This window comes from Macaca fascicularis, chromosome 10 (assembly GCF_037993035.2).
Source record: "Macaca fascicularis isolate 582-1 chromosome 10, T2T-MFA8v1.1".
Lineage (NCBI taxonomy): Eukaryota > Metazoa > Chordata > Mammalia > Primates > Cercopithecidae > Macaca > Macaca fascicularis.
In genome coordinates this window covers 87129066-87193961 of record NC_088384.1, presented here as the reverse complement: position 1 = coordinate 87193961, position 64896 = coordinate 87129066, and the positions used below count along the sequence as shown (strand labels likewise).

Here is a 64896-nt window from a genome sequence, read left to right as displayed (position 1 = left end):
TCTCTATTCTAAAGGATTTTCTAATTCTGAAGGATTTGGACAGCTCTTGCAATTGCCAAATGTAAGTGGCCTGAAAAGTTCACACTTAGATTATTGCCTTTATTTTTGGCTCCCACACTGTAAAAGAAATTAGAATTAGAGCACAGATACAGAAGCTATGATAATGAAAGTCCTAAGAAAAATTCCATTAAGAAACACACACACGTAAGTCAGAAATTCAGTGGGAATACCTCTGGACCTTGCATTTTAAGAGATGGGAAGGAAAAAGTTAACTGTAGTCCTGAAATCAATTCTCTCCCTTTAACAGGGGATACTTCTGGAAGGAAAGAGAAAAAAAAAAAAAAAAAAAAAAAAACTTGACTCTGACTCTGTCAGATCTCCTTATAACATGCTAATAAGAGACCTCCTGGCAAACACACTAATGATATTCACTAGCAGAGGGGTCTTTATCTAGCAGAATGCATCTGCTCAGTCCTCAATTGCTTCTGATAGACAAACTTAGAGTCTATGAATTTACAGGACATGGCTCCTTGAAAAATGCCGTGGGTTTGTAATGCTAAGTAATTGCCAGAGAATAAAATGGAGATGTTTCTAACTAAAATAGCCCCTCTGGGTAGCTGATGGGCACCCATGCATCACAGACATCACTGAGAGATCTTTCATGTTAAACCTATCCCGTGGCTTATTCTCATGAGGTAAGAAAGGACCTGGGACATCCCAGACTTTTGCATTTTTACCTGTGCTTCATAATTACCTGCATCCTTGAAATTATTACTAAAGCTTAATGCTGGGAAAGATCTCTGATTCCCCTGATTCTGATTTGGCAAGCCAATCAATCTTTTGTATTAATCAGGAAAGAAAGCAAATATTTCTATACAAATATACCCATCTGAAAACTTTTCAAAAAAGATGTTTTCCATACATGGAAATATCTTAACTTTTTCTGATTATGAGGTTACATATAGTCATTTTGTAACGCTCAGACAAAACAGAAAACTTCATGGAAGATAAAATAAGAATCACAAAATCTTTCCCAAAGAGAAAGACTGCTAAATTTTTGTATATATCCTTCCAGAGAATACACAACTTATATGTATATCTATTTTACAAGTATATGTATATAACAAAGACTAGCTTATACTACCCACACTTTCCTATCATTTTTCTTTTCTACCTAAGATATCACTGACCGTCTTTTATATAATAAGGATAGTTCTCAATTATCATCATTGTTTAAATGGAATTCTAATGTGTTAAGTGCCATAAATTAGCAGATTCTCTATTGATAGACATTTAGCTTTTCACATTCTCACTATGAATAATGCTAAGAAGGCAATATAGTTCTTGCACTTTCATGAACATATTCTTTTATGCTATGTACATTATTTCTGGGTCAAAGGGCAAGCAGAGTTTCATTTAATTTTGTTTTAGACATGGGCTATATATTGAGAAATTGCCCTCCCAGGAGCAGTACACAGTTGTTCTTATGCTGTGTCACCCATGCCAGTAGTAGCTAGAAAATGCATTTCCAAAGACTGGTGCTAGTTTTCTGTGCATTCTGTGAGTGCTCAATTTAAGCAATAGCCACTTAGTGTAACAAAATCTATTCACCTTAATAGCAGAGATTTCTACTTTATCCCTGGCTCACTGCCCAACTTTTGATCTCAGATATCTAAGTCCAATAAATGTTGTAGCTCCAGGCAAGTGACACAGGTAGCTTTATCCCCCTCCAATCTACCCAGTTACATTCTCTTAAGGCATGTTCTCATCCTTCAAGCATGAAGTTCTTGCCTCTGGCTTTTGTTTCTCTCTTGTTCCTGGCTTCAGTGACCTTGAGTACCCTGGAATCTTCCATATTGAGAAAGAAATGATAGAGGGGAGGGGAGATGGAAAAAAGAATTAAATATATCTATTTTTAAAAAGAAAGACAATTTTAGAATAGACATGTCTAGAAGGAGGAAGAAACAGAGGAGGGGGACAGGTATAAAAGCTGGACTTCTCTGAATATACTCTGCTTTGAAGGTTTGACTTTGGAACCATCTAAATATTTTATCCAACACAAAAATATCAAAACTTAAATGGCAATCCCAAAAATCTAAAAGGAATAGAAATCAAATTAGCCTGTTTAATAAATGGGTTGTATAACCACACAAAGGACTATTTGAAATGACTTTCAAAGAGTAATTTGAGAATACTTCCTTATTGGAATATAGCCTAAAAACAGAAGAATTGCAAAATGTTTTCAGTGTTTTCAGTAATTATATTGAGACTTTAATACATATATTGTGGGATAAAAGAAATGAATGTTGGTGTCACTGATAAGAGATAAGAAATAAAAGTTTAGGTAAAAATTCTGTAATCCTAAATTTGAATTGGAATCTTATATTTTATTTTCAAAATATCTTTTTCTACCCCTGTCCACTGAAAAGTCCTAGAAATATTGACCAACTTAGTAGAAATGATTCCCCTCTCACCCTGGATATTATCTATAAATATAATTTCCCAAAGTCTTATTGAAGAAATTGCTGTTTCTGAGCTTGAAGCAACTATACAAATGTACCTGGAAGATTTTACCATACTGGAAAAAAGCAACTTGCCAAAGACTGCTGAAGTCATATCAAAAAAACAAAGAAGTCAACTTGAAGAGGCTTTCTCTTGGCAAAGATGGGAAAATGTGAACCTTGATAAATAATTGCAAGCATTATTCATAGTAACCAAGACATGTAATCAACCTAGGTGTCTATGGATGGATATAAAGAAAATGTAATATACACAATGAAATATTATTCAGCCTTTAAAAAGAAGGAAATCCTGCCATTTGTGACAACACGGATGAACCTGGAGGACATTATGCTAAGTGAAATAAGCCAGACACAGGCAGGCAGATACTGCATGATCTCACCTATGTGTGGAATCTTAAAATGTCAAACTCATGGACACAGAGAGTAGGATGGTGGTTGCCAAGGGAGTTGAGGGAAATGAAGAAGTACTAGTCAAAGGGTACAAAGTTTCTGTTATGCAGGGTAAGTAAGTTCAGGAGTTTATTGCATAGCATGGGGACTACAGTTAATAATACTCTGTTGTATACTTGAAATTTGCTAAGAGTAGATCTTAAATATTCCTACCATAAAAAAAAAAATGGTGACTACGAGAGGTGATGAATATGTTAATTAGCTTATAGTGGTAATCATGTCACAATGTATATGCCTATCAAAACATCACATTGTACATCTTAAATATGTACAATTATTATTTGTTAATTATACCTCAATAAAGCCAGAAACATAAAAATGAAATAACTACAATTAATTGAAAAATATCAAACATATCCAAAACTGATAAAGAAAGGTAAAGAATTTGGCCTGGCACAGTGGCTCACACCTGCAATCTCAGCACTTTGGGATGCCAAGGCGGGCACATCACCTGAGGTCAGGAGTTTGAGACCAGCCTGGTCAATATAGCAAAACCCCATCTCTACTAAAAATACAAAAATTAGCCAGGCATGGTAGCGAGCGTCTGTAGTCCCAGCTACTACTCAGGAGGCTGAGATAGAGAATCACTTGAACCCAGAGGTGGAGGTTGCAGTGAGCCGAGATCGTACCACTGTACTCCAGCCTGGGTGACAAAGTGAGACTCTGTCTCAAAAAAAAAAAAAAAAAAAAACAAAAAACCGAGAGAAAGAAAAGTGAAGAATTTATCCTGGCTTTTCTGTAAAAACTGCACCTCAGAAGAACCAAATTATTGATAAGGAATTTTACTCTTTAGAAATATTTCCAGCTAATAAGTGAAGGAATAACAGCGTTGAAACAAATTGCCGTTTTGTAATCTCAGGTGAATTTATGGATCTAGGCAATGATCATTAATGGCTGAGAAAATCACAACAAAAGAACAATTAGACATTTGTGCCTCCTGATAGAAGTATACAATATCACCTTCAGAGCTGTTTTGCCAAAAAAGAAAAAAAAAAAAATCAAACCCAAATCTAATCAAGGCTCTCACTCTAACTCACATGCTCTAGGATATACCAAGGACAAAGGAAGATCATGAAATACCACCATGGGGATTCAATCAGCAAATTCTGAAATGCAGCATTATCCTTCACCCTGCTTGGCCTAAAAGTACAAAATAACATGAGGAAAAATTAGTTTCCAGAGCCAGTTATATTTTGAAAAATCATCAGAAAAGTGAGAATCAAGGATAGAATTTCTAGAAAGTTCCTTCCCCTAAAGCCTTCACACTTGCCTCAGTGTATATATGTGGTTATACCTCTGCTTGTCCCACTGACGGGCTGCCAGTCATTAAATTCAAGCACCAAGAGACAAACTCTTGAAAAACAAGGCAGCCTAGGAGAAAGCAACATGATTTTTCATGTATTTTAACTTGGTTTTTCTCATAAAATGGTTTCTGAATGTTTCTTAGTTTTCAATGGGCAATAAATAACTTTTAGGGAAATAGATTTGAGCCAATCTGAAGAAGAGTTTGAGACGAAGAGAAAGTTTCGCTGTCTATAAGGAGTGCATTAGGATAGAATCTCTCCAGGAAAAGGTCACCTGTGTTGACTGCCTTTATGAGGTGACATTTAAATAAAAGTACTTGTTCAGTTTTCATTGAAAGACATTAAAAGACATCTTCAAAAAATTTTTTTGGGAATGTGAGAAACTCTACTGCACAAATGATCATGTTTTGTCAAATAAGATTTTAAAAAACTACATACACACACAAAAATGAAAAAACATGGCGAAACCCCATCTCTACTAAAAATGCAAAGCTTAGCTGGGCATGGTGGTGGACGCCTGTAATCCCAGCTACTTAGGAGGCTGAAGCAGGAGAATCGCTTGAACCTAGGAGGCAGAGGTTTCAGTGAGCCAAGATCGTGCCATTATACTCCAGCCTGGGTGACAGAGCAAGACACTGTCTCAAAAAAAAAAAAAAAGGAAAAATTGGAAAAATAAAGTACATGCAGTTTATTTGACAGAGGACTGTTTAACTGAACCATACTACATCCATATATGTGAAGTTATGCAGCAATAGAAAATAATAATGGACATTTATATTTTTAGATATAAAAAGAGCTGTTGAACCTATCACTGAAATTTTAAAAAGAAGCTGAAGAACAAGTACAGTGTAATAAATTATTTGTTTTTACAATTTAAGTATAGAGTAAATGTGATCTTTTTTTTGGTAGAAGTTCTATAGATTTTAATAAATATTTAGATTCATGTAACCACCACCACAAATAGGACTCACAACAGTTTCATCACCCTAAGAAAAAGTTCCCTGATGCTAACTCCTCTGTAGTCAAACCTTCACCCCACCCATAATCCCTGGCAACCACTGATCTATTTTCCATCACTGTAATTTTTCCTTTTCCAAGAATGTGACATAAATGGAATCACCTAGTATTTAATGTTTTGAGACCAGCTTCTCTCAGCATGTGATATGGTATGTATCTGTGTCTCCACCTAAATCTCATGTTGAATTGTAATCCCCAGTGTTGGAGGTAGAGCCTAGTGAGAGGCCATTGGATCATGGGGACCGATTTCTCATGAATGGTTCAGTACCATCCCGTTGGTATTGTCCTAAGGATAGTGAGTGAGTTCTGCAGAGATCTGGTTTAAGCGTGGAGCACCTCCCCACTCTCTCTCTTGCTCCTGCTCTGGCTATGCCATGTGCCTGCTTAGCCTTCTGCCATGATTGTAAGTTTCCTGAAGCCTCCCCAGAAGCCGAGCAGATGCCAGCAGCATGCTTCCTACACAGCCTGCCAAACAGTGAGTCAATTAAACCTCTTTTTTTTTTTTTTTTTTATAAATGACCCAGTCCCAGGTATATCTCTACAACAATGTGAGAACGACCTAATAACAGCATGTCTTTGAGATTCATCCAAATTCCTACCAGTATCAGTAACTCATTCCTTTTTACTGCTGAGCATGATTGTATTCTATGGATGTGGTACCTTTGTTTACCCATTCACTCATTGAAGGGCATTTGGGTTGTTTCCAGCTTTTGGCTATCACAAATAAAGTTTCTTTGATGGCCAGGCATAGTGACTCACCCCTGTAATCCCAACACTTTGGGAGGCTGAGGTGGGAGTATTGCGCTTGAGGTCAAGAGTTCGGGACCAGCATGGCCAAAATAGTGAAACCCTATCTCTACTAAAAGCACAAAAATTAGCTGGGCGTGGTGGCACACACCTGTAGTCCCAGCTACTTGGGAGGCTGAGGCAGGAGAATCGCTTGAACCCGGGAGGTGGAGGTTACAGTGAGCCAAGATTGCACCACTGCACTCCAGCCTGGGCAATAGAAAGAGACTCTGTCTCAAAAACAAATAAATAAATAAAAATAAAGTTGATACGAGCAGTTTTTACAGATGTTTGTGTGACCATAAGTTTTTGTTTCACTAGGGTAAATACCAGGTTTAGGATTGCTAGGTCCTGAGATACATGTATGTTTACCTTTCAAATAAACTGACAAACCATTTTCTAGAGTGACTGCAATTTCCAGTTATCCTGCAGCCTCATCAGCAATTGGTGTTGTCAGAAACTTCTTATTTTCGTAATTTTTATCAATGTGCACAATTGTTTTTAAAATTCACAAAATTAAAAGAAAATATATTGTGCACTATTTGTGTAAATGAAGCAAAACACAAACACACAAAAGGAAGATAAAAATAAGAAACTAATTCAAGAAACTAAAGAAAGAAAAAATTAACTTTTTAAAATTAGAATAAAGGCATATATATGTAATAGGGATAGTTTGAAACACTCCCAAACATCTGCTCTGAGCCAACAACAATCAGATAGTGTGAGGGCGATACAAATTAAATGTGAGACTTAACTCTCCCCATTAAAAATAAGGAAACAGACTTACCCAACTGCCCCCCGCCCCCGCCACCCTTCTCTTTCTCTGTCTCTTTGAAAATGTATGTAAATCTTTTTAAAATGTAAATAGCCCTCTAGACAGTTTTACAACCCAGGAATATCTTTCTCAAATACCTAGGAGCCATCCCTTTGAAATGTAAGCATCCAGAAAGATAGTGCTCCTATCTCTGAATTTATATGAGTGGGTAGGACTCTAACTTTGGCAAGTTCCTTGCTCCAAGTTACAAAACCACCTCCTGTCACAAGGATATGAGAATTGTATTTTTCCTTTGGTTAAAGCCAACTAGCGAACACAGATGGCCACTCCAACTACCAGGTGAACCTAAACTATGTGTATGTCAAATGGTACTTCTAAGTTCTCCTATTTGAGAACCAGTTATTGTTTGTCTTGAGAGCATATCTGTAATGGGTTTTTATCTTCTTCAGGATATAAACAAGTAGGATTTCTTTCTGTCTTTGCAAACTCTTAGTGAATTGCCTGTGATGTGCATCACATTCTGGTTCAATGCTTATTCAATGGCAATTGTTTTCTTTCTCTTCTACCTTTGTGGAGAGATTTTCTAGGTTAAGAGAAGATTTTGTTTTTAATTATATTTCCCCCACAATAGCAAACACATCCCCAACCACACACACGCGCGCGCGCACACACACACACACACACACACACTACAGGTAATTAGACAGGCCTGAGCAGGGCAGGAGAGGGCTCTTCCCCCACCCACTACGAATGTCAGTGATGTTTCTGAAATTATCACATTGACTCTCTAAAAGTGATAAATTGGGCAGCACAGTGGCTCATGTCTGTAATCCCAGCACTTTGGGAGGCCAAGGTGGACAGATCCCTTGAGGTCTGGAGTTCAAAACTAGCCTGGCCAACATGGTAAAAACCCAATCTCTACTAAAATACAAAAAGTAGCTGAGCACGGTAGTGGACACCTGTAATCCCAGCTACTCAGGAGGCTGAGGCAGGAGAATCGCTTGAACCCAGAAGGTGGAGGTTTCAGCGAGCCAAGATTGCCCCACTGCAGTCCAACCTGGGCAACAGAATAAGGCTCTGTCTCAAAATAAATACATAAGTAAAATAAGTGAGAACACATGATACTTATCTTTCTGTGTCTGACTTGCTTCACTTAAGATAATGGCCTCCAGTTCCTTCCATGTTGCTGCAAAAGACATGATTTCATTCTTTTTGTGGAGGACTCGTATTCCATTGTGTATATAGACCATAATTTCTTTATCCAATCGTCTGTTGATGGACACTCAGTTGATTCCATATCTTTGCCATCATGAATAATGCTGAAATAAACATACAAGTGCAGATATATTTTGATGTGATTATTTCTTTTCCTTTGGGTAGATACCTAGTAGTAGGATTGCTGGATCAAAATGGCAGGTGCCTGTAATCCCAGCTACTCGAGAGGTTGAGGCAGGGGAATCACTTGAAACTGGGAGGTGGAGGTTTCAGTGAACGAATATCGTGCCACTGCACTCCAGCCTGGATGACAGAGCAAGACTCTGTCTCAAGAAAAAAAAAAAAAAAACAATGCTGGGTGATTACCCTTATATGCATTTCCTGGATGAGCCATTTTAAAAATTATTTTTTGTTGGAAATTTCCCTGCAGAGCTGTTGCACATTGTGGGGTGTTAAGCCCCAGACACTCCCACGAGGCCCCAGTCACCCAGGGGTGCCTTTGGCTGGGAGGAGCTGAAAAACTCAGACTCTTATTTATCTATGAAAACAACAGTTCAGTTCCTCACACAAATGCACACAGATAAACCAAATTTAGACAGATTTTAGGAGAAAAAGCAATCGAGAATTCCTTGTAGAATGCATCTACCAACTAGAATTAGGATCCTTAAACAACAACTTCTTAGGAGAAAACCAGCTCAGAACAAATCAAGGACCGTTAACCAAAGGGAGGTCTGGGGCTCAGGAGGACTTACCAGTTCCACCAGAGGAGGAGCTCGAAGCTTCAATGCGCCCCCTGCTGGTGGTACCTTAGCTCTGGTTTTGGGCAACTCCTTTAGGATCCTGAGTCTTCTCTGAGGCCTCAGGTGTTTGGGCACCAAATTATTGTTGACGAAAAGAGCCGAACTCCGTAAAATATTTTAAGAGATTTATTCTGAGCCAAAGATGAGTGACCAGGGCCCGTGACACAGCACTCAGGAGGTCCTGAGAACATGTGCCCAAGGTGGTCAGGGTACAGCTTGGTTTTGTATATTTTAGGAAGGCGTGAGACATCAATCAAATACATTTAAGAAACACATTGGTTATTTGGAAGTCCCCACGGGGCAGGGGACGGGACTTAAAAGCTACAGGTAAATTTAAATATTTTCTGGTTGACAATTGGTTGAGTTTATCTGAAGACCTGGGATCAATGGAAAGGAATGTTCAGGTTAACATAAAGGATCGTGGAGTCCAAGTTTTATTGTGCAGAGAAATCTCTCAGATAGCAGACTTCAGAGAGATAGCAGATTGTAAAATGTTTCTTATCAGACCTAAAAGGGTGCCTGGCTCTTAGTTGATTATCTCCTGGATCTGGAAAGGAAGGGGGAAAAAAAGGGCGGGGGAGGGGCGAGGGATTCTCTATAGAATGTGGATTTTTTCCACAAAAGATTTTGTAGGGCAATTTCAAAGTATGGCATGGCAACATATTTTGTGATAAAACATTGTAATTTTTATTTTTATTTTTAGTTTTATTTATTTTTTATTTTTATTTTTATTTTTTTGAGACAGAGTCTCGGTCTGTCGCCCAAGCTGGAGTGCAGTGGTGCTATCTCCACTCACTGCGAGCGCCGCCTCCCTGGTTCACGCCATTCTCCTGCCTCAGCCTCCCGAGTAGCTGGGACTACAGGTGCCCGCCACCACGTCCGGCTAATTTTTTGTATTTTTGCTAGAGACAGGGTTTCACCGTGTTAGCCAGGATGGTCTCGGTCGCCTGACCTTGTGATCCGCCCACCTCGGCCTCCCAAAGTGTTGGGATTACAAGTGTGAGCCACTGCACCCGGCCAAGACATTGTGATTTTCTTCCTTGTTATGCCAGAGTCAGATTGAAAACTAAATCACAATATACAGGGTCAAATAAAACCTATCTGATAAGAATTTATGGTTTGTAGGGCATGACTCCCTAGATCCCTTAGGTAGGAATTTGGGCAAGATAAAAAATCAGAGTTTAGTCCTCAATTCCTTAAGATAAATCTCTTTCTATCTCTCTCTCTATCTCATATCTCCATCCTATTTTCTGGAAAACTCTGACTAATGCAAGAAATTAAAGAGGCAAAACACAGGATACAATATCTTAAACAACAAAATACTATTCAGCCATAAAAAAGAATGAAATCCTGTCATTCATGGCAACATGGATGAGCTAAAGCAGTCATCCCCAGCCTTTTAGGCACCAGGCACTGGTATAGTGGAAGACAATTTTTCCATGGTTGGAAGGGGGTGGGAGGATGGTTTTGGGATGAAACTGTTCCATCTCAGACCATCCGGCAGTAGTTAGATTCTCATAAGGAGTGTGCAACCTAGATCCCTCGCATGTGCAGTTCACAATAGGGTTTGTGCTCCTGTGAGAATCTAATGCTTCTGCGCATCTGACAGGAGACAGAGCTCCAAGGTAATGCTCACCTGCCACTCACCTCCTGCTGTGCTCCCAGTTCCTAACAGGCCATGACCCCCTACCAATCCACGGCCCAGGGGTGGGGACCCCTGGCCTAGAGGACATTATGTTAAGTGAGATAAGTCAGCCACAGTAATATAAATGCTGCACATTCTTACTTATCTGTGGTAACTAAAAAAGTTGAGCTTACAGGCCGGGTGCTGTGGCTCACACCTGTAATCCCAGCACTTTGGGAGGCCAAGGCGGGCAGATCACCTGAGGCCAGGAGTTTGAGACAAGTGCCCTTTCTCCTAGGAACTGAAAAAAGACCTATCGCTACTAAAAATATAAAAATTAGCCGGGTATGGTGGCAGGTGCCTATAATCCCAGCTGCTCAGAAGGCTGAGGCAGGAGAATCGCTTGAACCTGGGAGACAGAGATTGCAGTGAACCAAGATTGCACCACTGCACTCCAGCCTGGGAGACAGAGTGAGACTCCATCTCAAAAAAAAAAAAAAAAAAAAAAGTCGAGCTTACAGAAGTAGAGAGTAAAATAACGTAGCGGGTAGAAGGGGATACAGAGAGGTTGGTTAACAAATACAAAATACAGCTAGATAGGAGGAATAAGTTCTAGGGTTCCGTAGCTCTGTAGGGTGACTGTAGCCAACAATCATTTATTGCATATTTTCAAACAGCTAGAAGAGAGGATTTTGAATGTTCTCACACAAAGAAATGAGAAATGTTTGAGGTACCCTGATTTGATCATTACACATTGTGTACATGTATTGAAATATCACTCTGTATCCCATAAATATGTATAATTATTATGTCAATCAAAAATAAAAGTTTTAATTAAAAAATACATTTTAAAAATCAATACAATATCTGACCTGACACTGCAATCTCAACTGAAGGAGGAAACCAATGCTATAAAAGGCATTATGAGGTCAACTGACAAATTGGAATACAGATAGCTAGCTAGATAGATAGATAGATAGATGATAGACTAGATAAAAGTGGTGTCCATTTAAATTTATGGAGCTAATAACTGTACTGTCATATAGAAGAATATCCCTATTCTTAGGAAATACACACTGAACTATTTGGGAGTAAAAGGCCATGATAATATAAGGCAATGAACATATAAACTTATGCTTAATAGATTCAAAAAAGAAAATATACAAAGATATATAGAGAGACTAATATAGATATGTATATATCTATAGATACAGAGGGGGGGCAAATGCTAAAGCAAGAAAGACAAAATGTCAACAATAGACAAATCTCAGGGGAGCTGGGGAAAGGGTGTTGTACAGTTTGCAATTTGCAGCTGGTATGTTTTAAATTATTTTTAAATGAAAAGATTTTTTAATAGGTTGAGGACTTATATTTATGACATCCAATGGACTGTGCATGCTGTATGGAAACAAGGAGAAAATAAATGTCATCATTGCTTAACACGTGAAGGGTAAAAAGACAATTAACTCATTGAAGACTATGCGCAAAAACACAAAAGCCTTTGCTTGTGTGATTATAGGTTTACCAAAGGCACAAAGGGGGTTGTATATATTTTAGGATTATAATTTACATAACTTAATTGGAAAAATTACAGATTTTAAGATATTTTTACAAATCTGAGCGACTGTAAAGACTGCTAAAGTCTTGGGACATATTCTTACCAAGTCCCGGATCTTTTGTTTTGTTTTGTTTTATTTTGTTTTGTGCCTGCAATCAAACCAGGTTTTTTAAGACCAGGAAAACGTGAGAAGCTAGAGTTGCTCTACTCAGTTAACCCAAACCAGGACTCCTGAGATTATTCCCTTATACGACAGGCACCACATCCGAGAAAGGATTCTGGAAACGTGAGCTGGAACACAAAAGAACTGTCTTGATGGGAAACACACTCCAAAGGATGCCATTGTGGGGAGGAAAACACAAAATATTTCTTGAGAAGAATATGGAGATGGCAAAGTCTCTAACCTCCAGAAACCTTAAACTCTAGGGGAAGAAAGCAAAAATTTAGGGGCAAGAGTATTCATATTAAAACTCAAACAATAAGTAGTTTTTCTATAAACTATCTTTTTTTTCTATTGGTGAAAGTACACACAATCATTCTCTCCAAACTCAGACATTTTAGACAAATAGATAATAGAGACACAGAGAGAGAGAGAGAGATGATAGATAGATATACATACATACATACTATGTACATATATACTTACATACATTGGTACATAGATATTTCTTTATCAAAGATTAAGTTATTCTAGATGCATATCCTGTAGCCTACATTTTTATACTTTTTCATCATTTTTAATAACTGCATACTGCTCTATTATATGCTATATTTTCTGTATTAGATTAGATCCATGTTTTATCACCATTTAGGTGGCTTTTGGTTTTCTGTTACTGTAATGTTGAGATAAACCTCTTTATGTACTTGTTCAATTATTCCAATTAAACAAAAGCCCAAGGTGCAAAGTTTCTGAGTAAAAAAATAGGCACATTTTAAGGCTTCTGATGTATATTGCCAAATTGTGCTAAAAAGAAAAACTCTACCAATTAACACTCCCAGCAACAATGCCAAGAGAATGCTAGTTTCCCTACATCTCACCAACACTGGCTGGAATGCATTGTTTTAGAGATGAATGCTGGGAACCGATGCACTCTTTGCTCTACCTCTCCCCCTCTTAACAGTCTAGAACACAGGTGCTCAATAAATCAATCCAGGCTCCAGTCCAGTAGACATTCTGATCTAATCTGACTGCTCTGGGTAACAGAAAAGTCTCCCTTGGTTCACTGCCCAGTATCCTGGCGTCATGAGAATCCTATAAAGGCAGTAGCTCCAGGCACATTACAGAGGGACCCAACTCCACTAAACCACCACCAGCTCCCCAAGTCACCCCTTCAGCCATGAAGTTCCTGCTCCTGGTCTTGGCAGCCCTTGGATTCCTGACCCAAGTGATCCCAGGTAAACTGGATAAACAGGAGGAAGGGAGAACTGGGAACAAGGAACACTAGCAGATCTGGTTGCTCTGGTGCTAGATGAGCCAGGTTGGGTGGAGGCAGGGCTCACCCCACTAGTTCCAGTCTAAGATAGAAATCTCCTAACAACCACCACTAGCCTTGATATCCCACACCCAAACACCACCCTATATAACCTTTATAAAAATTTGTTTTCTATTCTAAAATGATAGTCACCCTCAACCTGAACCAAAATATCTTCTTTCAATTTATGTGAGCTCCTTTTATCTAACCTCCCAAGACACACTGAAGGCTTCTGTCATCACCATGTGCATCCACTGAAATCAGCCCTGGGTTGGAGCTCAAAGGAGGTATTGAGCCTAGAAGGAAAAGATTGAGGTTCCCAGCCCTATGCTCAACAGAAAGCTGGCAGGTGGGGGATGGAAGTAGACCTCTTACAGGGCTAGTTCCCACAGGATGGTAAGCAATGGGTTCAGCTCAAACCCTGGGGCTAGGAGATAATGCAGAGTCAGAAAGAGACAGAGAGACACACAGAGAGCAGGAAGAGAGAGAGATCAGAGGAGGGCCAGGCAATGGATGTGAAGAAAGCCAGAGAGGCCTGAGGGTGCTCGAAGAGGCCCCTGCTGTGAGCCAATGGCAGACACAGAGCACTGAGGTAAACAGATTTTACCAGAGGGTGAAATGGTGCCCAGCACTGTGTGAATGCAAAAATGCCCTGTCACTAGCAACCATTATTTTCTTTTTAATGGTTTTGGAGAATGATTTGACTCCTCCCACTTTGCCCCAGGTTGACTGATATTGACAGTTTTAGAGTCTATGAAAACAAGTATGGCAGAAACACCTTAAAAGGGAGCCTGTGGGGTGAGTGAGAATAGCCCCATTTCTCCCTTTTGAGTATCCAAATGAAGACCATGAAGACCTGGCTCCCCATCCCTGTTTTCACCCCTACATCCTATTCTGCAGTATCAAATTTAGCAAAAAGCTTCAAAGATGCAGATACTGGTAAAGAAGAAGAGCTCCTCAGACAGAGTTCCCCAAGGCCATCAATCCAGGAAAATTCTGTCTCCTCCTCACTGGGTTTCCCGAGTCTCATTTGCACAACATCCTAAGGATATATCTCAGAACAGAAAGCCAAACACTCCCATCTGGCGCTGACAGGTGAGCAGTCCTGTGCTGCTTCTAACCACAACCTCTCTGTCTTGTCCTCTCCCATACAGCCAGTGGGGGTGGGTCAAAATGTGTGAGTGACACCCCGGGATACTGCAGGACACATTGCCACCGGGGGGAGACAGCATTGTTCATGTGCAGCCCTTTCAGAAAATGCTGCATCAGCTACTCCTTCCTGCCTCAGCCTGACCTACCGCAGCTCATCGGGAACCACTGGCCATCAAGGAGCAGAAACACACAAAGGAAAAACAAGAAGCAACAAACGACCGTAACGCCATAATAACCCCTCCTATCACCCCCACCAACTCAAGGAAATATCATTTCCACAGTTCCGGTTCCTCTTACATTGTTGAAAACTAGCCAGGTCTCCTCCTTATGGGGCAGATATCTATAGCCAACCCCAGAACTTCTGTCTTCTACCATTCTGTCATTCATCTAATAACTAATTTGGAGTTTGTATCTATCTTATGAGAACAATCATCATGCAGACTCGTCCACAGGGGATCTGTCAGTTCGGGTCCTCCAAATGAAAAATGCCAAGACAGAATTGGACATGCAAAAGATTGACTGGGAGAACACACCTCTGACGGACAAAGGTGAGAGAGAACAACCACAGGCAGGGAGAACCTTCAGACTGCAGTGCTGACCTAATACGTATCAAAGGAGAGAGGGATAGAGGAGGACTGAATAGAAGGAGACTGAGACTGCAGCTCTAAGAAAGTCTCAGCCAAACAGATGGGGAGGCCCAAAGCAAGGCTTGCCCCTCAGAGGAGCTCACACAGGGCAGGAATAGCCAGGTTCTCATATCCCAGAGGTTCAGTCTTTGGCTAAGAGCAGCCCCTGGAGAACATGGGGTAACTGCTACCATTGGTCTGGAAGTATGACAGCTTGAGGCTGTCCACCAACTATCCCCCTGAAGCAAGTTCTCTTGAAAGGAAATCTGAACAGTGCTGCCATGGAGTATAAGGAGGAAGAGAAAGGAGCTAAAAGTCTAGGTTTGCCCAGCTAGGTAGACTGACTTGTGAAGTATTTATTTATTCATTTGAGTAACAAAGCAGACAGAATACATAGCTGCCATTGGTAGTACACCCCGAAAGCAAGGAAGGCATGATGCTGGTGACTCAAACGTACCTACCCATGGTGTAAAATTGGCATAATCCTCCTGGGAAGCTGTGCAGAAATAAGCACAGAGAAGCAGAACTCTACTTGTTTAATCCACTAAACATTACTTCTGGAAATTGGTTCATCATAAATTATCCAAGAGAAGTAAAAAGTTATGGGCACAAAGGTTTTTCCATATAATATTATTTAAAATGCTAAGAAAATGAAAAAATCTAAATGGTGAAATATTATATACTAATGCCATCTATAAATACAAACAAATAGAATGCTTATAGAATAATGGAACATAATAACATTATTCAAAATTGCATTTATGCTGTAGTTGTCAAAATTGTCTCCTTATATGACACAAAAATCATTAAAATTATGACTTTTTTGTTTGGTTGGAAAGCAGAATTATGCATAAATTTCCTCTTACAGTTTGATGCCCATTTGTTTTATATAATATTTATTTGACAGGTACTAACTTCTATTTGAGAAGAACAAACCAAAACACTCAGGCCTAAATAATTAAAAGCAGTCCTAAAAACTAGCAAACCAGGTAAGAAAAGATGTTAATGCCTATTCCCTAACTTATATCTTAGACCAAAATTAATTCTAGATAGTTTTAAAATGACAGTGTAAAAGCAAAGTATTAAAAGATTGTGTGGTCAAATATTCAATTTAAGAGCAAGGAAATTCTTATAAATATAACAATAGAGGCAAAACTCGTGGAAGATTAAATTGATTAGGTGGCATTAAATATTAAGTTCTTGTGTATGTCAAAAGGTATCATTTTGAAATTCATCCATCTTACTGGGTACTGCAGGAGTTCATTCCTTTTTGTTTATAAATACTCTTCTGTCATATGAATAGTATTTATTTATACACTGATTTGTTGATGGACATTTGGGTTGTTCCCAGTTTATGGCTATTACAAATAAAGCTTCTATGAACATTCATGTACAAATCTTTGTATGGATGTATGCTTTCATTTCCCTAAGGTACATATCTAGGATTGGAACGTCTGAATCATATGGTAGGAGAATGTTTAGCTTTTTTTTTTTTTTTTTTTTTTGAAATGGAGTTTCGCTCTTGAGGCCCGGGCTGGAGTGCAATGGCACAATCTCAGCTCACTGCAACCCTCGCCTCCCGGGTTCAAGTGATTCTCCTGCCTCAGCCTCCGGAGTAGCTGGGATTACAGGCATGCACCACCACGCCTGGCTACTTTTTGTATTTTGGGTAGAGACAGGGTTTCTCCATGTTGGTCAGGCTGGTCTGGAACTCCCGACCTCAGATGATCCGCCCACCTTGGCCTCCCAAAGTGCTGAGATTACAGGCTTGAGAATGTTTAGCTTTTTAAGGAAATACAAAATTGTTTTCCAAAATGGTTGTGCCAGTGGATGTGCCCATCAGCAGTATGTGAAAGTTCCCGCTGTTCCTCATCCTCACCAGCATGTGATAGAGTCAGTCTTTTGCATTTTCATCATTCTAATAGATGTGTAGTGGTATTTTATTATGCTTTCAATTTGCATTTTTAATAACTAGTTACCAAAAAAGTATATTCTGTATGATTCTATTTACATAGTTCTTTAAATTCTTTTAAAATTACATAAAATGATTTAAAATAGAAAGTAAGAATCTAACGACAGAAAGCAAATCACTGATTGTCCGGGGATGTGAAAGGTGCATGGACGGGGCTGAAAGAATGTAAAGGGACCTGAGGACACTTTGAGGGGTGATCAGTCAGGATACATTCATAATCTTGATTGTGGTAATGGCTTAACGGGGATGTACGGAAGTCAAAAAATTACCAAATGGTAAACTTTAAATGTGTTCAGTTTATTGTATATCAATTTAAACTTCAAAAAAGCTATTATTTTAATAAAATAAATAAATCTCACAGTGAAACAGAAAAATTAAAGTATCATAAATAGTTTAAAGACATATGACAAACTGAGACGTGTGATGAAGTATTGATACCGATAAAATATAACAAGTTAGTATGAAGCAACAGGGAAAACATGAAACCCCTACTCAAAAATGAAAGTGACATGAACTAGCTTTTTAACTCCAAAAACGGCCCAAAAATGGGAAAAAATCTGTCTGACTTGTGATCAAATAAATGCAGATTAAAACTACAATGAGATCTTGTTTTTTACCTATCAGATTGTCAGAGAATTAACAAACCCAAGTTTGACAAGGCATAAATAGAAATAAGTCTTATCATCAGATGCTCCTGTTTGTAACAAAATATGTCAATTCTGGAAGACATTGATCTATACACCTTTCAAAACCCTTAAAAATGTTCATGTTCTCTGGCTCAGAGACTCTACTTTTACAGATATATTCTGGGGAAATAATTAGAGTTCATATCAAAAAGATAAATGTATACACAGCACACTCATAGCAGCATAGTTTAAAGTAGTGAAGAGGCGGTAGTGTAAGATGGCTGAATAGAAGCCTCCACTGGTCATGCTCTCATGCTCCCCATTAGAACACCAAGTTTGACAACTATCTACACAAAAAAGTGCCTTCATAAGAATAAAAACATGAGGTGAATGATTATAGTACCTAGTTTTAACTTCATATCACTAAAAGAGGCACTGAGAAGGTAGGAAAGACAGTCCTGAATTGCTGACACCACCTCTCCCCAATCCTCAGGCAACAGTTGTGTGGTGTGGAGGGAGAATATGTGTACTTGCAGGAGGAAGAGCACAGTGATTGTGGGATTTGACATTGGAACTCAGTGCTACTAACACCAGGCAGAACTCAGCAGGTGCCTAGAAAGGGATCATTTAGATCATCCCTAGCCAGACAGAAATCACCCATCCCAGAGGTTGGAACTTCAGTTTCAGCAAGCCTCACCACCATGAGCTAAAGAGCCCTGGGGTCCTAAATAAACTTGAAAGGCTGTATGGGCCACAAGAACCGCAATTCCTAGGCAACTCCTAGTGCTGTGCTGGGCTCAGAGGCAGTAGACTTAGGGAGCACTCAAACTAGTGAGACACCAGTTGGGGAGCTGGGGTGTGTGTGTGTGCGCGTGTGTGTGTGTGTGTGTGTGTGAGATTCTCATGCCTCAGCCTCCCAAGTAGCCAGTGATGGCAGTGGCGGCCCATCTGGAGTGGACACTGCCATCACGCCAGCTGTAGCAGGGAGGTGCAGCTGGGTCTGTACATTTCACAGAGGTACGGAGCTGGGGACAATGACAGCCCCACACCTTCCAAGTTGGTGGGGCAGGAGCTCGCCAGGTTCAAATGCAGACACCCAGGTCGCAGTTGTGAAGCCGAGCCTCCCTGTGCTCTTGCGGGTGCTGGGAGCAGGCAGGAGCCCCGCCCTTTTTGGGGTAGCTGCAGGTGCCCAAACCACTGATGCGGAACCAGGCATCTCTACACTCTTGAGGGTCAGGGAAGTCCCCATTGCCCTCACAGGCTTAGAAGTGCCTGCTCCCATAGCCTGGCATCTCCTTGCTGTCGGTGCCGGCTCTAATCTTGAAACAAAGTCGAGGCCAAGCCCAGGTGCTGTCATAGCCTGCTGGGTGTGCACACACTTGGGGCAGTGCTGACATATCAGCCCCCTGCCACCTCGGACCCCTACAGACTTTGGGTGCTGATAAGCATAGAAGGGAAGCCGAAGTGGGGCTGAGGGCAACTTGGCATGGCCTGTAGGTGCCCCTTGGCACCTACAGCCTGGGTGCCATGAATGGCAGTAGGAGTCTTCTCAGTTCTGTCTCCCTCCCTTCAGTGTGGATGAAGGGGTAGAAACGACGTATAGCATCTCTCTTTCCCAGGGGTCGTGTTGCATCTTTTAATGGTTTACCACTGACAGTGCCACCAACGATTTGGGGATTGTGTCTCTAGGAAGCAATTTACCTAAATTTCATGTATCAATGAAACTGTTTCTCCTTATCGTTTTATTTATTTATTTATTGTGTAAAATAAATATGCTTTTAATATATAATGAAAGCCTGTTGATGTTAACATGCAAGGATTGAAAGAACACCCTGTTGGACTGCAAGATGGCTGCTCCCTCTACCCTCAGCTGCAGCTGCCTGTCAGCCAAGCTTTGATTTGCTAGGCAGAATATAAAAGAATTCCTCTCTGTGGTGGTCCAGGAGACCAAGGGAATTTGGGGAGGCGATAGAATTGCACTCTGATCATGCTGGTGATGAAAACTCGTGCAACCGTACACCCAAATGTTGTCGTTTTTACTGTATGTTAATTTTAGAAATCAAAGAGTAAAAGATACAATCACAAAAATATCATTTGGTGGGGCAAACTTATTCAGTATATGAAGATAATAGAGAACTTTTAATTTATACAAACATGGCTCTCATAAAATAAAATATTAATATAAAATATTAAAATATAAATTCTCAAGAGCTATAACTTAAACTTCTATGTTAATTTAGGTAAGCAATTCTCCTATGAAAAGACTGAAGGATTCTTTCCTTCTCTTTTCCTGTCTTTTCATTTTTCTACAAGGAACAGCATTAAAGCCGACTGAAACAGTTACTGTGACCAGCATGTAATGCTTGAAAAGATGAAAATCGAGCTTTAAGTATGCTCAATCTCAATAACTTTTTTTTTTTTTTTTGAGATGGAGTCTTGCCCTGTCGCCCAGGCTGGAGTGCAATGGCACGATCTCAGCTCACTGCAACTTCCAACTCCCAGATTCAGACGATTCTCCTGCCTCTCGAGTAGCTGGGATTACAAGCACTGGCCATCATGCCCAGCTATTTTTTGTATTTTTAGTAGAGATGGGGTTTCACCATGTTGGCCAGGCTGGTCTCAAACTCCTGGCCTCATTATCTGCCCGCCTCAGCCTCCCAAAGTGCTAGGATTACAGGCGTGAGCCACCACGCCCAGCCTCAATAACTTTTTAATATTTGTGTGCTTAGTTTATTCTTGTTTCTTTGCTAGTTTTTTTCCCTGCAAAAAAAAGAAGAAAAATAATTTTAAATCTTATTTGAAGGATGACTGTACACTGATTGTGTTCTTGGCCTTTGAAAGGAGAGAAGGAGGAAAAGGAGGAGGAAAAGGGAAAATATCTTAAGAGGTTGTACTGTTAATCTACTTCAAGGCAGATTTTAACCACTAATGCTAAAATGCTATTATGAAATTGAATATTTCAACTGAATATTGAAAATGGTCTACTGGTGCTGGGCGCAGTGGCTCACGCCTGTAATTCTAGCACTTTGAGAGGCCAAGGTGGTTGGATCACTTAAGGTCAGGACTTCGAGACTAGCTTGGCCAACATGGTGAAATTCCATCTCTACTAAAAATACCCAAAAATAGCCGGAAATTGCTTGAACCTGAGAGGCAGAGGTTGCAATGAGCTGAGATCATGCCACTGCACTCCAGCCTGGGCAACAGAGCAAGACTCCATCTCAATCAATCAATCAATCAATCAATAAAAATGGTATAGTGGCTTGAAGATGCAGGGGCCTGTAATGAAGAACGTGGATGGCCCCTAGAAACTGAAAGCAGCCCCCAGGTGGCAGCCAGCAAGGAAGTGAGGTCTTCAATTCTACACCTACAAGGAACTGAATTCTGTCAACAACCTGAATGAGCTTGGAAGCTGATTCTTATCCAGAGGCCTCAGATAAGAACTCAGCCTGCCGACACCTTGTTTTCAAATTCATGATACCCTGAGTATAGAACTCACCTGAGCTTGCCCAGACTTCTGAGTTAACAAATAGGTAATGTTTTAAGTTGCTAAATTTGTGGTAATTTGTTATGCAGCAATGGCAAACTAATACAGATTTCCAGCTAAAATATGTTTTGATTTCATGAACTGGCACCTTACAAATTTTGCTTCAAACAACAGAAGGAATGGAAGATGACAAAGAGGTTCTCATCACACTCCTTTTAAGAGACCTCCCCTAGTCCAGGCACAGTGGCTCATGTCTGTAATCCCAGCAGTTTTGGAGGCCAAGGCAGGAGGATCACTTGAGCTCAGGAGTTCAAGACCAGCCTGGGCAACATAATGAGACTTTGTCTCTACAAAAAATACAAAACTTAGCTGGGCATGGTAGCGTGCACCTGTAGTTCCAGCTATTCGGGGGGCTGATGTGGATCCTTTGAGTCCAGGAGGTCAAAGCTGCAGTGAGCCATGATCCCACTGCTGCACACCAGCCTGGTCAACAGAGGGAGACTCCATCTCAAAAATAAGTTAATTTTAAAAAGGGAAACCTTCCTAAAAATCGCATATGGCATCTTTGTGCATACCACTGGCCAGAACTTAGTCACACGGCCACACTAGATTTAAGGGAAGCTAGAAAATGTCTTTATTCCTAGAGGCAGTGTCCGGATAAAATTTTGAGGTCTGCCCTTTTCTCTAAGATCTAGAAAAAAACAAGGATGCCCACTCTCACTGCTTCTATTCAACATAGTATTGGAAGTCCTTGCCAGAGCAATAAAACAAGAAAAAGAAAAGACATCCAAATAGAAAATAAAGAATTGAAAATATCACTGCTGATGACACAATCTTTTATGTAGAAAACCCTAAAGATTCCACCAAAAAACTGTTAGAACTGATAAATTCAATAAAGTTTCAGGATACAAAATCAATATATGAAAGTCAGTAATGCTTATCTACACTAATAATGAGCTTTCCAAAAATTGAATCAATAGAATAATTCCATTTATAATAGCTACCAGAATAATAAAATCCTTAGGAATAAATTTAACCAAGGAGGTAAAAGACCTGTACACTGAAAACTATAAAACATTAATAAAAAAAATTGAAGAAGACACAAGCAAATGGAAAGATACCCTGTGTTCTTGAATTAGAAGGCTTAATATTGTTAAAATGTTCATATTACCCAAAACAATACACAGATTCAATGCAACACCTGTCAAAATTCCAATGTTATTTTTCATAGATATAAAAAAAATCCTAAAATTCATATGGAGCCTCCAAAAAACCCAAATAGCCAAGATAAACATAAGCAAAAAGAACAAAGCTGGAGGCATCACACTACCTGATTTCAAATTATACTACAAAGCAACAGTATTTAAAACAGCATAGTACTGGCATAAAAAGAGACACATCGAGCAATGGAACAGAATAGAAAGCCCGGAAATGAACCCACACATCTACAGCCAATTGGTTTTAAACAAAGGTGTCAAGTATATGCAAAGGAGAAAGGACAATCTCTTCAATAAATGGTGTTGGGAAAACTGTATATCCATATGGAAAAGAATGAAACAGATCAACGGTTGTCAGGGGCTTAAGAAAGGGGAAAGTGACTTTAAAAGTGTAACTAAAGGGAGTTCCAAAAGGCTAAGTGATTCCGTGAATCTAATAAACATGTTAAAATGCATAAAGTTCGGGTGTGGGGGCAAGGGGAGGGAGAGCATTAGGACAAATACGTTCTTTTCTCGCTTCTGGCCAGGAGGCTTCTTGATCAGTTCAAATTGTTACAAAGTTCAGCTGGAGGTTTCCTTCTCCCTGTGGCCTCTCTGGGCCTCTGGCAGCCCTCCTCAAGGAGCAATCCGTTTCCTTCAGAGGGCCTGTGGGTTCTCTTGGCTTTCCTAATGCGTTCCTGCAGTCCTTCCGAAGCAAAACTTCATGATGCGAGCCTCCACACGCTGCTCTGTCCATCTGAGTGGGAACTGCACTCTAGTACTGCCTCCCATCTGCCATGATCCCTGGTGGTTTCTGATCACAGTTCAATTATTTTAGATTCCATATATAAGTGAGAACATGAAGTATTTGTCTTTCTGTGTTTGACTTATTTCACCTAGCAGAATGTGTAATAAACATTAAAAAAATGAATGTGTAAAATCAGGTAGTGATCATAGCTACAAAGAAAATAAAACAGTGATAGATGGAAAGTGATAGGGAGGAAGAACCTTGTTAGAAATGGTGGTCAGGCAAGACCTCTTTAAGAAAGGAAAAGAGCTGATTGCATGATGAGCCAGCCACGTGAAGACCTTGAGGACAACATGCAAAGCCGGTGACCCACCGGCCCTGCAAAGGCTGAGCAGGAAATAAGCTTGGTTGGCGCGAAGAAGGAAGGCTGGAGGGAATAGAAATGGGGACAGAAGATGAACGCCGGGAGAGGGGGGCTCAAAGCCAGCTCGTGTAGGCAGGGACCGGGCACCAGCAAGGCTCGCAGAACAAAGGCCTCTCTCTCTTTCGCCACACTAAGGGCCAAAATGGTCTTCTCCAATTGCAAATTCTGCAATAAAATGCGCCCTTGGCGACTTACAACCAGGATGCATTCCACACCGCTCCCCCACGCCCTACAGCCCGCCCTTGAAGCCGTTAGCTGATTGATTTGCGTCAGTCTTTACCGCCATCTGCCGGCAGTACTCGGTATACCCGCGCCTTGGCGGTCGCACACGTAGGCTAAACGCAGGTACCCCTGACTGGAGGGGTCGGACCCCACTGTTCAGGGCCTTGCCAAAGCCTTCCCAATGTCTACTGGTGTCCCAGACACAAGAGATCCAGGTCAAGACTCACACTTCACAAGACACACAGACGTGGGCCTTAGGGAACAGGAAATTCCATGGAACGTCCATTTACCCAATTAGTCAGACTCACTGAGCCCCAGAATAGGGTTTTCAATCAACTCCTGCTAAAATTAAAAAATAATGTGTGGTGGCCGGGCGCGGTGGCTCATGCCTGTAATGCCAGCACTTTGGGAGGCCGAGGAGGGCCGCTCACGAGGTCAGGAGATCGAGACCATCCTGGCTAACACGGTGAAACCCCGTCTGTACTAAAAATACAAAAACAAAAAATTAGCCGGGCGTGGTGGCGGGCGCCTATAGTCCCAGCTACTCGGGAGGCTAAGGCAGGAGAATGGCGTGAACCCGGGAGGCGCAGCTCGCAGTGAGCGGAGATTGCACCACTGCACTCCAGCCTGGGCGGCAGAGTGAGACTCCATCTCACCAAAAAATAATAGTAATAGTAATAACAATAATGTGTGGTATCGATTGGAATAATAGACATTGGAGGCCACAAACGATGGGAGGGTAAGGGGGGGCGGGGGTTCAAAAATTACTTATTGGATGCAACATTCACTATTCGGGTAATGGGGCACTAGAAGCCCGCTCCACCACTGTGCAATATATGCACTTGTACCCCGTAAATCTATAAAAATAAAAAATAGATTAAAAATAATAATAATGTCTGGTCATCTAAATAGTACCTCTACAGCTTATTAAGTCCTCTGCAGATGCCCCAGTTGCCTGTCCTTCCCATTAAAGGTGATACCCAGTGCTGATTTCTCCCTCAACCTCCGGGTTCCCATAAACCTCTTCTTTCTCACTCCTGCTGCCCTCGGTACTCCAATAAAGAATGATAGACCGGCGGCGCGGTGGCTCATGCCTGTAATCTCAGCACTTTGGGAGGCTGAGGCGGGTGGATCACCTGAGGTCAGGAGTTCAAGACCAGCCTGGCCAACATGGTGAAACCCCATCTCTACTAAAATGCAAAAATTAGCGGGACATTATGGCGGGCGCCTGTAATCCCAGCTACTCGGGAGACTGAGGCAGGAGAATTACTTGAACCCGGGAGGCGTAGGTTGCAGTAAACCGAGGTCGTGCCATTGCACTCCAGCTTGGGCAACAAGAGTGAAACTCCATCTCAAAAAAAAAAAAAAAATGGTAGATGAACTAAAGACAGACATTAGAGCACCCCTGACCCTGGCCCCTCAACACATACACACTCCTATGGCCCCAAGCATGCTGATTTAGAATCCCAGTGATCCTAATTTGCCTAGCCAGAATCTTTGCCTGAATTTCATTAGTACACAGGGCAACACAGAGCTGATAATAATGATGAGCTTTTGCTTGTTTGTTTGCTTTTTTGAGACAGAGTCTTGCTCTGTCACCCAGGCTGGAGTGCAGTGGCACGATCCGGGCTCACTGCAACCTCCACCTCCTGGGTTCAAGCAATTCTCCTGCCTCAGCCTCCCAAATAGCTGAGATTACAGGCGGATGCCACCATGCCCAGCTAATTTTTGTACTTTTAGTAGAGACGAGGTTTCACCATGTTGGCCAGGCTGGTCTTGATCTCCTGACCTTGTGATCCACCCGCCTCGGCCTCCCAAAGTGCTGGGATTACAGGCGTGAGCCACCGCGCCCGGTCCATGATGCGCTTTTACAAGAGATAGAGATAATTGTACCCCCGCCTAACAAACAATAGGGTGTAGATAGTGACCGTGATTAAGGGGCAGAGTAACTTAAAACTGACACACATGAGAAACATCCTTAAATAATATGACGTTGGACCCTCTCCACAAAGTGGTGTCACCCTGGTCTACACTCCTGTTAACCCATGGGCAACTCCTTGTGCCCTTTGCCCCCTTCCTCTGAACCTGACAATGGTGGGGAAACGGGGGATTCTGCCATAATGGCCAAGATTGTGAAATGTCATTGCATGGCCTTTTCTTGTTGTCATTGTTGTTGAGACAGAGTTTCTCTCTTGTCTCCCAGGTTGGAGTGCAATGGTGCAATCTCAGCTCACTGCAACCTCTGCCTCCCAGGTTCAAGTGATTCTCCTGCCTCAGCCTCCTGAGTGTCTGGGATTACTGGCACATGCCACCATGCCCAGCTAATTTTTGTATTTGTAGTAGAGACAGAGTTTCACCATGTTGGCGAGGCTGGTCTCAAACTCCTGACCTCAGGTGATCCACCCACCTTGGCCTCCCAAAGTGCTGGGATTAACAGGCGTGACTGCTGGGATTACAGGCGTGAACCACTGCGCCCGGCCGCATGGCCTTTTCGCCATGCTTGCCTTTGTTGATGCTCATTTGGTTCCTGAACTGGGTACCCACAGAGAGCTCTTAGGGGGAAATTAAGACACTCCCATCCAAACCCCAAGTCCACTGGTTCATCTTTTGCCCTCACTGACATCAGGTCTTGGCCAGGCACAGTGGCTCCCACCTATAATCCCAGCACTTTGGGAGGCCGAGGCAGGAGGATCACTTGAACCCAGGAATTTCAGACCAGCCTGGGTAACATAGTGGGAACCTGTCTCTACAAAAAAAATATTTTAAAATTTGTTTTAAAATTATTTTAAAAAGTTAGCTGGGTATGGTGGCACATGCCTGTAGTCCCAGCTACTTTGGATGCTGAGGTGGGAGGATCACTTGAGCCCAGGAAGTCAAGGCTGCAGTAAGCTATTATTGCACCACCACACTTCAGCCTGGGCAAAAGAGCAAGACTCTGTCACAAAGAAAAGACAGACAGAGACATCAGGACTGGCCCCTTCTAGAACCAATTCTACCAGATAGATGAGCTCCTCTCACACACACTAGATCACCTGACAAGCTTGAGTGCAATGCCTGAGATTCCCCATACAAGAGCTCCTTAGGGCGAGGCACAGTGGCTCATGCCTGTAATCCCAGTACTCTGGGAGGCCAAGGCAGGAGGATCACTTGAGCCCAGGAGTTCAAAACCAGCTTGGGCAACATGGTGAAACCCTGTCTCTACAAAAAATACAAAAATTAGGTAGGCGTGGTGGCATGTGCCTGTAGCTCCAGCTACTCCAGCTGAGGTGGGAGGATCACTTGAGCCTGGGAGTTCAATGCTACACTGAGCCGTGATCACACCACTGCATTCCAGCCTGGGTGACAGAGTGAGACCCTGTCTAAAAAATAGAGCTCCTTAAAACAGTAACCTCCCGGACTAATGAGAAAGCCATTAATGCACTGCATTGTGCCCGGGTCTGTGACTCTCTATCTAACAAGGTTCTGTGCCTCAATGTCCTTAAAAAGACTGATTCCCGCCGGGCGCGGTGGCTCAAGCCTGTAATCCCAGCACTTTGGGAGGCCGAGACGGGCGGATCACGAGGTCAGGAGATCGAGACCATCCTGGCTAACACGGTGAAACCCCGTCTCTACTAAAAAATACAAAAAAACTAGCCGGGCGAGGTGGCGGGCGTCTATAGTCTCAGCTACTCGGGAGGCTGAGGCAGGAGAATGGCGTGAACCCGGGAGGCGGAGCTTGCAGTGAGCTGAGATCTGGCCACTGCACTCCAGCCTGGGTGACAGAGCGAGATTCCGTCTCCCAAAAAAAAAAAAAAAAGACTGATTCCCATTATTTTCTCTGCCCCTGGGTCCAATCAGATCCAAATAACTGGGATTTGGGATGTGTCCACCTTCACACCTAAGATGGTGTCGCCTCTGCATAGGATTTCACCTGAGATGACACAACCCCTCCAGAAGAGTCCACATGAGACGGCATTGCCTGGAACCCTCACCATTATCTGGAATCCTAACTTGGACTTTAGCTCAAAGAGACCCTGCCTCACAAGCTCCCTGTGCACGCCCCCTTCCCTCACAGGATCTTCTGCCTGTTGGACTTGCCCTCCCGATGACCCTCAGGGACAACTGCAGCCATTAGAGCATACAGGGGCTTTCCCCAACCAATCTAGGTTTGTCCGACATTGCTTGCAATGGAGAATGGCACTCACCACATGCCAGCACAAAGACATTCAATTAAAACAAGTAGTGTCCAGGCACAACTGTCTTACAACCCTGCTGCCTAATATAGTGACACAGGTGGGTTGGATCATTATAAATTTAAGCTTTAGTTTCTGCACTTAGCTTTTGACTGTCTGCTTGCCTGCCCACCCAAGGTACCTCCTTCCTTTTTAGCACCTGTTCTGTGCAGCAGAAAAGCAGAACTCCCAAAGGATGCAGCACCACCCAGGCAAAGACAGTAAGAGAAAACAAGCAGACCAATCTGGGATAATGACTCCCTGCTAAAGAGCTTTACACAAACCCACAAGACCAGAGGGCTTTTAAATGTTTGGGGGCAGGCTGGGCGCGGTGGCTCACGCCTGTAATCCCTGCACTTTGGGAGGCCAAGATGGGCGGATTACTTGAGGTCAGGAGTTCAAGACCAGCCTGGCCAACATGGTGAAACCCTGTCTCTACCAAAAATACATTTAAAAAAACAAAAATTCAGCCAGGTGTAGTGGCGAGCACCTGTAGTCCCAGCTACTCGGGAGGCTGAGCCACGAGAATCGCTTGAACCCAGGAGGCGAAGGTTGCAGTCAGTCAAGATCGCGCCACTGCACTCCAGCCTGGGCAACAGAGCAAGACTCCACCAAAAAAAAAAAAAAAAAAAAAAACAGAAAAAAGAGAAAAGATGTGTTGATGAGGATATGGGGGAGGATATGGAGAAACTGGAACCCTCATGCATTGCTTGTGGGAATGTAAAACAGTGTAACCACTGTGGAAAACGGCTTGTTGGTTCCTCAAAGATTTAAACAGAATTATATGATCCAGCAGTTTTGCTCCTAGATATATGTCCAAAAGAATTGAAAGCAGGGACTCAAACAGATATTGTACACCAGTGTTCATAGCAGCATTATTCACAGTAGCCAAAAGGTGGAAATAACCCAAATGTACATCAACAGATAAATGGGTAAACAGAATGTGGTATATTTATGCAATGGAATATTATTCAGCCATAAAAAAGAATGAAATTCTGATAACATGCTACAACATAGATGAGCCTTTAAAACATCATTTCAAGTGAAATAAGCCACACACAAAAAGGGAAATTTGTATAATTTTACTTACATGAGGTACTTAGTATTGGCAAATTCACAGAGACAGAAAGCAGAATAGAAATTACTGGCCGGGCTTCCACGCACTATGACGGCCAGCACAGAGCTGCGGGAGCCGTGCCCGGAGTCAGAGTCATGGTGACCAGCTGCAAGCATCCGTGTTGCGTCCTCCTCAGGAAGAGGAAAGGCTCGGTTGGAGTCGGCAGTTTCCAACTCCCTGGAGGTCATCTGGAATTCTGTGAGACCTGAGAAGAATGTGCTCAAAGGGAAACCTGGGAAAAAGCAGCTCTTCACCTGAAAAAATGTTCGCTTTGCCTCAGTTGTGAATTCTTTCATTGAGAAGGAGAATTACCATTCTGTTACTATATTAATGAAAGGAGAAGTGGATGTGACTCATGATTCAGAACGAAAGAATATAGACTCTGAAAAAAATGAAAGTTGGGAGTGGGTTCCTTGGGAAGAATTTCCTCCTCTGGACCAGTTTTTCTGGGGACTATGTTGTTTAAAAGAACAAGGCTTTGATCCATTTGTAGAAGAGTTGAACCATCTGGTGGGATACAAAGGAAATCATCTCTAGGTGGCTGAGAAGATTTCTCGATTTTCTTTAAAAAGACAAAAATAAGGTCTGGTTAAGGAATGAAAAATATCTACATTTCAGAACAACTCCATTTTATCTTAAAAAAGTTCCTGTGATTGCCACTTTATTTGCAGTCTCTTAATGTACCCACCACCCTTTCAGCTAGTACTTGAGAAAATTTTTCTGAAATATGTTATTGAATTGTATTCCAGACACAGAATATATGATAAATACTGATATTATGGGTAATTTGCTTTCCATATTTACCTATGATATGTACTGTACAGTTTGTCATTACTAGCTTGCATGGAGTAGGATGCAGTCGAATTTGCCTTAGTATTTCTGTTCAAATACAGACCCAAATTCAAATATTGTAGTTTAGATTCAAACACAGTATGCCTGTTGCAAAATTTACCAAGTTTGTTGATTACCTCTTTTATTAAACAAATGGTGGGGAGGGTAATATATTGTGACAATCTTTGCAACTTACAGGGAATAGGACAGGTCATTAGGGTATATTTCCCAGGTTTTCAATTGAGAACCTAAACCAAGAGAAGTGAGACAAACCATCTAATGTCTGTATCCTACTATTAACAGGCTGTGTGATGTTGAATTTCTCACTTACTCTCTCTGAGGTCCATAGTCCTTATATGTAAAATGAAGAGATTCGTCTAGAGCAGTTCTCAAAGTGTGGTCTGGGGCCCTCAAGAGCTTTTCAAGGGTATTCTAGGTCAAAGCTATTTTTATAACACTAAGACATCATTTCATCTTTTATTGTTTTTCTTTTTTTTTTTATTTGAGAAGGAGTCTTGCTCTGTTGCCCAGACTAGAGTGCAGTGGCACAATCTCAGCTCACTGCAGCCTCCGCCTCACAGGTTCAAGCAATTCTCCTACCTCAGCTTCCTGAGTAGCTGGGATTACAGGCACCCGCCACCACACCTGGCTAATTTTTGTATTTTTAGTGGAGACGGGGTTTCACCATGTTGGCCAGGCTGGTCTGGAACTCCTGAGCTCAAGTGATCTGCCCACCTCAGCCTCAAAAAGTACTGGGATTACAGGTGTGAGCCACCATGCCCGACCATCGTTTATCTTTTTCACTCTCATTTTTTCATGAGTGTGCAGAGGAGTTTTCAAGAGGCTATCTGGTGTGATATTGTAATAGGCTGAATGCAAAAGCAGATGAGAATCCAGCTTTCGTCTGTTGTCTGACATTGAAGAGATTTGGAGAAATGTAAAGCAGCAGTACTCTTCTCACTGATGATTTTTGTTGTTGTTGGTTAGAAAAATGGTTATTTTTAGTGGGTTTTAATATGTGAAAAAAATTAAAATAGCTATTTGTCAAAAATGTTATTTATGTGTTAATACATATTGGGTTTTTATTACTTGTAAATGATTAATAAAAATTTTAAGAAATTTAAAAAAAGAAGAAGAAAGTACTGGCCAGGCATGATAGCTCACACCTGTATTCCCAGCATTTTGGGAGGCCAAGACAGGTGGGTCGCTTGAGTCCTGGAGTTCGAGACCAGCCTGGGGAACATGGCGAAATGCCATCTCTACTAAAACTACAAAAAAAATAGCAGGGCATGACGGCACCTGCCTGTAGTCCCAGCTACTCATGAGACTGAGGTGGGAGGATCACCTGAGCCTGGGAAGTTGAGGCTGCAGTGAGCTGTGATGATGACACCGCACTCTAGCCTGGATGACCGGAATGAGGCCCTGTCTCAAAATAAACGAAAAAATAAGTTACCAAGGGGCTGGGAGCAGGAGGAAATGGGAAGTTATTATTTAATGAGTGCAAAATCTCTGTTTAGGATGATGAAAACTTTCTGGAAATAGATAGTGGTAGTGGTTACGCTACACTGTGTATGTACTTAACGTGACTGAATTGTACACTTATCATGGTTAAAATGATAAATTTTGGGCCGGGCGCGGTGGCTAACACCTGTAATCCCAGCACTTTGGGAGGCCAAGACAGGTGGATCACCTGAGATCAGGAGTTGGAGACCAACCTAGCCAACATGGTGAAACCCCGTCTCTACTAAAATACAAAAATTAGCTGGGAGTGGTGATAGGCGCCTGTAATCCCAGCTAATAGGGGGGCTGAGGCAGGAGAATCACTTGAACCCAGGGAGCGGAAGTTGCAGTGAGCAGAGATTATGCCACTGCACTCCAACCTGGGCGACAGAGCAAGACTTCATCTCAAAAAAGAAAAAAAGAAACAGTCCCAGGATGCATCCATGTGCATGTGCATGTGCATGCAGGTGTATCTGCTTGTGAGAGCTGCACACACGGCTCTGAGTACCTGGGAAGATACCCATGTGCAGTTGCTGTACATGTGTGGGGTCACTCTCTGGCGCATTTGGAGGCATGAGGGCTACATGCAATGTGAGGGAATCTATGTCCAGGCGTCCTTTCTTGTTTTTCCTCCTCTGAACTTATGCATCCCTCCACAAGAAGTCCAGCTCCTGGCTAAAAACCTATGTGTGATTTTTCAGCTCAACCACAGGCAATGACAGGTTTTACCTGGCAGGCCTCACAGCTGGGTTGTGCACAGCGGATGCATTGCAGTCTTTAAAGACAGTTGCAGGCACAGACTCAAGCCTCCTGGACAGTCGACCTCTCACACACATCTCCGCTCCTACCCCAGGTCTTCATTCAGACACGTCTTCATTGCAGTGGGGTAGGCCTTTGGCCACGACCTCCTTATCATGGGGAGTGGGGAATCCTTGAAGACACTTTCCTCCACGCTGACTCAGAACTTTTCCCACTCTCCCTTCCCCACCCCATCCCTGGCCCCCAGGTCTGTACAACTGCAGGAGCCTTTTGTTGGAAGCTCTTCTGCAGTGAGACCAACCCCACACCTGTGCTCATCCACCTGACCCCAGATGGCATCATTCTATGAGGAAATGAGAACAGGGTGGATCTGTGTTCTACAAAATAAAACAAACCAGGTTCTCTGGTTTAGCCTCTTCCTTGTAGTGTAATAATAAGAGATTTGGGGCTTGGCTATTGCTTTCATTTTGACTTTTTTTGTTGTGAGACAGGGTTTCACTCTGTCACCCAGGCTGGAGTGCAGTGGTGTGATCTCGGCTCACTGCAACCTCTGCCTCCTGGGCTCAAGCAATCCTCCTACCTCAGTCTCCCTAGCAGCTAGGACTACAGGCGCATGCCATCATACCCAGCGAATTTTTATATTTTTTATAGAGACAGTGTTTCACCATGTTGCCCAGGCTGGTCTCAAATTCCTGAGATCAAGCAATCCACTGGCCTCAGCCTCCCAAAGTGCAAGGATTACAGGCATGAGCCACCATGCCAGGCCATCATTAATCAGCTGCTCCAGCACTTGGCAGTTCAGCTCTCTCCTGCTCAGCTGAGCTCCTGATTATACAGAGGTTAAGAGCAAACTGCCTCTGCCACTTAGTAACCTGGTGACTTTGGAAAAATCACTTTGCCTTTTCATCCTTTGGTTTCTTCATCTGTAAAATGAAAATAACAATACCTATTTCATAGGGTTGTTGCTGTGAGGATGTAGTGAGTCGATACATGTAAAGCATAAAGTAGGTTCTATTGAAGTGTTTGCTATTGTATTCAACATGGTCCATTTCTGCTTGGAGATCCATATGACTCTGGGGAGTATCTGTTGGCTCAGCCTAGGTCACGTGTTCCACCTTAACCATCCCTTCCCTGCTCCAAGGTAGAGCCGGTGACCTGAACTAAACCAGCAGACATGCTCCACCTCCAAGACCGGCTCAAGATGGGCATGTAATATAAGCTGGTTCAATTAGAGTGAATCTTTTTTTCTTTTTTTTTTGAGATGGAGTCTCATCCCGTCACCCAGACTAGAGTGCAGTGGCACAATCTCAGCTCACTGCAACCTCTGCCTCCCAGGTACAAGCGCCTCCTGAGTAGCTGGGATTACAGGTGCCTGCTGCCATGCTCAGCTAATTTTTGTATTTTTAGTAGAGATAGAGTGTTGCCATGTTGGCCAGGATGGTCTCAAACTCCTGACCTCAAGTGATCCACCTGCCTCGGCCTCCCAAAGTGCTAGGATTACAGGCGTGAGCCACTGTGCCCAGCCCAATTATAGTGAATCTTAATACACTGGCTAAAAATTCTGGGACACATTCCGTCTCTCTCTTTCCAACAGGACATGTACAAGGACCTGCACAACCCTGGGAGATGCTGGCATATTGGGGCCACAAGCGGTGCTGACCTTAAGGAAAGGGCAACACCTCAGAAAACAAAGTAGATAAATAGAAACCAAGTCCTTAGTGCCATCACTTGATTTCTGGATAAAGCCTCATCTAAGCTATTTATTGATCTGAGCCCTTCATAGTTTAGGCCAATGTGATTTGGTTGTTTTGTTACCTGTAACCAAAAGTCTCTTAACACAAAGTGGATCTGTGAGTGACCAGAGTCTCTTGGGGGTTGTAGCAATCTAGATCCCCAGAGAGGCCAACTCTGAGATGGAGTGTAGGGTGTACAACGTTGATCAATGAGTGCTCTTGGAACCAACAACTGAGGAAGACAGAAGTATGCAGGATTGGGCACAGGGAGAAGTCCAGCTGCAATGCAGGCCCAAGGGTAATTGCAGCTGAGCCTTCAGGAAGTTCTGGAGCCAGAGTAGCCCTTCTGAGTTGTTCTAAGCACTGAAGGCCTAGCAAGTTCCCAGGGGTATTAAACTCAATAAGCCTGTCAGCCTCCACAATGCCCGCAACAGGTCTGGGCACAGATTGGAGAGAAGCTGGGCTCCCAACTGCACCAGGAGGGAGTGGCCCAGAGCCCCAGAGCCACAGAGCCACGGAGACTCAGGCAGGGGGTTGCTCCAGCACTTCTTCTGGAGAAGTTTTGAGCCCCAGATGCAGTTAGCACAGCTGCCCGCCCCTTATCTTAAGACGAAGTTCGTTGCCACCATATCTTCTGCAAGGCCCAGCTGGGGACCCCAAGATACTGGCAAAAAAGCAAATGTAAATCCAGCTTTATCGGTAAAAAAGGAACAGCAGATTTAACTGGAAATTCCCACCTGGCCCAATAGCACCAACCAGAAAGAAGGGAAGAAGAGAGGAAAAAACTGCAGGAAGGAGAGAAAGGAGGGAGGGAGGGAGAGGAGGAAGGAAGGAGGGAGGGAGGGAGAAAGGGAGGGAGGGAGGGAGAAAGGGAGGGAGGGCGGGAAAGAAAGAGGGAGGAAGGGCACAGGGAGCAGGGAGACTGTAGATCAGGGTCTGAATGGAGACTCGGTCTTGGAAGTAAATGATCCAAGGCTCCAGGTGCTGGGGAGAGAGCAGGAGGGGAGGGCAGCCCATGGCACTGCCATCTAGAAGGGTAGCGGCTCTTCCACAGGAATGTTGAGGATGACATCCATGTCTGGGGTGCACCTGGTGGGAGGCAGCACAGAGGGCCATGAGAGACCAGAGGTGGGGGTATGGGAGTACCCGCTCAGGGGAGCCCTGCTCTTTAGAACTCTGGTACTTACTTGGGTTGGGGGGCAATCCCAAAATACAATCTGTGACCTATCTGTGACCTCAAAGCCCAAATGTGCATACACAAGCATGAACACACACACACATCAAAAATGGAAAATAAATGAGTTTGGCAGGACGAATGTTCCCCTGACAAGTCTGAGATCAAGAGGCAGCAGGAACTCAGCTCTGAAATGCTGGGGGCCCTCAAGATAATCACTGGCTTTGGAGTGAGGATGACAGGTTTGACAATTTGACTCCGTGTCACCTTGAGCAAGCTATTTCTACTCTCCCAGCCTCACTCCTTCAGTTGGTATTTAAGTGAAAAGCACTCTTGAAGTGCCAGACCCCAGGTGAGCCTCAGTTTCGTCATCCGTCAAATGGGTTTAATATCCTAACCTCAGTTGGCCGAGCACAGTGGCTCACACCTGTAATCTCAGCACTTTGGGAGGCCGAGGTGGGCGGATCACAAGGTCAGGAGATCGAGACCATCCTGGCTAACACAGTGAAACTCCGTCTCTACTAAAAATACAAAAAAATTAGCTGGGCGTGGTAGCAGGCGCCTGTAGTCCCAGCTACTCGGGAGGCTGAGGTAGGAGAATGGCATGAACCCAGGAGGTGGATGGAGCTTGCAGTGAGCCGAGATCACGCCACTGCACTCCAGCCTGGGTGACAAAGCAAGACTCCGTCTCAAAAAAAAAAAAAAATCCTAACCTTGGTGGAAAGGTTATTCCACCTTCCACCAAGTTATTGGTGGAAAGATTAAATGAGACCATGCCAGCATATAATAAGTGTTCAGTGAATGACAGGCATTATTATTTCCATGAAAGTAGCAAGAGAGATGGATTCCCATCAGCAATATATTCCCCATCGCAGGGACCAGCACAAATATTTAAGAGGTTGAAGGATTACACTCTCTTTTATTCTTTCTCTCTTCCAAGGAGACCATCCTCTCTCATAGCTTCAATAATCTACTGGTACACATGAAGTATTTAGGCAGGAAATGTCAGGATACTTGCAATTTACAATACCATTCACCAAAAAAAAAAAAAAAAAAAAAAAAAAAAAGAATGAACATGAAACCAATATGGGAAAAAAAAAAACAATTTTTAAATCTAGATGGGCAAAACTGGCTATTCATTATATCATTCTCTCTACTTTTCTTTATATTTGAAATTTTTCATAATAATAGTTTTATAAAAAAGTGCATCTCTATGCTGGCAACACCTAAATTTCTACTTCCAGCCAATATCTGTCCTCTGAGGTCTACACTTACCTTGTCAATTGCCCACCCAAGGACTCCACCTTGATACCTCATGTAAACCAAACTTACTGTCCAAGTCAACTGTATGGTTTTTTGTTTTGTTTTGAGACATGGTCTCACTCAGTCACCGAAGCTGGAATGCAGTAGTGCGATCACAGCTCACTGTAGCCTGGAACTCCTCAATCAATCCTCCTGCCTCCCAAATAGCTGGGACCACAGGCATGTGCCACCACATCTGGCTAATTTATTTTTTGTAGAGGTAGAAGTCTCACTATGTTGTCCCCTGGTCTCGAACTCCCAGCCTCAAGCGATCCTTCTTCCTCAGCCTCCTAAAGCACTGGGACTACAGGTGTGAGCCACCATGCCTGCCTCCAAGTAAACTTTTGACTGTGCCTACATACACATCCCTCACCCCATCCCAGCCTTCCCAATCTCTGCATTTGACACCACTACCACTCCATTACAAAAGTCAGGAGCCCAGGGATTATTCTTGTTATCTCCCTTTCCTGTACGTCCCAAGTCATACAAGTCCTTCTTACCTTCCTAAATATTTCTCCAATCCATCTATTTCTCCCACCTCTTCTGCCACACACTTGGCCAGGCCACTCCCCATGTTCCCCTGGACAACTGCCCTCACACCCAGTAGAATTCCAGCTGCCACTCTGGCTCCTTGCCAATCTCATCCCCATGCTCTTTTATTTTCTTTTAAGAAAGAGTCTTGCTCTATTACGCAGGCCGGAGTGCAGTAGCACCATCTTGGCTCACTGCAACCTCTGCCTCTAGGACTCAAGCAATCCTCCTGCCTCAGCCTTCCGTGTAGCTGGGATTACAGGCACACACCACCATGCCTGGCTAATTTTTGTATTTTTTGTAGAGATGGGGTTTCACCATGTTGCCCAAGCTGGTCTCGAACTCCTGGACTTAAGCAATCCTCCCACCTTGGCCTCCCAAAATGCTGAGATTACAGGCATGAGCCACCACACCTAGCCCACCATGCTCTTTTCAAACTGACTGTTTCGGAATACAAATCTGATCATGTCACCACGTGGCTTAAGATCCTTTGCTTCTGGGATCAGGCAGAAAATCTGGCCCTACAGGGCACTGCACAGAGGTCCCTGAGGCTGAGTTGCCCTGCTCCCTTCCCGCCACTCTCCCTGTCACTTTTCGTTCCAACCACACTGGCCTCACCAGCTCCGTGTCAATGCCAAGTTCCTTCCAACCACAGCTCCTTCACAGCTCAAGGCTCAACATGTAGTTGGTTCATAGAGCAGTAGCATAAGCATCACCCGGGAGCTTCTTAGAAATGCAGAATCAGGCTGGGCATGGTGGCTCACACCTGTAATCCCAGCACTTTGGGAGGCCAAGGCAGGTGGATCATTTGAGGTCAGGAGTTCGAGACCAGCCTGGCAAACATGGTAAAACCCCATCTCTACTAAAGATAAAAAAATTAACCAGGCATGGTGGTGCACACCTGTAATCCCAGCTACTCAGGAGGCTGAGACAAGAGAATCACTTGAACCCAGGAGGTGGAGGTTGCAGTGAGCTGAGATGGCGCCACTGCACTTCAGCCTGGGAGACAGAGTGAGACTCTGTCTCAAAAAAAAAAAAAAAAGAAAAGAAAAGAAAAAAAGAAAGAAATGCAGAATCGTGAGCCCAACTGAGACCTACTGACTTGGAATCTGCTTTTTAACATGATCTCCAGGTGTTTCCTGGGCATGTTCCAGTTAGAGACGCTCTGGTTAACAGCGTGCCATTTCCACTTTTTAGGAGTGAAAATCTGCTTCTTTACTCCTAGTGTTCCCTTCCGTGTGGAAGGGCATCCATGAGTGTATTGCTCCTGGCCTCTCTCTGCCCCTTCATATTCTGCTTTTGGAAAGGGGGTATGACCACCAGAATGGTGAGTGTGAGGAGAGGAAGGGGACACAGGGAGCCCAGTCCCTTCCTCTCTCAGCAGCGAGCAACCCAAAAGGACTCCACTCTTCTCTGCCCCAAGGCCTGGCTCCACGTGGGTCCGGCTCCACCACGACTGGGTGGTTCAATTTGCCTAATTCTGGGTTCACTATTCAGAGACCAACATGCCTAGAAATATAAGCCACAGTCTCTAAAATCAGCTTCACCCGAACAAAGGTGATAACCTGGCCTGCATGCACCTTACCTCTTTCAATCTCATTCACTGTGTTAATTTTTGTATTTTTAGTAGAGACGGTGTTTCACCAACTTGGCCAGGCTGGTCTTGAACTCCTGACCTCATGATCCACCCACCTCGGCCTCCCAAAGTGCTGAGATTACAGGCGTGAGCCACCGCACCCGGCCCCTAAGAGTCACTTTCACAGTGGCATGTACTCTACTCTGCAGCTCCAGGCTCTGCTGCAACTCCACAGTTACTTGTGGCTCATTATCGACTCACGTCCAATTCCCTCTTTGGCTCCATGAGGGCAGGGCCGAGAACTGTTTTCATTCACACAGTGCCTGGCATTCAGAGGCACTTCATAAATCCAATAGCATTTTGTTTTGGGTTTTTTTTTTTTTTTTAGAAAAAGAAGAAAAGGAAGAGATGGCAATAGGAGAGTAGAAGGAAGGAAAAGGATAGGAGGGAGACACAGATACAGACGAAGAAGAAAAATTAAAGAATTTGCAAACGCTAGGCTCTGCCATACATGGTCCTGTGGTGTCATCATGGAGAGGTAAGCCTGGGGGACCCCCAACCCAATCGCAGAGGGCTTGCCCCAACGGAGGGTAGGCAAAGAATTGGTTTCTAGGGCCCAAAAACCTGCCAAGTGAAGAGGACATCCTTCTCTCCTTGTGGAGTGTCTTCCAGGCTATTCTTCCCTGAAGCCAACCACCCCACTCAACTCTGCCTTCCTCAAGAACCCAGAAGTGAAGGGCTGCACCCACTTGGTTGATACATGGAATCGGGGAACTAGAAGAGCCCTTAGAGATTACACAACCCAGCCTGCTGTGTACAGATGGGAATCGGAGGCCTCTGCAGAGATGGGAAAGGTCACATCTGCCCCGGTCAGTGGCAGGTCCAAGGCGGAAACCTAGGCCCCTCCCTCCCTGTACCGGGTTCTGCCATCCACACCAGACTGCCTTCCCCAAGAACAGAGAGCCTCTGTGAGCTCAGAGTGTGGCTGGTTTAAGAGGCAGTGGCAAAAACATCACATACTTGGGTTTCCGAAGCAGAACATCCTCAAACACGACCTCTCGGGGTTCCCGGGTCTGGGCTTGGAGCTCTTCCACCTCGGCCCTTAATACGGGCATGTTCTCCTCAAACTGGTCAATAAACTGAGAGGAAAGGCATAGCAGGGGAGAAGGGAGAAGCCAAACGCCCCCCAACCAAAGGGAGAAAGGTCAAAATGAACAAGGAGCAAAGCTATCTGGGGAAATGGTATGGGCTCTGTTACTGGGACTTGCTGGACTCCAGAGAGGGGACCTCCCCATGCAGGGTGGGGCTGGCTTCCAAGTGAGTGACAATATTCAGTGGTGCTGAAACAGGTGAGGGATCATGGAGAATGGAGACAGGTTACAAACTGGCAGAGAATGCTCAATCATGGGAATAAATGGAGGCTGGCAGAGATAGCGAAAGGCATGCACATTAAAAACCGATGAAGAGGCAAGATAATGAAAATTAATTCAAGAAGGCAGTGATGGTGAAGTTCATTAACACCGATAATGGGTGGTGGGCAGTGACAAGAAGCAAGGGGTAAAGATGCAAGGTGGCTAATGGCTGAATAGGTGATGCTTGATGATGTTGCAAATGGTTCATAGCCAGCGATGCAGGCTAACAAGGCAAGGCCTAGGTCGGTGTCAATCACCTTCCCAGATGAAAGACAAGTGACAGTAATGGCACCGGCAAGGAGGCAGGCCAACACCAAAGTTAGAGACCTCCTGAGTGCCAGATCAGGAGAAGCCTGACCCATTCCCACAGGCTGTGGGGACTGCCCACCCACTGCTCCCCTACAGGGACCACCACCTTCCTCGCCCACGCACTTCTCTGAACCTTTGCATGCATTTCAGGAAGTCTTGGCTTTCCCATATCTTCTGTAGGAGAGCCTTCTCATAGGGACGCTGGGTTTTCTGTGGAGGAAGAAGAGGTCTGGCCCCCAGGTGCCTCTTCCTGGGCAGCAAAACATGGTAGAGACCAATAGGGCTGCAGTGGGCCTGGAGGCAGAGGATGGGGAAGAAGGGGGGGTGGGAGTGGGACCTGGATTCCCCGCCTCCCACACAGCAACTGGCTACTCACTGCCACCACAGAACTCAGAATTTTTTTCTTCTTCTTCTGAATCTTGTCAGACAAGGATTCCAGGACCTTTCTGCGCATCTCACTGAGGTCATCCAGCTCATCCTGGGATCCAGCAGAAGGGTGTTGGCCACCAGCCCGGACTCCCACACAGTCTGGTGGGGGAGGGGCAGGGGGTCCCCTACCTGCTGACTGTCCTTATCCTGCTGCAGCTGGCGCACAAGGGTGGAGATCTGGACAGACTTGATGGAATACTCATGGTCCATGTAAGTGCTCAGGAAGTTCACTTCCTCCTGGGTCTTCTCAATCTTGGCATTCAGCTGCTCCGCCTGCTGCTCTAGAGCTGGGGAGGGGTTAGGGAGGTCGGCAGGGAGAGGAGGCAAGACCTTCCCTCAAGCACCTGGGCCCCAGGAGGCCCAGGAGGCAAGGTCTCCTTGGCCAATAACTGGGGTCTGGGCTGAGGCGAGCTCACACAGGGCAGGGAGGTGGTTAAAAGATAAGGCTCTAGAGGGTTTTCCACCCCTGCAGGAGAAGAGGCAATGCTGGGTAGGCAAAAGGAAGGGAATTGGTGCACGATCCCTAGACTAGTCCCCACTCTGCCACTGACTTGCAGTGTGGCCCTCGCCAAGACCGTCCCTCTCCAGACTTCAGTCTCCTCAGAGACACACTCAAGGAAGTGAGACCAGGCAGATGGGGTGACAGTGGCTCCCAAGACACAACCCATGGCAGGATTAAGACAAAGTCTATCCTGGCTTCCTCCAGAGAGAGATCCCCAATGTCTGGGGTTGCCTGATCCACTGCCCCTCTGCTCAGCAGCTGTGTAGTCTGCTCAGGGAAAAGGAACCACAGGCCAGGCAGGATGGAAGCCAGGAGACCTAGGTTCTAGCCCAGCCACTGACTCCCAGAAGGACCTTGGCAGGAAACGGAGCCAGGCTAGAGTTGGATTCTGGCTCCTAGCTATAAAACCTTCCACAAGCTACTTCACCTCTCTTAGTCTCAGTTTCCTCCCCTGTAAAAAGGACAGCTTCCCTGCCTCCAGGTAGTTGCAATGACTGGGTGTGTGCCTGTAACAATGCAGACATTGGTAGAGACCCAGACATGGGGCCTGGAAAGACCTAAGTGCTGGGTAAGTAGGCTATTCGCTCTGTATCTTAGCCTTCCCATCTGCCTAGAAGAGAGACGATGGGGCTGAGGGTTTCTGAATGGCAAGTACAAGATGAATGCTGTGCTGCTAACTTCCCCAAGGTGCCACGGGGAGGGTCACGGAATTCGCCCAGGGATTCTTACAGCTCATCTTGCATTTCTTCTTTTCTTCCCACTCCTGAAGCTCAGACTTCAATTGCTGCAGCCTCTTCTTGTTTGAATACTCCAAGATGTCGATGATGGTCTGTGGGAGGGGTGGGGTCAACTCACCCACAGGCTCTGCTGGCTCTCAGAAGCGGCCACCCAGCACTTCCTCAGAGGAGTCCCGAATCCCAACCTCACTCCCAGAAACCTGACCAGAGGCTAATCGGGACAGTAACAGAGTCCACCCTTAGGATTGTTGTAAGGACTATATAAATGCATACAGATCGCTTGCTATTACACGTAGAGGTGTTTGCAAATGCTGGTGGTGGTAGCAGCTACCTCTTGCACGGGTACAATATGCGCCAGGTAAACCCCCTCTGGGACGGGTGCTATTGTGCCGCATTTCACAGAGCTCAGGGAGGCAAAGTTAACTCAAAGTCTCCTGGCCAGTGAGTGCTGGCGCGTTGGGATGAAACTCCCATCTCGGTCCTCTTGCAAAGCCCAGGTGAGGGGAGTGAAGTTGAAGAAATGCGTCTTCCAGTTGGAGGAAGCAGCATGTGCAATGGGCAGGGAAGGGCAGGAGAGGGCGCACGAGCACGTGGAGGGAGGGAAGGAGGGCGGGCGGATGCCGAGGGCACTGCCGGCACCGAGGGCAGAGGTGCGGGTCTCACCGCTAGGATGTCCTGCTGCTGCAGCAGGGCCCGCACGTTCAGGGTCGTGCTGTTCTCCATGTCCTGGATGGTCTCGATCAGCTCCTCGTTGAGCTTGGTGAGGAAGTTCTCATGGCTTTGGAGCTCTCGCAGAGCGGTCCTCCCGTTCCTGAGCATCATCTGCGGGCGGAGGGAAGAGTAGAGAGGCGGCGCTGCGCCCTGCCCGGCCGGAGTCCCCAAAAGCCCGTGGACCGCCGCCCCAACCCCGCCAGACTCCCGCCCCCTTGCGGCCTTCTGCTGGTAAATGCGGCCCAAGCTGGGCGGCGGTTCCCCATTGTCTGCGCCGCCCGGGAGCTCCGGGACTCTCCTCCCTTCGGAAACGCACGTGTACCCATCATTTCACATCCCTGAGGTGCGGGTGCATCTTACAGTTGGTGGCGTGTCACCATATAATCAACAAATACATTATTAGTGGGTAAATAAAGATGTGCCTTAATATCAATGGCTTCTCAGAATCAATGAAATATACAAATAATAATAAGGGCCGGGCAGGGTGGCTCACATCTGTAATTCCAGCACTTTGGGAGGCCAAGGTGGGCCGATCACGAGGTCAGGAGTTCGAGACCAGCCTGACCAACATGGTGAAACTCCGTCTCTACTAACAATACAAAACTTAGCGGAGCGTGGAGGCGCATGCCTGTAATCCCAGCTACTGGGGGTGCTGAGGCAGGAGAATCGCTTGAACCTGGAAGGCGGGGGTTGCAGTGAGCCGAGATCGTGCCACTGCACTCCAGCCTGGGTGACAGAGGAAGATTCCATCCCAACAATAGTAACAAACGCCCCAGGTAGGTAAGAAGGTGGCAGAGGCCGGGCGCGGTGGCTCAAGCCTGTAATCCCAGCACTTTGGGAGGCCGAGGCGGGTGGATCACGAGGTCAGGAGATCGAGACCATCCTGGCTAACATGGTGAAACCCCGTCTCTACTAAAAATACAAAAAACTAGCCGGGCGTGGTGGCGGGCGCCTGTAGTCCCAGCTACTCGGAGGCTGAGGCAGGAGAATGGCGTGAACCTGGGAGGCGGAGCTTGCCGTGAGCCGAGATCGCACCACTGCACTCCAGCCTGGGTGACACAGCGCGAGACTCCGTCTCAAAAAAAAAAAAAAAAAAAAAGAAGGTGGCAGAGCGACCACCATGTCTGGAGGAGAAGCAGGGGAGGCAAAGTGGATGATAAACGTCAGCATTTCCTGGCAGGCCGTGGAGCTAATGAGTACTCTCATTTCACATAACAGCCCCCTATGGAACAAGGAGGGTCTGAGAGTTAAGTGACTCCCCTAAGATTACACCCAGCAGGTGCATAAAATCTACAGTAACAATAACAATTGTTGAGGGCCCTCTACATGCCAGGCCAGTTGCCATGCCTTGCTCCGCATGTGGCACATGGTATCGGTTCACCTGCCAACAGCTCTACGTTTACTAACTCTGTGTTGCTGATTAAGTGGAGGCTCAGAGAGTTTAATGACTTGCCCAGTGTCACACAGTCAAGAAGTGGCAGGGTTGGAACTGGAAAGCCAGACTTCTGAGTCCCAATGTCTGTCTTTCCACTATGCTAAAACAAGAATTGGGTAGCCTTAAAACTGCAAGGCATGGCTGAACCACGTAGTGACTAAGACTTGGATGTTGAACCTAGACACACCTTGGTTCACATCCCAGCTCAGCCACTTACCATCTAAAAGAATCTGGGCAAGTTAGTTAATGTTTCAGAGCCTCCTTATATTCATTCTAAAGGTAAGGAAACTAATACCTGTTTTAGAGAACTGCCATAAAATATAAATGAGATTGGACAGCTGTGGTGGCTCACGCCTGTAATCCCAACAATTTGGGAGGCCCAGGTGGGAGGATCACTCAAGGCCAGGAGTTCAAGACCAGCCTGGGCAACATAGTGAGACCTCATGTCTACAAAAAATAAACAAAATTAGCTGGGCGTGGTGGTGTACGCCCACAGTCCTAGCTACTCAGGAGGCTGAGGTGGGAGGAATGTTTGAGCCCAGAAGATCGAGGCTGCAGTGTTGAGATTGTGCCACCACACTCCAGCCCGGGTAACAGAGCAAGAACTTGTCTCAAAAAGTAAGTAAATAAATAAATAAAATTTTTTAAAAAATTAAAATGTTAGCTGGGCATGGTGGTGGGCACCTATAGTCCTAGCTACTTGGGAGGCTGAGGCAGGAGGATCTCTTGAGCCCAGGAGTTTACTGCTGCAGTGAGCTATGATTGTGCCATTGCACTTCAGCCTAGGTGACAGAGCAAGACCCTGTCTTTAAAAAAAACAAAGAATAAATAAATAAATGAGATGAAATTTACAATCAAGCCGCTTAGTGAGAGTGCACTTATATGCACTCAGTGAACAACAGGTGATACTTCTGGCTCTAACCCTCTACCCCTGCCATAAATATTTGCTCTTTTATTTATTCCTGTTCTTCCTCATTTCTCTATCCTTTACTAAAAACTACCCCTTCCTACTCCTCAGCTCCTTTATTTCTCATATAACAGTAATCATGCCGATGTATTGAGTGCTTACTATGCGGCTGATACTGTGCTAAGCACTTCATATGCACTGCAGCACATCAGCACATCGCCCTCACGGCAACCCTAAGAGATGGGCACTATTATTAGGCCAACTTTATAAAAGCGGACAGCACTCAGACACAGTGGTTCACACCTGTAATCCCAGCACTTTGGAAGAGGAAGGTGGAAGGACTACTTGAGCCCAGGAGTTAGAGCCTGGGCAACAAAGGGAGATCCCATCTCTACAAAAATTAGCTGGGCATGGTAGTGCATGCCTATAGTCCCAGCTACTCTGAGAGGCTGAGGTGGGAGGATCACTTGGGCTTGGAAAGTCCAGGCTGCAGGGAGCCATGATCATGCCACTGCACTCTAGCCTGGATGACACAGCGAGACCCTGTCTCAATCAATCAATGTGGATACTAAGGATTAAATTCAGTGACTTATCCAAGGTCACACATAGCAGAGCTGTCATCCTTGAAGTCCAGGCTCCTAGCCACTCCACTATCTTGTCTCCACATCACCAGACCAAAATACCCAGAAGTATCTTGTGAAAAACATTATTCTCCAAGTCCTGGGCCCACTGAAACAGCAGCACTAGGGTTTCAGTTCAAATGTCACCCACCTTAGCAGCCTCTCATTAGCACCCTACCTAAAACAATTACTGCCACACTCTCCTCCGTGCCTCTAGCCCCCAACCTTATTCTTAGGCTTCTCTTTGGCTCTTATCATCACTTCAAATATCTTTCTCTTGTTGATTGTCAGTCTGCCCCATCCAATACAATGTAAGTTCCCTAAGATCAGAGGCCACATCACTGGTGAATCCTCCCACTCAGAACAGAACCTGGCACATGGTAGGTGCTCAATCAATATTTGTTGATTCACTAAATGAATGAAAGATGGTAAGAGACAGTATTAAGAACTGGACTGGTTAGGAGCACAAGTTTTAGAGCCAAATTGTCCAGGTTCAGCTTTTATATCAATCAAAAACACATAAACCCCTCTAAAGTTAGGATAAAAATAACAGAAATGGCCGGGCACAGTGGCTCACACCTGTAATCCCAGCACTTTGGGAGGCCAAGGCGGGCAGATCACCTGAGGTCAGGAGTTGGAGACCAGCCTGGCCAACATGGTGAAACCCCGTCTCTACTAACAATACAAAAAATTAGCTGGGTGTGGTGGTGGGCACCTGTAATCCCAGCAACTCAGGCGGCTGAGGCAGGAGACTTGCTCAAACCTGGGAGGTGGAGGTTGCAGTGACCTGAGATCTTGCCACTGTACTCCAGCCTGGGCAACAGAGTGAAACTCTGTCTCAAAAAAATAAAAATAGCAGAAATCACTTTGGGAGGCCGAGGCGGGCGGATCACAAGGTCAGGAGATCGAGACCACGGTGAAACCCCGTCTCTACTAAAAATACAAAAAACTAGCCGGGCGAGGTGGCGGGTGCCTGTAGTCCCAGCTACTCGGGAGGCTGAGGCAGGAGAATGGCGTGAACCCGGGAGGCGGAGCTTGCAGTGAGCCGAGATCGCGCCACTGCACTCCAGCCTGGGCGACAGAGCGAGACTCCGTCTCAAAAAAAAAAAAAAAAAAAAAAAAAAAATAACAGAAATATGAGTTCCTCCTTTAAGAATACTGGGCCACCTCTAAACCATTTTGCAAGATAAAAGGTTAAAGGGGAAAAAAAACATTTCAAAGCAAATTATATTTTCCCTTGTTCTTTATATAGTAGTCATTGTTCATTGAGCTATTAAAAACTTTCTTGAAGAATTATTCTATAGTATTTTGTAGTCTTTATAATACTTAGTATTTTACTTTCTGCTATGTATGCTAAGGACTTGTCTTCCTTTAGGCATTTCAAATACTTTGAAACATTGTTCAGATAATTCCAGAAGCCATAAAACAATGTATAGCAAGGAAATTAATTACCTACAATTGTATCGATTGATGTGAAAATTTTAATTGTCAGTTTCTAAGGCTTGCTTCAAAGTACACTGTATGAAAGTTTAATTTACTGGAATTTTTGTTTTATTTTGTTTTGTTTTTTTGAGATGGAGTCTCACTCTGTCCTCCAGGTTGGAGTGCAGTGGCACCATCTCAGCTCATTGCAACCTCTGCCTCCCAGGTTCAAGCGAGTCTCCTGCCTCAGCCTCCTGAGTAGCTGGAACTACAGGTGTGTGCCACCACACCCAGCTAATTTTTGTAGTTTGAGTAGAAATGGGCTTTCACCATGTTGGCCAGGCTGGTCTCGAACTCTGACCTCAAATGATCCACCCACCTAGACCTCCCAAAGTGCTGGGATTACAGGCATGAGCCACCACACCCAGCCAAGTTACTGGAAATTTTAAGATAAAGAAGCCACTAGATCCTGTTCCTAATGCAACAAAATAACAAGCAATTCTGATAATTTCTTGAGTCTTAAACAGAACAGCAAATGCTTTGTATAACTGGCTTTGACCCCTGATCCGGCCATTTCCTGACTGTGTGACCTGGTGCATGTCATTTATCTCCCTGCACCTCAGTTTCCCGGTTTGTAAAATGGGAACGAGGATAAGCGTGCTCCCATGGTTCCTGTGAGGAAGAAATGAGTCAAGTCTGGCACCCACAAAGTTCTCAGCACATGTTTGCTAGAGCCATCATCCCGTCTCCGCCCTGGGCCCAGTGTCCAGGGAAGATGTGTCTCATACCTTCATTAACCGGATTTTGGCCTGCATCTTCCCAGGGTCCAACTTCCGCCTTCTATGTAGTTCTCGTGGATTCTTCGGCTGGTGGCTTGTCACCACTCCAGTGGGCTTGGAGTGGAACACTAGGGGTAGACAGGAAAGGACAGGGAGAGAGTGAGGGTACAGGCAGGCCTGAGGCCAGGTTCCTGGGAGCACACCTTTAATGAGAGGCGGGCCAGGCCCCAGCTCCACCCTCTGGCTGCCTTATAGTGTGACACTAGACTAAGAGTGAAATTCACACCCTTCATTAAGCTCCCAGGACCTACTCTGGGCCTCGATATAAGGGAGCGACAAGCCCATGTGAAAGAAGTAACTATGAGCATGGGCAGAGGGGAGGGCAGGGCAGCCAGGAACCCCGCTCCCAACTGTGCAGTCAGAGAGTCGGGAACTCCCACTCCTTGTGTCTTTCCAGTAGCTGCTGCAGCACAGGACAGCAGAAAGACCAGAGTCTAGCAGCCCTGAATCCAAATCTCTGCTGCCCCACCAACCTGGCTGACAGAAGGCCTGATGGGGTAGGGGTTAAGAACAAGAACTAATGAGCCAGACAGTCTAAGTTTAAATCCAGGCTCTTGGCCAGGCACGGTGGCTCATGCCTGTAATCTCAACACTTTGAGAGGCCAAGGCGGGAGGATCACCTGTGGTCAAGAGTTCAAGACGAGCCCCGCCAACATGGTGAAACCCTGTCTCTACTAAAAATACAACAAATTAGATGGACATAATGGTGGGCGCCTGTAATCCCACCTACTCGGGAAGCTGAGGCAAGAGAATCGTTTGAACTCAGGAGGTAGAGGTTGCAGTGGTGCGAGATCGCACTCCAGCCTGGGCAACAGACAGAGACTCCATCTTAAAAATATATATACATATAATCATAAAAATAAAATTTTAAAAAATCCAGGCTCTGCCTTCTATTAGCTGTGTGACCTTGAGCAAGTCAAATGACCTCTGTGTCCCTCCATTCGTCCACCTATAAAATGGGAATAATCATCACGCCTACCTCGTAGGGTCTTCGTGAAGATGAAAGAAGAAGTTACTATACCTTAAAGGTATTTGGAATAGTGCCTGATGCATATTCAGTGCTGGATACACATTACCAGTTGTTACTCTTACTTCTGCTGACCTGAGAAGTGGGACCTCAACACCAGACAAAGGCACAGCGGCTATGCAAAACTCCAACTGGCTGTCTCTGAAACACTCTAAGAGCTGTGGTTCTGCCAGATAGGGAGTATAGGCATTTGGGGGGCATATTCTTAGAATCCCTGTTTCCTCTCCGCCTGTCATGCAATGACATGAGACAAATCACCCAGGTGGATCCAGCTCTACTCTCAGTCGCCACCGAAATCCCTGCTTCAGGTATAACCCAGCTCATCTGGGAAAGATATTAATCTCTTTAATAGATCAATGTCCTTCATCTTGAGAAATGGTGGCATTAACTATGGAGACGATTAAGTAAATTAATTTTGTGTTTAATTTATAAATTACCTGTACATATCCAGTTTTTAGTTGTAAAGAGATAGAATGATTAATAGGTTAATCTTGTGATTCTAATTTTAAAAGTGTAAGTGGGATTTTGATTTAGATTTAAGTTGAAAGGTTTAAGACACTCTTATTAAATATGTATAAATTACTTTTATTATTTAAGAGAACATAAGACTACCTATATTAATTTTTTTTTTTTTTTTGAGAAGGAGTCTGGCTCTGTTGCCCAGGCTGGAGTTCAATGGCGAGATCTTAGCTCACTGCAACTTCTGCCTCCCAGGTTCAAGCAATTCTCCTGCTTCAGTCTCCCAAATAGCTGGGATAACAGGCGCCCACCACCACACCCGGCTAATTTTTTTATTTTCAGTAGAGACAGGGTTTCACCATGTTGGCCAGGCTGGTCTTGAACTCCTGACCTCAGGTGATTCAGCTGCCTCAGACTCCCAAAGTGCTGGGATTACAGGTGTGAGCCACCTCGACTGGTCAGATTACCCAAATTTAGAAGTTTAAGTATTAGATATACAAGAATTACGTAAATACCCAATGGGTTTTTGTTAATCAGACAAGTGAACTATTTGAAAATGAAAATGAATACGTTAAATTTTAAGATGTGGCTTAAAAGGTTTAGGAGAATTTAATTAACCAAGTTCCAAAACCCCCTTACAAGTATTTATAAAAATTGTAAGATTCTTAAGTGGAATTTAAATGCTTAAGGAAGATTTGCAGTTTTAATAATATTTATTTTCATTATTGGTAGTAGCCCTGATTTATCTTTTTTTAAAATTCAACCTTTTATTTCAAGATAGCTCAGATTCACAAGCAGTTTTAAGAAATAATACAGAGGGGGCCGGGCGCAGTGGCTCACGCCTGTAATCCCAACACTTTGGGAGGCTGAGGCGGGCGGATCACAAGGTCAGGAGATCGAGACCAGCCTGGCAAATAAGGTGAAACCCTGTCTCTACTAAAAATACAAAACAATTAGCTGGGCACGGTGGGGCGGGGGGGTGCCTGTAGTCCCAACTACTCAGGAGGCTGAGGCAGGAGAATGGCGTGAACCCAGGAGGTGGAGCTTGCAGTGAGCCAAGATCATGCCACTGCACTCCAGCCTGGGGGACAGAGCGAGACTCCGCCTCCAAAAAAAAAAAAAAGAAAGAAAGAAAGAATACAGAGGGGCTGGCTGTGTGGCTCACATCTGTAATCCCAGCACTTCGGGAGGCTGAGACAGGTGGATCACCTCAGGTTACGAGTTCAAGACCAGCCTGACCAACATGGGGAAACCCCATCTCTACTAAAAATACAAAAAATAGCCAGGTGTGGCTGTGCACGCCTGTAATCCCAGCTACTTGGGAGGCTGAGGCAGGGGAATCGCTTGAACCTGGGAGTTGGAGGTTGCAGTGAGCTGAGATCACACCACTGCACTCCAGGCTGGGTGTGAGAGAGAGAGAGACTCTGTCTGAAAAAAAGGAAAGGGGAGGGGAGGGGAGGGGAGGGGAAGAAAAAGGAAAAGGAAAAGGAAAGGAAAAAGGAAAGGAAAGGAAACAGAGGGAGTCTATGTACCCTTTACCCAGTTTTTCCCAATGTCAACATCCTGCAAAAGTACAGTACAATATCACAACCAGGATATTGACATTAAGATGGGCAAGATATAGAACTTTTCCATAACCACAAGGATCCTGCCTGTTGCCTTTTACAACCACACCTACTTCCCTCCCCTTACCACCCTCCTCACAACTCTGCCCTAACCCCTGCAATCACTAATCTGTTCTCCATTTCTATAATTTTGTGATTCCCAGAAGGTTATATAAATGGAATCATCCAGTATGTAACTGTTGGGATTGACTTTTTTTTTTACTTGGCATAATTCTCTGGAGATTCATCCAAGTTGCTGAATATATCAGTAGTTCTTTCCTGTTTATTGCTATATAGTTTTCCATGGTATGGATGCACCATAGCTTGTTTAAACATTCACCCATTGAGGGACTTCAAGGTTGTTTCCAGTTTTGAGGTATTATGAACAGGGCTGCTATGAACATTCACATACTGGCTTTTGTGTGAATGTAAGTTTTCATTTCTCTGGAATAAATGCCCAAGAGTAAAACTGCTGGGTCGGATTACTAGGAAGTGCATGTTTAATGTTGTTAGAGACTGCCACACTCGTTTCCAGAGAGGCTGCATCATTTTACCTTCCCACCAGCAATTGCACACAATCTGATTTCTCCTCTTTGCTAGCATTTGGTGCTATCACTATTTTTTCATTTTAGCCATTTCGACAGGTATGCAGTGATATCTCACTGTGGCTTCATCTGCATTACCCCAATGGCTAACGACGTTGAACATCTTTTTAATGTGCTTATTTGACATCTGTGTATCTGCTTTGGTGAAATGTCTCTTCATGTCTTTTTCCCATTGCCTAACTGAATTGTCTGTTTCATTGTTGGGTTTTTAGTTACTGAGATATTCTACATAGTAGTCCTTTGTCAGATACATGGTTTGCAAATATTTTCTCCAAATCTACAGCTTGTCTTTTCATCCTCTTAAAAAGGTCTTTCATAAGCCGGGTGCGGTGGCTCTCGCCTATAATCTCAGCACTTTGGGAGGCTGAGGCAGGCAGATTACTTGAGGTCATGAGTTCGAGACCAGCCTGTCTCTACTAAAAATACAAAAATTAGCCGGGCATGGTGGAACACGCCTGCAGTCCAGCTACTCGGGAGGCTGAGGCAGAAGAATCACTTGAACCCGGGAGGCAGAGTTTGCAGTGAGCTGCACTCCAGCCTGGGCAACAAAGCGAGACTCTTTCTCAAAAAAAAAAAAAAAAAAAGTTCTTTCACAGAACGAAATTTTTAATTTTGATGCAGTCCAATTCATCTATTTTTCTTTTATGGGTCAAGCTTTTGGTGTGATATCTAAGAACTCCACTTGACCCTAGGCCCCAAAGATTTTTCTCTCCTGTTTTCTTCTAAAAGTTTTTCAGTTTCACATTTTACATTTAATTTCTATTTTATTTTATCTTTGAGCTAATTTTTATATTTGTTGTTAAACTTAAATTTTTTGTATTTGTTTTTGTTTTTTTGCCTATGGATGTCCGATTGCTCCAGCGCCACCCGTAGAAAAGGCTTTCTTCCTCCACTGAATTGTTTTTCCACTTTCTGAAAAACCCATTGGGAATATTTGTACGGATTTATTCCCGTTTTCTCACTGGGAAGTGCTGGCAGTGTCCAGCAGGGAGCTGATCCTTCATTCCCTGCTTTGTGGTGCTGATTCCACAACTGGGATAGTGCCGGCAGGAATGAGTGGAGAGGTCATCTTCTAATCCCTACCTGGCAGAAGAAGGTAGTGCTCTGACTCTCTCTCTAGGGTAGTGTCAACAGAGTCCGACAGTGACAAGATTTCATGAAGTGTCATGAGGTGGGACTGGTCACCTCTGGACTTCACTCCACTCCCCCAGCCTACCTATGTCAGTAGAGCCTGGTGGGAGCCTGAGCCTATATCCCTATCCAGCATCAGTGAGGTGAAATAAGGTGGTGAGATGCAGGGCAACTTGGCATTCTACTGTCCCATCTCCTTTTTGTGTTTCAGTGTTGCCCACAGGGGAGCTGATCTAACATTACTTACTCGGAGGCAATGAGGTGGTATGAGTGATTTTATACATAGGTGTATACATAAGTATGCTATATTGTCTATGAAGTTCATTTCAGGATACCAAAGAAATATTACAAAATATTTGCTATTAATTCTTACAACAATCCTATGTGGTATTAGCGTCCCCATTTCACAAATGAGAAAACCAAGGCTCAGAGAGATGAATGATTTTTCCAAGTGAGTAAATGGCAGAGCCAAAATCTGACCCCATGTCTGCCTGAGCCTGACCCAAGGCCTCAGAATTCCCCTGTAAAGCATGATAATGATGTGGCAGAGATTATTCTATGAGTTCACCAAACCTTGTTTTCTTTTCTTCCTGGAAAAACAGAAGGACTACATTTCCCACCTTCCCTTGTGGTTAGCAGAGGTCATGTGGCTAAATTATGGCCCCTGAAACATGAGTAGGAGTAACATTTGTCACTTCAAATCTGGACCCCCCCCAAAAAAAAATGCCCACATAATTGTCCATGTTCTTGTTCTCTCTCTTCCCTCTATGCCAGCTGAATGCAAAAGTATCCAGCAGAAGACTTCGAGACCTTACAAAATATCAGACCCACAAGGTCAAAGGAACCTGGATCCCTGAATGACCATGTGGAACAGAACCCCTCCTTCCTCAGATCCACAAATGTACTGTGACATAAATGAGACATAAACTTCTATATCAATACTTGCAATTTGGGCATTGTTTATTATATCAGTTAGCCTACCCTAATATAAGTGGTGTCACCAAGAGCCAAGAGCAGCCACTCTATCCTGTCTCCAACCTCCACACCAGCTCCCAGCTGCCTCCACCTACCTGGTTGGACCCTAGTCAAAGTCTTCATTTTGCTTATATGAAGGCTGTTGGCTTGTTGGACTGGAGGCAGAGTAGATGGCTTGGTTTCCTGCTTGGACTGCTGCCATGGAACATAATCCTACAAAATATACAATCAGTCACATAGCACCATGAGTTCATATCCCAGCTCCACTCTTTTCAGATATCTGTAACCTCAAGCAAGTGACTTGACCTCCCTGAGCCTCAATTTTCTCATCTGTAAAGTGGATCTAATAATAAAACCTACTTCTGCCTGTTGGCACAAGAATTCCGAGAGATATTTATGAAGCATGTGGTAAGTGCTCCATAAATGTTAGCTATCAGTTTTTTTTTTATCAGCCAGCCAGAATTTACTAAGCACATCCAGGCTGTGAGGTGCTAAGAACTGTGAGAAACAGAAGGCATGGAAAAGACGCAACATCCACCCTCAGGAAACCAGAGTAGCAATCAGATGAATAAGAGAGCAGCATAATACACCCTTACATTCTGATAAGACAGTGAGAGGAGAAAAATGAGGTTCTGAGGCTTGCTCTGGCTCCCACAGCAAAGTGTGTGACCCGGCTGGGACTGGAATTCGGGTCTCCAGTCTATATCCGTGGAGCAGTCACAACCGTGAGAGTGGAGGGCAGGTGGACTGCAGGGCCAGCGAGCCTCCCACCCCAGCCCTAGTCCCCCAAGACTCACCGAAACCTGGAACTCGTAGACTGTGGAGTGAGTCCCAGAGTGGTTGGGTCTGGAAAGAGTTGGGAAGGGAAAGAACTTCCATTATCCCCAGCCCAAGGGGCAGCAAGCAGCAACTCAAAACAGGATTGGAGTCTTGAACCAGAAACTGCAGTTCACCGGGTACAATAGCGCCGCGGGAGTGGGGTGGGGCCAAGGAGATGTGGGCGGGGAGAGGGCGGGGTCAGAAAACTGAGGGCCGACCTCTAGGCGAGGGCGGCACAGCGGGGGGGTGTGAAGTACTCATGCGCATTCCGCCTTTCTTCCATTTTTTTTTTTTTTTTTTTTTTTTTTACCTACTTTTGTAAGACATGCGCCATTGGGGAAAATGGAAGAGAAGCTGCGAGTCTGTGAGACACTGATCTTCTAGAATAACTACTCGGCTTTTCCAACTTCCTTGTCTCAGTGTAGATCGCGCAGTAACCCAGGCCACTCAAAGGCCCGGAGACCCGATGCTTTCGCCAGCGTCTCGGTCTCCAAGGAAACGCGACGCCGGCTACCGAGCGCCTAGAGGGACTAACCTCTCAAGGCAAAATCTAGTTCGGCCCTCTTTTCAATTTTCAAATTCCCTTCAGTTTGCTCTGCCCATAATCCTAAAATATTATATCATATTTCTCCACTCTCATCAAACTTCCACCACTTCCTTCGCTATCTTCACTTTTGACTAATGAGTTTGCTTCCAATTTTACTAAGGAAATTTTGGGAATCAGTAAACCCACTAGTTCACAGCACCATTTACTCGCCTACTTGCCTCCTTCCTGTAACTACGTGTAAACTGCCTACTAAGACCAATTCCTACATTTGTGCACCGAATCCTATCCTCTCACATTTTCTCAAAGATATTGGCCGAGCAGTTCTCCCCGTTTTTTCCTCCTCTTTTCCCTCTCCTTTGTATCATCAGTATACCAACGTATTTTTAAATTTCTTCTATTTAAAAAGCTTCACCACAGCGGGACATGGTGGGTCACGCATATAAGCATGAGAGCACTTTGGGAGGCCAGAGGTGGGAAGATCGCTTGAGCCAGAAAGGTCCAGGCTGCCTTGCCATGAGCCATGATCCAGCCACTGCATTCCAGCCTGGTTGACAGAGCAAGACCCTGTCTCTAAATAAACAAACAAACCACTTCCCCTCCAGCCAGCTCCCATGTCTGCTTCATTTTAAAGCAAAACTCCTAGGTTTGCCTATTCTGTTTCCCATTGTTTTCCCTCCACTCAATCAGGCTTTCACTCTCCACTGAAACTGCCCTCATCAACGTCATTGGTGACCTCCACTTTGCTAAACCCTATGGTCACTTCTAGGTCCTCCCCTTATTTGGCCTGTCTGCAGCATTTGACACAACAGATCACTCCCTCCCCTGAAACACTTTCTTAGTATCCAGGAAGCCACTCTTCAGTTGCTTCCTGCCTCCTTTTCAGTCTCCTTTGCTGATTCCTCCTCTTCTCCCTTTATTATTATAGTATCCCAGGACTCAGTCCCAGGCCTCTCTCTTCCAGTCTCATGGTTTTGAATACTATCTGTACCCAGATGCCTCTCAGACTCGTCTCCAGCCTCCCCCTGAATTCCAGTCATATAATAATGTGCAGTATTTTTCCAGAAACATTTTTCCCAAACTCAAAATAGGGCAACTCTCTTCTTGGAATCATCCTTAACTCATCTCTCATCCCACATCCATCAGCAGATCTTGTTGCAATAACTTCAACATATATCTGGAATAGGACCACACACACACATACACACACACACACACACACACACACACACACTCCTCTTTCCTTTTGTACCCCAACTAAAGTACTAGCTGCCACCCTTGCCCTACACACCAGATTTGCTAGATAGAGCAGGGATTTAAAAGTGAATTCCAGTTTAAAAGATAATTGGGAGGGAGCAATAATTTTAAATCACTTAAACTTCAATAGGGGAACATTACTATAGAATACCATGTCAGAGCTCCCAACCTTTTCTGCCTCTTAAAAATCACAGGAGAATGTGTTTAAGTGCACTGTGGTAAATAGAAGCAGCTTCTAGGATAAAAAGCAATTAACCCGGGTACTCTGGCTATTCAGGCCCCTCCTGGCTGACCCTGGAGCTGAGGGAATCACTATATTGGGTACCCTCATTTGCAGAGCACACCATATGACAGCATTCTTGCTGGGAAACTCTGTACCAGGAAACCATTAAAAAGTAAAAGATAAAGGCTGGGCGCGGTGGCTCACACCCGTAATCCCAGCACTTTGGGAGGCCGAGACGGATGGATCACCTGAGGTCAGAAGTTCGAGACCAGCCTGGCCAACATGATGAAACCCCATCTCTACTAAAAATACAAAATAGGATTAGCCAGGAGTGGTGGCGGGCGCCTATAATCCCAGCTACTTGGGAGGCTGAGGCCCAACCCTAGTCCTAGTCCCAGCTTCCATAGTCATGACTGTTGAGGCTGGGCTTGGTGGACCAATTTCCCTTTCCAGTTAGAGACCGAGTCATAGACACATGATGAAAGTCTGGCCAAGGAGACAGAATGAGAAATCTACTCAGAGGCTTTTGGGAAAGGTTTTCATCACACTTTTAAAAAAAGGCATTGCAGAAAAACATTCCTTCGTCTGCTGGTAGACATTGTCATATCTGTGTGGGATTCCTGGAATTGTGGAACTGTGAGGGGACTTGGCCAAAGAGGATACACTGTGAATGGTAGAGAGGAAAATGTAAAAACCTTCTGCCTTGATAGCACTGTCGAGCCATTAAATTAACCAACCCTAGCTTGGCACAATAGTATCTGCCTATAATCCCAGCTACTTGGGAAGCTGAAGCAGGAGGATCGCTTGAGGCCAGGCGTTTGAAATCAGTCTGGACAACATATTGAGACCACATCTCAGAAAAAAAAAAAAAAAAAAAAAAAATTTTTTTGTTTTAATTAGCCAGATGTGATGATGTGCACCTGTAGTCTCAGCTACTTGGGAGGCTGTGGTGGGAGGATTGCTTGAGCCCATGAATTTGAGACTGCAGTGACCCATGATTGTGCCACTGCATGCCAGTCTGGGCAACAGAGTAAGATTCTGTCTCTATAAAAAATTAATTAATTAAATTAACCTGTCACCTATCTAGAAATTACTTGAGATTAAATAAGAAATCACATTACTGGGTGAGCAAATTTGAGTTGAGTTTTCTGGTACTTGCAGACCAAAAGCATTTTACTGAAATCTGCATCTAGAGGAACAACAAGATAGAAGGAACCTGGGTCCCTGACAACCTTGCAGGAGACAGTCACCTACCTGTCCTTACTGCCTGCCAAATTCCGAGCTGCTTCATCAAAGAGAAATAAACCTCCACCTTGTCTGAGACCCTGTATTTGAGAGTCCCTTTGTCACAGTATCTTAACCTGTACCTTGATTAATACAAATAAGAGCTTGTCCACTGTCACACAGCCTTCCTCATCAGACGTGCTGACCCCAGCATGGACACCCACTGAGAGCTGCCTTTGCCCCACATCTCAGGTGCTTAACCAGTAATATTACTGCCTCCCACTTCAATTTTTCTTTTTTTCTTTTTTTGAGACAGAGTTTTGCTCTTGTTGCCCAGACTGGAGTGCAATGGCGTGATCTTGGCTCATCACAACCTCTGCCTCCCAGGCTCAAGCAATTCTCCTGCCTCAGCCTCCCGAGTAGCTGGGACTACAGGCATGCGCCACCACGCCTGGCTAATTTTGTATTTTTAGTTGAGACGGGGTTTCTCTATGTTGGTCAGGCTGGTCTCGAACTCCCGACTTCAGGTGACCCGCCTGCCTCGGCCTCCCAAAGTGCTAGGATTACAGGCGTGAGCCACCGCGCCTGGCCCCACTTCAAATTTTAAAATAAATACTCAAAGACATTTGCAAAAATGCTGCCACTTTAATCAAAGCCAAAACACACTTGAGGGGCCACCGACAATCACTTGTAACAAAACTGATGGAACCGGGACTGAATAAGATGGGGTCCATTTGCACTTACACCTGTTCAGGTGGCATTTCTGTGTTCATGAACACCTGATGGAACTTCCTGCCCTCAGGATAGGTGGGCAAGACAAACCGGCCTTTCCTTCCTGCACGTGTGAGGTGATAAATGTGATAGAGGGCCTCTCAGGCCTGCTTGGCTCCAGGCTCAGCAACAGCAACCTGGGCTCTCATTCCATCAGCATCTTGCTGAGAGGTGGACTGGGCTGAGCAGGCAATCTCAGGTTTCCATCCATGTCATTCGATGTGCTGACTTTGTGGCAAATGTACACACCATCCTAAACCCACAATCCCTACTGTCGTCACTGGGTAAGATGTCACGGTTCTTGTGGAGACACCTGCTACACTCGACATAACAAGATCCTAGACATTCCTTCTTACCATCTGCGCAGCACTCCAGAGCTGCCTGCTCTTCCATCCTAAGACCCCCCCAACTGAATTCACTGCTAGGCCCCAGCACACTGTTGTCTTCCCGCTGTGCATGGATGCTGCTCTTCAGTTGTCCTTGTGCCCTCTTGCAATCCTATTCAGTCCTGATTGTGAGCACAATTTCATCCCGTAACTTGGAGGTGGCCAGGCCAACCTTGACTTTGCTGTTAAACATGGCTTCGTGGGGGCTGTGGCAGATAACCTTGTGGTAAGTCGAGTTTTTCATCATCTGAATGAACTACAGATCCTGAAGCCAATGATGTGTGTCATTGGTCTGTATCCAGGTAGTCAGCATGTAGTGTGTGTACTGGGTTGAATAGTATTTCCAAAAAATGCATGCCATTCCCAGAACCTTATTTGGAAATAGGTTGTTGTTGCAGATGTAATTAGTTAAAATGAGGTCGTACTGGAGTGGGCCCTTAAAAGACTGGTGCCATTATGAGAAGAAGAGAAGACACACAGAGGCAGACACAGTGAGAATGCCTTGTGACGACACGGGCAGAGATTAGAGTGATGCATCTATAAGTCAAAGAATGCTGGCAACACCAGAAGCTAAGGGAAAGGCATGGAACAGATTTTCCCCTAGGGCCTTCAGAGAGAACATGGCCCTGCCGACACCTAGATTTCAGACTTTCAGCCTCTAGAACTGTGAGATAATAAATTCCTGTTGCTTTAAACCACTCAGTTTATAGCAGGGGTCCCCAACCTTTTTGGCACCAGGGACTGGTTTCACAGAAGATGATTTTTCCACAGACGGGGCTCGGGGGTGGTTTCGGGATGAAACTGTTCCACCTCAGATCATCAAGTATTAAATTCTCATTAGGAGCATGCAACCTAGATCCCTCGCACGTGCAGTTCACAATGGGGCTTCCACTCCTATGAGAACCTAATGCCACTGCTGATCTGACAGGAGGAAGAGCTCAGGTGGTAATGCTCGCTTGCCTGCCACTCACCTCCTGCTGTGTGGCCTGGTTCCTAATGGGTAGACCCAGGGGTTGGGGACCCCTGGCTTATAGTTTGTTGTTATAGCAGCCCTAGGAAACTAATACAGTCTGCATGATTCCATTGACTCCCACCACAGAGCTCTGTCCGTGTTCATGAACCATCTTCAGCTGAGTTAGCTCCCCGACAATCTGGATGAAGAAATACCCTCAACGGTGTCTGCAAGACACTGGGGGCCCTGAACAGTGAAGATGTCCTACAGGATGTCCTCCTGGAGGCACCTAGAGGTCAGAGGATATAAGACAAACTTGGTCGGCCAGGCGTGGTGGTTCACGCCTGTAATCCCAGCACTTTGGGATGCCGAGGTGGGTGGATCACAAGGTCAGGAGATCGAGACCATCCTGGCTAACATGGTGAAAACCCGTCTCTACTAAAATTACAAAAAATTAGCTGGGCGTGGTGGTGGGCACCTATAGTCCCAGCGACTCAGGAGGCTGAGGCAGGAGAATGGCGTGAACCCAGAAGGTGGAGCTTGCAGTGAGCCGAGATCACGCCACTGCACTCCAGCCTGGGCGACAGAGCTAGACTCCGTCTCAAAAAAAAAAAAAAAAAAAAAAGATAAACTTGGTCAAGTGGTCCTGAAGAGCCAGAATAAATGTGCACAGCCTGGCAGGATTTGCTTGCATGCTGATGAACTAGACTTGGTATCTGCTGCTGAGCACCTTGGAAACCAATCAGCTTGGACATCAAGCCACAGTTAACAAGGTGTTCCTTTGCTGGCAGAGTCTGCAGAGTCAGGTAGAAGCCGCTACTATCACAGGAGATGTCCTTGCAACTGTGCTCCAGCTCCTTCCCCATGCACATGCACCTGCCGTGTCCAGTGCAAAGAAGGGTCTCAGAAAAAATGTCAAGGAGTTTATCCACATGGATGTAATACTGGACTTATGATGATATCTCCTTCATGGACTCCACCAGCTTCTCATTCCCAGGGGTTTGGGATGATGTTGATCCAGGCCAGACACTGACAGTCAAGTGCCTCTTTCTTCCCTTGGCCTCAGCCTCCTTCTGTCTCCGGGGTCAGCTGGCTTTACTTCCCTTTGGTGAAGAGATTGCAGTTTGTGGACTTGCTTTCTAACAGCTACTGCAAGTAGCCAAGAAGCAACACACACATGTGGCCCCACTGCATCCTGGCCTTGGAAAGGCCAGTATCTCCTCCCTCTGACATGATCACAATGCCAGACAGTAGGCGTCCAGAGGCAGATTCCAGTCCAGGGAGTGGAGACACTTGCTAATGGCATACTACTGAGTGAGAAGGAAATCAATGAGAAGCAGCAACACTCACAAAAGACAATTCCAATGAAAAGGAATAGAATACTGTGGGTCAAACATGAGTCAAGATTCTAATCTTAGCTTACCCTTAAATTGCTCCACCTCTCCGAACCTCAATTTACTCATCAGTAAAATAGGAACAATAATGCTTACTTTACTGGTTTGTTTTAAAGATTAACTAGGCCGGTTATGGTGGCTCATACCTGTAATCTGAGAACTTTGGGAGGCCAAGGCAGGAGGATTTGCTTGAGGCCAGGAGTTTAAGACCAGCCTGGGCAACATAAAAAGACCCTTTCTCTATAAAAAATTTAAAAATGAGCTGGCCATTGTGGCACAAGCCTATAGTCCAAGCTACTCAGGAGGCTGAGGCAGGAGGATCACTTGAGCCCAGGAGGTTGAGGCTTCAGTGAGCCATGATCACACCACTGCACTCCAGCCTGGGTGACAGAGTGAGACCCTGAAATAAATAAATAAATAAATAAATAAATAAATAAATAAATAAATAAATCTTAACTAACACTATTGTAGCAGAGATTGCTAATACTCTCCCACATCCACTCTGCACTTCTGTAGTATTAGAATTTTTATTGGGCACATGGGCTGCCCATCTAAAGACCTCATTTCTTGGTCAGGCACGGTGGTTCATGCCTGTAATCCCAGCACTTTGGGAGGTCGAGGCAGGCAGATCATCTGAGGTCAGGAGTTCGAGACCAGCCTGGCCAACATGACAAAAGCCCGTCTCTACTAAAAACACAAACATTAGCCGGGGGCAGTGGGCATCTGTAATCCCAGCTACTCGGGAGACTAAGGTAGGAGAATCACTTGAACTCGGGAGGTGGAGGTTGCAGTGAGCCGAGATCATGCCACTGCATTCCAACCTGGGTGACAAAGAGAGACTCCTTCTCAAAAAATAAAATAAGATAAAATAAAATAAAATAAAAACCTAATTTTCCGGCCTCCCTTGCAACTAAGGTGGCTGCATGATTAGGTTTTAGCAAATGTGATGTGAGTAGAAGCGTGTGCAAGTTCTTGGTCATGCCCTTAAAAGCAAAGGAGCCTAACTTCTGTGCTAATACAACTACAAATGCAAGTTATCAATAAATAGTAACCTTTTTTTTTTTTTTTTTTTTTTTTGAGACGGAGTCTCGCTCTGTCGCCCAGGCTGGAGTGCAGTGGCGCGATCTCGGCTCACTGCAAGCTCCGCCTCCCGGGTTCACGCCATTCTCCTGCCTCAGCCTCCCGAGTAGCTGGGACTACAGGCGCCCACAACCGCACCCGGCTAATTTTTTGTATTTTTAGTAGAGACGGGGTTTCACCGTGGTCTCGATCTCCTGACCTTGTGATCCGCCCGCCTCGGCCTCCCAAAGTGCTGGGATTACAGGCGTGAGCCACCGCGCCCGGCAATAGTAACCTTAATGTAGGCATTATCTCCATTTTATAGACACAAGGCAGAACTGTGTAAGTGGCTAAGCATATAAGCCTTGGAATCCTCTTGACGTGGTTCACTAAGCCACTACTAGCTTTGTGACATTGTGAAATTGGGCAACTCACTCTACCTCTCTCAGCCTAGTTCCGTCATTTGTGAATAGAAGCAATAATTCTAATCTCATAGGTTTGTTTCTGTATTGCTTTCCAAAACCTACTTCTTCTTTCAAGGTCCATCTCAAACCATGCCTCCATCTCCTGACTCTCTAAAGGTCACTTCAAAAATAATGCAAATCCAAAAATTCATCATTAAGAACTTGGACTGAGATGCAGATAGGCTTGATCAAGTTCTAGTCAATGGAATATAGGCAGAAGTGCAACATCCGCAAATGGCCTTATACAGGAAGTGGAGGAGACATGCCATTCTCTTCCACTTGTTCCTTTCTGCTGCTGGAATGGAACCTCATAGTTGCAACTCAGCAGCCATTTGGGCCATTAAATATTGTCAGAAATGTAGGTCATATATGGCAGAACATAAAGACAGAAGGAGCCTGGATCCCTGACACTATGCAGCCACGATACCAGCTCTGAGCTGCCTACCTCCAGACTTATTCTATGAGAGAAAAAATAAACTTCATTTGCATATGTTACCATTATTCTAGAATTTTCTGTTATTTAGCTATTCCCAACTAGCATTAGCGAGTTTCTTTTCATTTTTAAGACAGAGTTTCTCTCAATCTGTTGCCCAGGATAGCATGGAGTGATCACAGTTCACTGCACTCACTGCAGCCTCAACCTCCTGGGCTCAAGCAATCCTCCCACCTCAGCCTCCCTAGTAGTTGGAACTAGAGGTGGTGCCCCATCACAGCTGGCTAATGTTTTTCATTATTTTTGGTACAGATGGGGTTTCGCCATGTTGCCCAGGCTGGTCTACAAACTCCTGGACTCAACTGATCTGCCCGCCTCAGCCTCCCAAAATGCTAAGATAATGGGTGTGAGCCACCATGCTGAGCCCAGTTGCTTAATAATTCAAAAATCAAAAATCAGCTGCCATTTACTAAGTGCTTACAGAGCACTGGGCAATTGTGTTGTCTTTTCTTTTTTCTTTTCTTTCTTTTTTTTTTTTTTTTTTTACAGGATCCACTTTGTTACCCACAGCTCACTGCAGCCTCAACCTCCTAGGCTTAAGTGATCCTCCCATCTCAGCCTCCAGAGTAGCAGGGACTATAGGTGCATGCCACCATACCTGGCTAATTTTAAAAATTTTTTGTAGAGATGAGGTCTATGTTGCCCAGGGTGGTCAAGAACTCCTGGGTTTAAGCAATCCTCCAGTCTTGGCATCCCAAAGTGCTGGGCTTACAGGCATGAGCCACCTCACCAGGTCAGTTGTGTTGTCTTCACAGCAATTGTCTGTGAAGACAGACAGCAAGACATGCCCCAGTTACCAAAGACCTCACAGATGCTCCTAAGACAAATCCCTTCACCTCTCTGAGCCTCAGTTACCTTCTTTGTAAAGTGAGGATAATTGTGCTTAAGCCAAAGATGGCAAACTAGTTGGTCAGGTCTATTCTGAACACATCTGTCTGTCATGTTATTTTTTTAACTAGAATGACTGAGTCAGGCATATTCTAAGCAGTTTACATGATAGTGACTTGGAGAACAGGTGAGAGTGGTCAGATTGGGGATATATTTTGGAAGAATTGCCATCAGGATTTGCCAAAAGAATGGATGTCAGGTTTGAGGGAAGAAAAGGAGATAGAAATACTAAAAAGGAACACAGGTGGAAGCCAGCGCACTAAAGACGTAAGAACATAAAGAGGCCTCACAAGACAGACTCTAGACCCTCACGTGTTCAAGCTGCTGAGCTCAGGCCTTGTTCCAGGCAGCCAAACACTGGATTTCCGGTCTCTCTTAGAAAAGCAGACATCTGGCAACACTGGGCCTATGTCCCTCTGTGACAATAATCTGCCAGAAATGAATAAAGGCTGCTCTCTTCATATGGCCTCAGTGCCCATCTGGACTGCTTTCCTTGCAGGGTACCTGCCTGGCCCCTGTAGCTCCTGATTTAATAATCTCTGCAAAATTTGACCTGGAAAAAATGAAACTGACCAAAAGGATGGCCCTACA

General features: G+C 44.6%; 2 protein-coding genes and 1 pseudogene across 4 annotated transcripts; 2 read left to right on the top strand and 1 right to left on the bottom strand.

Annotated features, from left to right (window-relative positions):
• The first annotated feature begins 13333 nt into the window (after positions 1 to 13333).
• On the top strand, positions 13334 to 16698 carry DEFB132 (defensin beta 132). Its single transcript, XM_005568606.4, has 2 exons — positions 13334 to 13446; positions 14678 to 16698. Exons 1-2 carry the CDS (start codon positions 13389 to 13391, stop codon positions 14905 to 14907), a joined length of 288 nt encoding a protein of 95 aa, XP_005568663.1. The 5' UTR covers positions 13334 to 13388; the 3' UTR covers positions 14908 to 16698.
• LOC123567070 (nucleotide triphosphate diphosphatase NUDT15 pseudogene) lies at positions 15181 to 29839 on the top strand (annotated as a pseudogene).
• Positions 29840 to 34799: 4960 nt separating this feature from the next.
• On the bottom strand, positions 34800 to 55152 carry C10H20orf96 (chromosome 10 C20orf96 homolog). Of its 3 annotated transcripts, none has more exons than XR_012419228.1 (11): positions 54965 to 55152; positions 54629 to 54677; positions 53927 to 54044; positions 47980 to 48098; positions 42760 to 42918; positions 42089 to 42188; positions 40987 to 41144; positions 40805 to 40906; positions 40552 to 40678; positions 39728 to 39846; positions 34800 to 35213 (listed from the first exon to the last, which is right to left on the bottom strand). XR_012419228.1 is itself a non-coding variant. In XM_005568603.5 (11 exons), exons 1-11 carry the CDS (start codon positions 54982 to 54984, stop codon positions 35153 to 35155), a joined length of 1092 nt encoding a protein of 363 aa, XP_005568660.2. In that variant the 5' UTR covers positions 54985 to 55152; the 3' UTR covers positions 34800 to 35152. The 3 variants fall into 3 exon arrangements, 2 of the variants coding, with proteins under 2 accessions (XP_005568660.2, XP_065379008.1); XM_005568603.5 differs by having other exon boundaries at positions 40552 to 40638; XM_065522936.2 differs by lacking the exon at positions 39728 to 39846 and having other exon boundaries at positions 40552 to 40638.
• Positions 55153 to 64896: the final 9744 nt, after the last annotated feature.

Bases quoted from the DNA above. Each gene is read 5' to 3' on its own strand.
- C10H20orf96 (XM_065522936.2), bottom strand. From the start codon at position 54,984: ATGGCGCATGTCTTACAAAA. The intron at 41,145-42,088 runs GTAAGAATCCCT...ACCCCTCCCCAG, and splicing joins GAAGAAATGCAAGATGAGCT to CTCTAGAGCAGCAGGCGGAG. The intron at 40,639-40,804 runs GTGAGTAGCCAG...CTTCCTCCACAG, and splicing joins TTCTGAGTTCTGTGGTGGCA to AAAACCCAGCGTCCCTATGA.
- DEFB132 (XM_005568606.4), top strand. From the start codon at position 13,389: ATGAAGTTCCTGCTCCTGGTCTTGGCAGCCCTTGGATTCCTGACCCAA. The intron at 13,447-14,677 runs GTAAACTGGATA...TCTCCCATACAG, and splicing joins CCTGACCCAAGTGATCCCAG to CCAGTGGGGGTGGGTCAAAA.